The sequence below is a fragment of the Ascidiella aspersa genome, chromosome 2 (assembly GCF_963924565.1).
Source record: "Ascidiella aspersa chromosome 2, kaAscAspe10.2, whole genome shotgun sequence".
Taxonomy (NCBI): domain Eukaryota; kingdom Metazoa; phylum Chordata; class Ascidiacea; order Phlebobranchia; family Ascidiidae; genus Ascidiella; species Ascidiella aspersa.
The window spans coordinates 25,086,508-25,147,293 of record NC_139448.1 but is presented as its reverse complement, the minus strand read 5'-3'; the positions used below and the strand labels follow the sequence as shown (position 1 = coordinate 25,147,293).

At 37.3% G+C, this 60,786-nt stretch overlaps 3 protein-coding genes across 3 annotated transcripts; 2 read left to right on the top strand and 1 right to left on the bottom strand.

Annotated features, from left to right (window-relative positions):
• Positions 1–11,871: 11,871 nt before the first annotated feature.
• On the top strand, positions 11,872–15,633 carry LOC146164477 (uncharacterized). Its single transcript, XM_083382661.1, has 3 exons — positions 11,872–12,072; positions 13,829–13,966; positions 14,956–15,633. Exons 1-3 carry the CDS (start codon positions 11,889–11,891, stop codon positions 15,267–15,269), a joined length of 636 nt encoding a protein of 211 aa, XP_083238787.1. The 5' UTR covers positions 11,872–11,888; the 3' UTR covers positions 15,270–15,633.
• An 821-nt stretch (positions 15,634–16,454) lies between these two features.
• On the bottom strand, positions 16,455–43,780 carry LOC146164476 (tight junction protein 1-like). Its single transcript, XM_083381552.1, has 36 exons — positions 43,676–43,780; positions 41,848–42,027; positions 39,641–39,743; positions 37,963–38,258; positions 37,704–37,751; positions 37,526–37,588; positions 37,064–37,163; positions 36,874–36,994; positions 36,535–36,641; positions 36,096–36,297; positions 35,652–35,709; positions 35,009–35,230; positions 34,262–34,412; positions 33,473–33,581; positions 32,374–32,593; positions 31,605–31,774; positions 30,680–30,775; positions 30,272–30,354; positions 29,017–29,236; positions 28,455–28,555; positions 27,464–27,646; positions 26,495–26,621; positions 25,968–26,026; positions 25,189–25,361; positions 24,600–24,707; positions 24,107–24,256; positions 22,806–22,874; positions 22,410–22,454; positions 21,561–21,662; positions 21,313–21,351; positions 20,847–20,927; positions 20,457–20,609; positions 20,116–20,280; positions 19,219–19,424; positions 18,538–18,675; positions 16,455–17,021 (listed from the first exon to the last, which is right to left on the bottom strand). Exons 2-36 carry the CDS (start codon positions 42,015–42,017, stop codon positions 16,924–16,926), a joined length of 4,536 nt encoding a protein of 1,511 aa, XP_083237678.1. The 5' UTR covers positions 42,018–42,027; positions 43,676–43,780; the 3' UTR covers positions 16,455–16,923.
• Positions 43,781–57,636: 13,856 nt separating this feature from the next.
• Positions 57,637–58,900, top strand: LOC146164475 (uncharacterized). The gene is made up of 2 exons (XM_083380731.1): positions 57,637–58,335; positions 58,415–58,900. The coding sequence occupies exons 1-2, from the start codon at positions 57,637–57,639 to the stop codon at positions 58,898–58,900; spliced, it is 1,185 nt and encodes a 394-aa protein (XP_083236857.1).
• The last annotated feature ends 1,886 nt before the right edge of the window (positions 58,901–60,786 follow it).

The following is a 60,786-nucleotide window of genomic DNA, read 5'->3' as shown; positions in this document are numbered from 1 at the left end:
GTCCTTCAATATGAAATTGTTTGTACTAACAGCATGCAGACGCAGCAAGCAATCATGCCATGGTGGCTTCTACTTGCTCAACTCTGAGACTGTGTAGCCCAGTTGGTAGATGACTGTCCCAGTGTGACGGTGTGAGTTTGAATCTTCCTTGAAACTAGTGGTTTTACTGGCCTGCCTTGCTTGCAACAATGGTTGACTGATACTGTTAGTGTATATTACAGTATATTTAATGAAATTTTTATTTTTTTAAATATCTAAAACTGAGCCACTCATAACATGTTTTAAATATAATTTGTAAACAACATTGTAAACGTCATGTTTAATAAAACAAAATGGATAGTTTAAAAAAATTGCTTACTCTGGTAATTTAAAAACACATAGCTCAAGGTTGAAAAAAATTTCACCTGTAACAAAAGGTTGAAAACAGCAAATACCACAAACCACCACAGTTACATACATAGTTATGAGTGGGGATGTTCTGATAATATTGGCTCAGAACTGAACATAATGCCAAGTGGTAGTCGATTTCTGTAGAAGATGAACATTAAATGTTTTTTAAAGAATTTTGTGTGCACACCTGAATTAGTACACTGCACACTTAAATTTCAAAAATAGGTTAAAATATGGTAGAATTCTGGGCGCTGGTATACAAATATACCACATTTTATTTTAGTTTAGTCTATTTTGCTTGTTTGAGCATTGTAGTTAATGACGTAATTTGGTATCAGACCAAATCACGATACTTTTTGCTCAAAATTTAGGTCATCGTATAGGAATAGAATGCCAACTATCAGACAATACAGACATGCCCATAGTTATAAGAAATCTTGGCGCTGGTCTAGAATCCTACCACAACGAAACACCATTTGGGTTAGGGTACAGGTTAGCGTTTGGGTTAAGGTAAGTCCAGTATTATTATTAAGTTTGGAATATAATAATACTTGACCCACCCACACCCAAACGCTAACCCGCATGCTAACTCAAATTTTGTGCGTTGATTTTAGATCTGTGGTAGGATTCTAGACCAGCGCCAAAATTAGTCATTAGATAACCCCATTTTAGGTGTTAAGCTATAAGCACTAGACTAATAAAAATGGATAAAATATTTGAACATTTTCTTTAAGATTTCGGCGCTCGTCTAGAATCCTACCACAACGAACATTATTTGGGTTAGGGTGCCGGTTAGCGTTTGGGTTTGGGTGAGTCCAGTAATAGTGTTAAACAATATTACTTGACCTACCCACACCCAAACACTAACCGACACCCTAACCCACATATTATGCATTGCTTAATAATCATTTCAACGTTGTGGTAGGATTCTAGACCAGCGCCGAAACATCAGCAACACAAAACCGTCTAATTAAAAATAAGCCAATACTAGCAGCACTATTAAACAGCTGTGAGTAAAACAACCACCGATTGCTCTGTGCCGCCAAGCCAAGCGACCAAATTATCTATGTTGTCATCTAGCGGCAACTGTGTTTTAACACCCGATCCGTTAGAAATTAGTGCATTTCTAAGCAAAAAGGTCTACGACAATTAGTGCATCCAAAGGAACAAAAAGTGTGACGTAACAATCTTATGGTACCATAGACGAGAAACTATCTTATGCCCACCCCAGTTTGGGCTTTTTCACCAACATTAAAATAATTATTACATTAACGCACATTATTTGGTTCGGGTTAGCGTTTGGGTTAGGGTGGGTCAAGTGTTATTAATGCCATCTCACACTTTTTGTAATCGTTTGAGAATGTTGAACGAATATTTTCAATTTATCTACGCCGGGAGTTTACCTAAAGGTCCAAATTAGTGCATTGCCAGGACCTCAAGGTCGAAAAGTCTAGACTTTTCTGCCATTGGATGCCCTAATTGTCGTAGACCTTTTTGCTTAGAAATGCACTAATTTCTAACGGATCGGGTGGTTTTACAATAGGGCAATTGTTAATATTTTTCGCCAAATACAGTCGCACTGTGTTAAATGCTTTGAGTGCGTAAAAAATAAAAATTATTTAAATACCCTTTCCTACTGAGTTCACAAATTTGTAGCTGCCTAAGAATTTTTTAGTTTAAAAAATATTCTGCTATATAGGCTATATAGCCTACACTACTCAAGAAAAATATATTTTATATTGTAAACGCGGCGATATTTTAATCAAATCACGTCATTGACACGGATGTAGCTAAGCCATTTTCACGCCCAAGTTCTTCGGCGGAGAGGTACTAAAATGCTTTCGGGATATCCTAAAACTTGTTCTTGGTTGCCCCGCAATTTCACTCCGATCACAAAAAAGAGATTTACGGGGAAAAGATCGTGTAATACAATATTTTACTTTTTCTTTTTCGGCAACCTTTTTAGAGAATATATTTAGCAAGCCTGTGATGACGTTATACTGTCCACCCGATCAGATATGATAACATGTGCTTGAAGAATATTTTGGATTGGATTCATAAATTGTTTAACTGATTATGTTATTTTAACCCACACTGTCTTTCAAACCCACCAACGCTGACTTCGTGTGGTCAACGTTTCCATCTACACCAGGGGTCGTCAACCTTTTTCTAATTGCGGACCCGAACTCAGAAAAGGCTCGGCGGGCCGTAACCAATTTTAACCGATACTTGTATTAAAACGTGTAGGCCTAGGACTAGTTTAAATCGTTTTATTATAACACTGTTAATCAGGGACGGGCCTAGGATTTTTGTATTTGAACCTGTGTTGAATTAATTTATTAGCCTACATTTAAAGAGAAACATTTGCTAGTTTATTGTGTAATTTGAATCAGACTGTTAATCTCTAGACCATGCAGTTGTGTTCAAATGATTTCTGCCACGATCCAGCACAGCCAAGCCTAACATGGTGATCCACCGAAAACGAACAGTAAACATATTGGACACGCTTTAATTAGTATTGTGCTTTATTTATGTAAATGTAGGCCCTACAACATATTGATAACTTTGTAAAACGCCAAAGTGAAGTGTCCAAGATTTCAGTGAGAAAAATGAAAGTTTGGTTAAACCAGGGTCGGCAACCTTTTTTTAGTCGCGGCCAACACCAAACTCAAAAAGGTCTTTGTGGGCCGCACAAAATGTTAACTGAGAAAAATTGGGTTTTCTCACTTTAAACGTGTTTAATTACATTTAAGAAGGCAGTAAAGTGTTGGCGCACAGCGCGAAAGAAGGCGTTGTTTGGTTAAAAATGCGAGCCCAAACGTCATCATCCATATTACAAATGAAAAATGTAATAAAACTACTTTGAAGAAACGCGATAACTTTAATAGTTAATCTTGTTTAGTGTTTGTTAAGCTTTTTAAGTTAGGCCGCACGTGGCGAGCGAAGCGAGCGCAATTTTTTTAGGTATACCGGCATTTCTTTTAAATTTCTTGCAAGGTTTTATTGCATTACCGAAAATCGAAAATGTTAAAAAATATATGTCCAATATTTTTGAATACGTTTTCCGTTAACGGTAACGAGGCGCTGATCTAGTTCAAAAGACCGCATCAAAACGTGAAAAAGCCGGACATAGAAAATGATTCGCGCGAAGCGGGAACATTTCTCTCACTTACGTAGTTAAAATAGCCAAAAACTATTTATTAAATGTATTTAGAAATGTTGGAAAGGTAAATAAGATTGCAGTTAGAGCGGAACACACATTAAATCCTATAAAGCAACGCCATAGTTACAGGAGTATGATTATTTAAATAATTATGTAGACATAGTAAATTCAAAACGCAATAAAATCTATGACGAAATAAGACAAGGTCATAATTACACCCAAGCCTATGCCATATCAAGGTATCAAGACAGGTTAGGTCTTATTTACATGAACGTCGTATTACGACTTATTGCGAATTTTGCTCAATTCTAACATTAATGTTACCCCAACTTCACCAGTTAAGTCTTAGAAAAAACATTTAGAACCGCGAAATAAAGGCGATGAAAATATTTTCGCAGGCACATGTTTAATTCGTACAGTTGAGTAGACTGACGCAAATACAAGCGTAGTGGCGCAAAGCTGGTGGAGAACGCGGGCAATTATAAGTTGACTGTGCATAATTGTGCCCTGAAACGTAAATCAACATTTAGCGTTTTCGGATAGTTTTTTTACGCTACTTTTGCTTTGTTTAAATGTAGTCCTTTGTCAGTGCCCTTGCATAAATGTGAGACTGCCTTGTTTTTATCTCTTTTTGCTATTGCGCGTTCGCCTTTTTTATTATGCAATAGAGCAGGGGCGGGCAACTTCTCCAATCGGCGGGCCTGATATGGGAAAATAAAGTACTTGGCGGGCCGATGCCTGATCGATATATTAATTGTACTGCCATAGCCTATATGTTTTGTCGCATAATGACGGCTAATGTTGTACTCTTTAAACACGGCAACACTTTCATTGCACAGCAAACATACTGCTTTCTTGCCGACTTGAGTGAAAAAGCACTTTGGCAACCAATCATTGTTAAATTTGCAACTTTACGTTATTTGGCAAAATCCAAAGGAAAATATATCGAAAATTCTATATCTAATTTGGGTTCCAAATAACTCCTTAAACTGTAGGGATAGTGTATGTGACGAACGGAGGCCATGGGTATAATCGGCTGTTTTGGTGTCGAATTTTGGGCGCCCTAGTTTGAAGGGCGCCGTTATGGCGCCGCTGTTTTGGCACCTGGTTTTCTGGCCTGAGGTTATTGATGGGTAATGGTTGGGGTTACAAAAATTGGTTAGTGTGAAATTATAAGGAAAGTTAGTGATGTACTTAGGGGTGGGGTTTGGGGTTAGGAAAAATGTTTTATAGGCCGGATTCTGGTCATTTAGGTCTTATTCAGACGGGTGTATGACTTAGGTATTAGTCCTATTTTGGTCTTATTCTGAACTGTGTGGTATTCCGACGTTGATGTTGTTCTTATTTCGATCTTATGGCTGAAGTCCTCTAACTTTAACCCAAAACAAAGAACTGGAGAATAACTAACAATCACTATTATTTAACGTAGTAAGCAAATAGTGGGGATTGCGGCAGACTGCTGCCGCGGGCCACATTATCATATAAGACCGTGTAGCGTTTGCGCTCCATGTTGTTACCGGCTTGAAACCCCGGCCAACCAAATGAAGCAGGCTTATTTATTGCCTGATCGTGTTTTCGTCGATTGTCCGAGTTTCCTCTTTTTCGATGCGTCGCCGAACCGCATTGTCACGATATTTAATTTACCGCCAGCTGGAATGCTGTATATAAGGGATTTCATTTTTATACCAAAAACAGCAGTCTTGAATACTGTTCATTGTGGAGTCCAGATCGCGTACGTTATACGGAGGTAATTATTGTATGTATGTATCGTAAGTACCTGTAAGTACTGTTTGTCGTTTGTTTGTTTATTGGCAATAAACATTATTTCATTGTGCTTAAAACCCACAACCGGAAACTTTCTGCGGGCCGCTCAAAATCCCGTCCGAGTCCGGCCCGCGGGCCGTATGTTGCCCGACCCTGCAATAGTATATAATTATGTGTCTATAGCAACTTAAATTACTGCTAAATCGAAAAATAGGTTTCCTAATAAAGCTAAACAAATTATCGGTTCGCCTAAAATCCTTAAATGATTTCGTAAACCATGTTAAAAACATTAAACAAAAACCGCTAGCAAAATTAAATAAACAGCTAATTCCACTGTAAAGTCAAACGCATATCTAGAATGTATTCAAGTAAAATAATCAACTAAATTTTCTCGGGGAGACAAGTTCTACGGAATTTAATAATAATTTGACAATCTGGAACTATGTGAAATGGCATAGTGAACTCACATAAATGACCTGGCGGCCATTTTTAAATCCAAAATGACGGCTTTCCCTAGGTCAGATTGCCTGATTTTTTTTTTGGTCGACCTAAAATGACACAAATCTATTAAGAAACTATTGGTTCTAATTTTTTTCAGATTCGGCATTTTTTGCCTTTAAATAGGGATACTAAAGGTGTACTGATATACTAATTGCGTGCCTGTTTTATTTGACGATCGCCTATTCTATAATGTAAAGACACTTTAATAGCTTCCTTTTTAACCCAGCCGTAATATTATCTTTTATTGTTAATATTATATAGTACAATGTGAATATGAAACTGGCTATTATTTCTTAGAATGTGTTAAGCTTGGTTTTCACTGGATTTTTTAAAGGCTAAAAAATACTTTTGATCTTTATAACTCAATTATTTAATTCCGAATTTGGTCAAACTAAAAAAGCGAGCACATTTTCAGGTGTACTTGATATTTTGTTTGTTTATTTTTTCACTAAAAAAACGCTTAGCCACGTTCTTAAGAACGGTATAAAAATTATATTATTATTTTAAAATCGAGTTAGAGCCTTTCAAGAACTTGGCCAAAATGAACCAAAGCGCTTGTACCGATTGACAGGTGAAGCGAGTGGTTGGTTGGGTTGCAGCCAAAACACTTCACAGGTTCTATATTTTATGATCTTTCAAACTGCTGCTTAGTCCAGTATTGCTCATGTCTGCAAAAAAGCAATTTCAGTTCTGTTAGAAGCGCGCTTATCGCACCGGCGCATCGAGTCAACCTCTCATCCATTATAAATGTGACGTCATGAAAGATAGATGACGCACCTCGAAAACTTTCGAGGGAAGATATAGCGATAGCTTCCTTTTAAATTCTCGTGTTACGTGTCAAGTAATGTAAAACTATCAGTTTTCTGATGCCATCCTTTATATTATTGAAAAAAAATGCGATTACGATTGAAAAAAGGACGTATTTGCGAACGTAATGTGGTTTTATTTATTCGTATAAAAACTAAAATGTGATTTTGCGTATATGCGTATAGACTGTTTTTGGTAATACTGGCGTGGGATTACCTTAAATAATTTGTTAGGCATAAGACTAGGGCAAACTACGGCAAGTGGGTCGGTTCATACCCACCGATTGAAGCACTTCAATTCATCCCGTAGCTCAATTTCCTTATAAAACTTTTTCCTATTATACTTATTTTGTTTAAATAACACTTGTAAGGCATCCTCCTTACTCCTCATCTTACCAGGTTGTAAAAACAAGTAGCTTTTCAGGAAATGAAACACGCTTTATATTATGCGAATTTCAGGCACCCTATTTGACCCAACACTTAAGGACAATTTCTATATCTCATACGGACCTCTGTCAAAATAATTGTCCACCTATGATTTAAACCAGGGATGTCCAACATTTTATTATAGTGGGCCGCATTGACACTTAAAATAATTTAATGGGCCGCAGAACATATTAAGTTTCAATATTAAGTATTGCTCTTTAGAATTATAACGGGCCTTTAGAGTTAAATATATATAAATTTTTGCCCATATTATACTATTAGTGCGCCCCTAAAAGCTGACTGGTACATTTTAATAGGCTAATATTGAACGTTTAAAATACTACTTGGGAGTGAAAATGACTAGCGGGCCGCACAAAAATTTCAGACGGGCCGCAATGTGGCCCGCGGGCCGCAGGTTGGACATCCCTGATTTAAACCAAAGGTCTCCAATTTAAATTTCACTGAAGGCCAAATGTAACCATGAAGATCAACTCGCGAGCCGCAAAACACAGGATAAGGGTGTTTGAGATAGCCATCACCTAAACCACAATATCAAATGCGTATCCTTTGCGTGCCGAACAGATTAGGCTATACTAATGCAGGCAGGTATAATCGCGTAAAGCGCGACTATTTGCAATTATTTAATTAAAATAGGCAAAGCTGCTGGAGCCATGTAGATTTTATCATGGTAGATTTTGTTTGTAAATTTTGTCTATTAACCCAGCTAAATCGAATGACCAGCTTACCCATGCTAAGTATTTGTCTGTCCCTGCTTCTAATTGCATTTTAGAAGCAGGCGGTAAAAAAATGTAGGCGGTAAAAAAATGCGTTGGTTTGGTGTATAATTAGACTCCACGCGGCGCCTTCCAAGATAGCAAGAAAAATATTTATAAAACAAAAAAAGCGATAATTTAGGTTGGCTTTTTCTTTGTTTAGTTTCAGGGTAAGCATGGCGCCTTAGTATGAAAAGTTTTCCTAAAGGAAATAATCGATGAAAAACAAGATTCGCACGAAGCGCGAAAAAATTAATATGGGTTTATACGTAGCGGACTGGATGATATTTGTTTGCGGTCCGGCTCTAGCAAAAAAAATGTTTCGTAGTCACAAGGAGCTTTATTTTGGTAAAACAAAACATATAGTTATATGCTGAAATGTTTATAAATGGCTCTATGGCCCAATGAAAATTGTTTCGTGCCCATACTGGTGCAGTTTGGGAACCACGTTACCCGAAGGAGATGACTACATATTTTGAAAGATTAATGGAAAAGAGAAAACAGTGAAAAGCAATTTTATTATTAGGTTTTTTTATTACTAAATTTAAAAAAAATTGTAGCCTACTTGCTTGGACCCTAAACTTGTAGTCTGATACTTGAATTTTATCCCGATACCCAATATTTCTGGACAAAACGATACGATACCAAATGACGTCAAATACAGGGGGACTGAGACCGTGTCAACACTGAGAGCGGGCTTGTGTTTTTACAAGTGGTCCAGCATAGTACCACGCCACCAAAAAGTGCAACTTGTGCGTACACTTATATCACACGCATACAAGATTGCCAGCTCGTATGCCAAGATGCACAACGAGTTCCGGAATATCACGAATATCCTACTGAAGAATGGCTACCCCATCAATTTAATTGATGCCAACATCAGGTCCTTCCTCCATCGTTTACACTGTGACACGACGGTGAAAGAACCCATGGACAATGCTTTGCGATATATTGCCATAAAACTTGTTTATCTAGGCAATATCAACCACCGCATCAAGAAGGAATTGTCGCGGTTCGTTCTCCGAACCACGGAAGGAAAAGTACGTCTCCGGGTAATCGACCTACCGCAAAAGTTGTCAGGACAGTTCTGAAGCATAAAAGACCGACAAAAGCCGTTAAATCAATGCTGTGTCGTATATCGCCTGAATTGTTCATGCGGCCATTCTTACATCGGCCAGACACGACGTAACCTTCGAACCCGTATGCATGAACACCAGCGTTCGGCATCCTCCGAAGTCTGCAAACATTTGAAGAACAATCCTAACCATCGAGTGGACTTCACTACCCCAGAGATTTTGGGCTCGGCACGAGACCGCTACCCCCTCCTTGGAGTCGCTGCTTATACAGCAGCACAAGCCCGCTCTCAGTGTTGACACGGTCTCAGTCCCCCTGTATTTGTTTAATACATAAATGGTATATTCGCGCAATTCCATCGTCGAGTTCATATTTTATTTTCATTTTATTACTAATTCCCTCTTGCGTGTATCTGTTGCTTCCCATTGACCTCATTGTTTTATCTTTGCCCTACTTTCGCCTTACGGGTGTACTTTTTCGTTGCAGTTCGTATCTCCGTTACTTTGCGACTTCCTTTTTCTGTTTATATAACGTTCTAAAACGTCCGAGCGTCTAGATAGTGATAGCCTCACTTACTGCACTGATGATGGCAAAAGAAATTGCCGAAACGTTTGCTAATAAAAGAATGAATCTTTTATCTATTATTTGAGCCACTCTTTTTCTACTGAAGAAGAGATTGTCACGTTAATGATTATTTGCTTATTACGCCCAAATTTGCTTTAGTGGTAAGAGATTTGATTAGTTCCAGTTTTTAAACACATCATTTATTTGGTTTGGCTTCAAAATGTAAACTTACTTTCAAACGTAGAATTCGCTGTGTTGGATTTCAAATAAAGGCTGAAATTTCTATATTAATTTTGTAGCGAGTCGGCACCGATACCACCCTAGCATCGGCCGATAGTACCACTTGACATCGGATATTGGCTCACATCAGATTGTATAGGACATACACGTGATTATAGACATGTCAGTATAATCACACAAGAATATTTTCGCAAGACCTAAAAATGACTTTTTTTAAGGTATAATTAGCCAAACGTGTGAGTTGGTGGCCCAATCGTTCCATATCGGCATTGCTATACAAAAAAAAATCAGTGAGTCCCATGCATGCACCCTCGAAAATGAAAGCTTTGACAACTTAAACAATACAAAAGCGCTTTTTTCGCTTTGCACATCTTTATATCTTTTTTTATTGAAAGTAACACCTCTCCAACCTTAAACCGTAACTAAATAAACGAATATGTGATGTTCTTATGGTTCCTATATACTTTTTAACGTCATGTTAAGATGTAACTTTGTGACGTCAAGTTCTGACTTAACTATCTGACGTCAAGTATGACATTTTATGACCCCTAAACAATAATCCAGGATCCGCGCCCGCCTTGTACCTCTCTTAATTGGTATTAGACGCACATAATCGATTCCAATTACTATGAAAATGTATATTTCCGAAGCGTGACAAAAATACTTTTATCAGGATAAGTTTACTTCACTTGAGGTTGGATTACAAATACACCTAAACCCAAATTGTTCATCCAAAATGATAAAATGCATAACACACGTTGGCAACCTCTGATCTTAAACTGTCGAAAGAAAAGAACTCTAAAATTGCATACTAAAACGTTAGTGGGCAGTGAAGTTATACAGACCTTAAAGCACATATTTCCAAGATTTAGCAAGTCAGGAAATGACATCGAAACAGCGCCCCCATAACTTTTAAAATATATATCTCAGATTTGCAATATTTATGACTCTATTTTATATATAGATTTCTCGCCTTTGTGAAAATGTACGCAAACGGAGCATACACGCCGAGTGCTCTCTCCCTTCGTGTTGTTGTGTCCCGGCCTGTCTGCCGTTTGTTATGGCTTATCACGCTCGTAAATCGCGGCCGCCGAAAGTGAAGCATGAATAATTCAGGCACGGCAATGATTTGAAAGGCCCGGCGCAGAGGTGTCACAATAAAGCTAAAGCGGCGCGCAACTTTGCGGAAGGGTCACGTGCCAACTATGTCAAGCACAAGTAAAACTGTGGGCGGCACAAAAGTTAAGCGCTTTCCGACGGCGAAGCCAATGTGAAAGCGACTGTGGCAACGGAAGAATGTGGCCCAGGATTTTGGTGGAACGCGCAAGGGATAGTTGACGTTTAGATCTGGACCCCTGCTAATAAATCTCGTAAATTGGCGAGCTAAACAATAGGATAATGTAAACAAAAATTGGTCAAGTTGTGAGTAAGTGGTTGTTCGTTGGAATCCTTTACTGAGTTGGCAGGATACTATACGCTATTAATTTCCCTGTGTGATAGTACTGTGAATTGAGCTCATTCGAATAAATATCTTTTCAGAATAATATATATTGCCAATGGGGCGTCAAGACAGACAACAATAACTTATATTAACAGAGTATTAGGAAATTTGGAAAACGCTTCTTGGCACGCGAGACTAAAATTACCTATCTGATGTTATTACCTCACGTTATTAGTGATGGCAAAATAATAGTGGAGGTTTAATTGCTAAAGGCTGAATACTGACCAACAACCAGTTCCTGTAGAGCATGGGTTCTTAAACTTGGGTCCATGGACCCCTTGGGGTACATGAACTAGTTTTAGGGGGTCCATGAAGGTCTAATTGAAATATTAGTATATGTTTAAAAAGTAATCAAATTTTAAAAGAAAATAGTATGGTTAAAAATAAAACGTTTTTGCACTAAATGTATTTAGACTCCATTTCACTTTCACATTTCTGGGACCAGAAACAGCAGTTTTTTAATTTTATTTGTAGTGTGGTGTAAATTTATGACGTCGTCTCTAAAAATTTCTTGCCGACACTGGTCTATGCGGAGCAAAAAAATAGGGGTCCGCGGTAAAATATGTTTAAGAACCCCTGCAGTATAGAGCCACTTTCTCGTCTTAATAGCATAGACATGTCTTAAGCGAAACCTGTAGCAACCTATTCCGTTTTACAAAGCGTTAGGTTTTTGAACTAAAAAAAACATGACCACAGTGCAGGAAACAAACCGGCGGATCCAAGGCCTGTTTGGCAGTGGCTTCACGGCCTGGATCCTTATCACAATCGCCCTGATCGCGCCAGAGTGGAGTCGGGACGCCGACGGGAAGCATTGCGGTGTGATTTTCTGCTGCATGGAAACGTATGGCAACTGTACGATCACCGATGAATGTACGTGGATTAACTTTATTACGGCCACCATTATCCAGCATTCTTTTTTAGTTTGATTGTTAGGCGAGGCCGAGTGTTGGAAGTTGGGAATAAGTTACAATTTAGCCCAATTTGCTATGTGCCAAAGCATATAGGAAATGTTGTAAAGCAGTAGGTGGCAACCGCCGGTCCGCGGACCGGCACCGGTCACGAGGAGTTTGTTACCGGTCCGTAGCAGGGTTGCCAGATTAAAACTTTGTGTAAACACGAACTGTACGCAAAAGCCTGGTAAAAAGTCAAAAAAAATTAAACGTATTTTATATTTTAAACACATTCACTTTCGTTTTACTGTACTCCATGGTTAATTGGTATGATCAAAAATAACGATTAGTATTAAGGTCTCGTAAAATTGTGGCCATTTGAGTTATATAGCACGTTCACAACATCCAAGAATGCATATTTTTAATACAAAATTTAACTTCTAGTACTAACAGTATGTCAAAAAATGGGCTAAAATATATTATGTTTAAGCGTGCTCACCTTAAACTGCAATAGAATATCATGCAAACAATGTTTATAAACTATGTCCCATTATGAAATAATTTATTATTTTGATATTTAAGCAGGAAAGGTTTGAAAAACGTATGCATATTAATTAATTTTAGCCTCCATAGTTTTAAACTAAAAAAAATGACAGAAAAGGCCAAAAAGCCTAACAATTTTTCTGACATCAACCATGTTGAAAAAAGCCAGATTTGTGAAATTTGTTGTCAAAAAAGCCAATCTGGTAAGCCTAGTACGTATGTCTATCCTATACTTTTCAGGTGTCGGTCTCAGATTCGTACTTTTTCAATTGCCATTATATTTTTTTCGTTTTTATATAACGTAGGCTTACTATTGAAAGTCTCGTGTAGGGCCTGGTCAAAAATGGGATCTAAAATACATTATTATATGTTATACAAAGTGTGACTTCTTTTGAAAAATGCTTTAAATATCCTTATTTTGACAGGCTGGTAAAAGTATAGGAATTGGTAATAATGGTATACAAATGTAATTTAAGAAAAAAATGAAAAGGCCTAAAAGTTTTATTGAAATAAGCCGCGGGCTGGGTTAAATTAAACTGCTTGGCGGGCCGGTTGCCGCCCTCGGGCTTTTCAATAATTCCTAGATGGGAACATCTCTTTGCGGCAAAACAAGCATAGAGTTCGCATTCAAAGAAGTTGTAATAAATTTCCTTGACTGCACATTTGTTGTTTTTTAAGGCCAGTCCGCGAAAAAATTTCAGTTTTAAACCGGTCCGCAGTGCAAAAAAGGTTGCCGATTCCTGCTGTTAAGAAATGGTGCATACCGAAAGATGTGTTAGCGATTTGTCAGTACATAAGTTACAGACCTGACAATGAGAACAACGACGGAGTACTTGTTACCCATAAATATGTCATTAAGTCTTGCTTGGGCAACTTAAACATATAGGTCTATCCGAATGATTTACAACATGTTGTCGATATACTTTAGTTAAGATAAGTGTAATTCTACGACTAAAATTGCAGAGCAGTTTACAGATAGTTGTTCACACAACCTAAACACTATAGCTAGGACAAGGTTGTAAATCCCTGCGTAGCCTAATGATTAAAACATGCGCAAACGTGTTGAGCATGACCACACAGGCAAAACCAATGTTGTCATATTCCGTAAGCCCCAGTTTGTTTAAGGGTAATTTCGTAACCTGCCCTAATGTGCTTTCCGAAAAACTAACAACAGTTGTGCTAATTTATTTTAGCCGTTGTTGGCGACAAGTTCGGCTGGATGTTTGCAAGTTGGCTCGCTTCGTTTGTCGCCATTTGTTCATCGACATGCCGCTGCAGTCGAGTCAAGAAAGAAAATGTCCGCATGATGGCAGCGTTGCTCGTAATAGCAGGTAAGATTGCCGCTACGCTAGGTCTGTCTTTCAACAGTTCGCTACGTAGGCTATATTTCAGAAAGAAACAGTAAAATGAGAAACAAACTCAACATGAAGAATCTTTTTGGCGACAATAATAATTCTTGCGATGATAGTCCACAACCAATCAGCATAAAGTTTGTTGTACAAACGATAAGCACTATATGTGATAAATAGTAATGGCAGTTTACTTATGTTTTATTGACTTAAAATATGGTGTAAAGTATTAAACAAGAATGGTTTTCTGGGAGATAAATCTTAAGCCTTTAATGCTGTTAAGCGTCTTCTATAAATCTTTTGAATGAATTTCCGCGTCAAACAAACAAACAAACAAACTAAATGAACATGTATTTTGGGAGTTGTTCGGACTAAATTTGCCATTTAAAAAGTTTATGAAAATTAAATAAAAACCTAGTCATTGCGCAAATATATTAAAGGTGATAAACAACACTGCACTAGTTGACATCTGTGATGTTGCGGTTTGATGAAACATGTTTGACAAACCTCGTCATTTCATAAAGTTTCTGACAACAAAAGTTCCATTTGTTGTTAACATCTGTTGCGCAGAATTCGCTGAATCTTACTAGAAATAACGAAGACTGCGACATTTTGGCAACAATAGCCATGTATTTACTCCATTCATTGACAAAGAATTCATTGCTAAAGTGAATTTTCGATTCATTTAAATCTGGCAATTGAAAAAACGACAAAAAGTTTCAATCGAACAATTTAGAGAAGCAGATATAATATTTGAGCATTAGGCTACCTATGAACCAATATATCTTATTTTGTAGGAGGTATTTGCGTGCAAAGATTCGGGCACTTTTACAATAACACCTATTGCCACTCATTAATTAGGTATGTAACACGGGCCTTTTTCTGTGAGCGAAACCTGTGTAGGCTAAAAGATAAACTATACTGTTGCACGCCCGAACGAAATTCTTCGAATCACCTTTCTTGTCCTACAGGCATTTTCTCGCTGACGGCCAGCATTGAGTTCTTCATCAAGAAATTCACGGTCAAGCAGCTCGATTTCTCGGCCGGCGGTTTCGTAGCCCACGCAGCCGGCTGGATGTTTTTCATATCGGGTTGCTGCGGCTACTGCCACGGGTATGAGTACAGTGACGACAGCCTCGATAGCAACCAAGTTTACCCCATGGGCGACCCGGGTGGTTTCTTCGGGGTTGACCGCTTTTCCCGTTTCGCGCCCATGTCCTTTGCCAGGAAGAAGTGGCGCGACATCCAGTCGACCAGGACGCCCGGGGGAATCACCAATGCGTGACGACAACGCTAAAGATAGTGACGATCCAGTCGGTGTATTTCACAATGAGATGTTCCACTATTTTTTTGTTTTCTAAGTTTTATTTATCCAGTTCGCCGTCAGACAATAAACCGATCGCGATTCTTGAAAGGGAACAACGATCGATGTTAGGCTACTATTGCAATTGCGTCAAATTACCTTGTATTTCATCCTAATTAGGTTTTAAGACCATTCGTTAAAATTTTGGGTAACCAACGTTCATGAAAAACGGCCTAACCAATTGATGCTGCGAACTTTTTAACTGTTATTGATAAGGTTTCTTTCAATATTTCGTTTGAACAAAATAATCCATTTTTGTTTTAAATTGAAAAATCGCAAATTAATGCTGTTTTTTTTTCATGGTTTTCACTGTCGAATGGAAACCTAGTTTTTCGTACAACGCGGATTGGTATTACACTTTTCTGATTTCGTGTTGAAAGAACTTGATGCCAGTTAGGCGAGTCTAAATTTAGCGATGGGTCAGGTAGCTTCAGCCTTCAGGCACCTTTTGATCAACAACATAACACCTCTTGAAAAATTAAATATGGTGGGCTATCATGCTGCAACCATTCGATGTAGGTGTTAAGTGGTGAATACGCCAGGGCTACGGAGTTAGACTTGTTTAGAGTCAAGAGGTGGTTTTAACAGACTCCGCAGCGCTGGTGTTAGCTAGCACAAGAACAACTGACAAGTCTTATAACCACAGAATAGTGGTTTGTCGAAAAGTCGGCAAACTATGCTTTTTATGTCAATTTTAACTACATAAGTTTAAATATTTTTTAAAGTAGTTCATGACACAGAAAGCTTTAAATTAAAACTCAAACTTTTAATATATGAGTCACTAGCTTACAATGTCCAAAAGTAATACTCTTAATGTCCCCACTTATATTTCAAGACTACCTTGTCACCCTGTATCATACACCCCCAACCCCCTTTAAGTGTTTGTATGGCGGTCTCATTGGAGAAAAGTGTGTGGTCGCTGGTCACTAGAAGCATTTCGTTTAGTTTTCCGGTTTGGAAGTGGCAAAAGGTTAACTACCACTGCTGTAGAGCACTTATTACAAAACATGTATATGCTTAATATGTAAAACAGAACATATTACTCCAGGTTTGTTGGAATCTATCTAAAACCTCGGGAGTTAAAAACGACAATCCACGAAGCGGCTGTAATCGTAATGTGACGTTATATTTCGCTTTACAGATTTCATTGTTAAAACTACATCGGTAAGAAAAAAGGAGAGGGTATAACAACGACTGTACATTACAAACGCGCGTACGTACCGATTAGCAATAGGCACATGATTAAACACAATAAACAAGCAAGACAATCTTTATCACACAAGCAGTGCAGGATTGGAAAACCGACCCGGGCTACAGCGCTTCAGCTATTCTTTTGAGCTCATGTAAACCTTGATTTAAAAAATAAACAGATAAAAAAACAATACAGGGATCTGTGTAGCACCGGGACCGATAGCATCTAGATCCGGCACTGCACACACGCCACAATCTGGTAACATTTATTTACAAAGCTCGGTCGTTGGTCGGTATATAGGGGCAGTGCGTGACATCAGCCAGACAAGTACATGACGTGTGGTCTTGGCCTTTTGTGGACTGCATCGTGACGTCATAAGAGCGTTCAGAAGTGATCGATGAGCACGGACACGCTGTTGCTGCCGACGTCGTAGTTGTCGCCCTGGTTCGGAAGATTTACGTTCTGCCACTGCGAAGGCTCACCTGAGAAAAATGAAGCAGCGGCTACGTTAAAAAAATTGGGCGATGTAAGACTTCGTTCCTAGGTTAAATTTAAGCCAATCGTAGCACTTGCTTGGTGGAACGTTTTTATTGTCCCCAATCGACATCGTGGTTCTGTAGGCAAATCATTTTCTTTTTGCTTGCTCACGTTTCAAATTATACATGGCGAAGCGCCTACCTATTACATGTGTCAAAAAGTGAAATTCAATTTTTAGTTTATTGCAAGCAGATGTGTACTATATCCAAGGAAAATGTTAATTTTGCGTTACTTGGTAATAAAGCGAAGCGCTTGGCAGTGTGATAAGCAGTAACTAGAAGCACATAAAATGGTTAAAGCTCCAACATACTTTTGGTAAAAAATCAACATTTGTAAATCTTCGGAAAACCAGATTAGAATACAGCAATTATTAAAATTATTATTAGTCTGCCGCATTTAGCGAGTGGAGGTAATATGCATTTTGTAGAAACGATTTTAGTTTTTTCTGTTAACCACATTTAGAACAACATATAACTGCATAAATAAATTACTTTTTAAATTTCAGCACCATAATGAATCATTTTCAGGGTATATTAATTATCAGGTTATTTCCCCCCTTTATCATACGAGACGTGTTTCCTCGGAAGAATCGTTATATGCAGCATGCAAACCAAATTAAAACAGGTTTTAATTTTCACATAGTTCCACGTTAGTTATCAGGCGGGTGGTCAAACTTAGTATTAGCGTTGATTGTCAACTGTTTAAAATATCGCTAACGAATGTAGTTAGTGTGACTAACGAAGATTAACACAATACTGTTAAAACGATGTTTCCCTTTTTGTGTTTACGGCAACTCTCAGTTTATACATTTTTTATAATAAAAAGTTTGACATCTAGGATTTGCTGTCGGAAAATTGTTGAAGCTTTAAAAATTAAGAAAAATTAACACAAGCGTGGGATTTGGGGTAGTTTTCATGCTTAGGGGAGGTGGGGGGAGACAGGGAAGTATTATTTCTTCATGCTACCCTTTACAACCGTCAGGTGAGATAACCTTGTAACTTACTTTTTATGTAAACAAAAAACATTTGTTAAGGTTCTGGAAAACTACTTTATCCTAGGTATAAACTCTTTCGAATGGTAAAAAAAAATAAAAATAACATTTAAAAATGACTGTTAATTATTACTGAATTGTCATTTTGACTAGGGTTAATGTTTTATCAAACTCGTGAAAGTGGTTATTTGGTATTTTTTAACATATTAGTCACTATCTACTTCACATGAAAAATCTCACCCAACAAATCAAGGGGAGTTTCTTTTACCACCAGTAAGTATTAAGACGTCACGAAAGCTTACATTAGTGTCTTTGTGACGCCACTAAAAAACGGGGGGTTAAAATGTCGACAAGACTCGGGGTTAATAAAACGTCGTACAGCAGTAGCATGAAGAAAAAAGACCGCGTCATGCACCCCCACCCCCCTGGGTCACGAGGGAGACCAGGGTGGGTCCGGGGGCGGCCCCCACCTGGCTCCGAACTTTTGAGCGCAAACGACCAGCCTTCTGACGTCATAGACGCACAATGAGGTAAGCGGAGTTCCACCGGGTGCTCGAACTGGAGTCCATGGGGTCCGCACATCACCAGTGGGGACAGGAGGGTCTCGCCTGTGACGTAACAAAAGGAATGTCAGAAATTTGAATATAGGCTGTATTGTTGTTCACGTTATACGGTACGAGTAAGCCATGCGACAATCCTCTACTCGAAAAGGAGAGTTTCTGTACATATTTAACACAGGAATTTCGTTTTGAAACATTTTGTTTGCTTGGCGCACATGGGGTTTGATGCAGAATGTTACGTAAAAATAGGGTGCAAATTTTTTTTCGTTTTAAAATATTTTGTGGGGTAGGCCCCTTTAAATTATTTTTTACTGCACATCACGTACAAAAAACAAATAGTATAAATTTAGAAGAAATACTGTTCACAATTTAATGTACAAATTTAGGAAACAGTCAGCAGAAAAACTTGATATTGGTATTACAGATAATTAAAAAATAAACAGGAGTGTCCGCTACAAAACTAAATTAAAGGCCAGTGGTCAATAGCTTCCAAAGTACCGAAAAGCTTCACAAGCTTTCCGAAAACAAAAAGACCCGCAAAATAAACAGAAAAATCTATTCTAAATCAAGCGCAAAAACAAAAAGATTCACCTTTGTCCTTGTCGAGGGGCGGCAGGGCGGTGTTGTCACGGCAAACCTTGAAGTAGATCTCCTGTCGCACGCCGGGACGGATGGCGCCCTTGGGAATGACGATCGACACGCCAGTCTCGACCGAGCTGAGGACACCTCCGTTGCTGTCGAACACTCCACGGGCTGTGGCCACCACTTGTGGATCGTCTTCTTCGATCGTCGACGGGCTGCATGAGACGTATTGTCGTATGTGAGTGCCGACGTATTTTTATTTTTGAATCTAAGGCTGTCCGATACTTTTTATTTTATTCTGTTGCCGAGACCCGATATCATTGTGAAAAATTTACGTTTTCAAGTTATTAATCTAAAATTAGTCTAAGGCATCATTCCCTTCGAAGGACAAATATCGAAAGAATCCTCTTCAGCTTATTTACTAATTCGTCGACGAGCCATAATGCTAACCTCCAATATATATTTTCGGCACGGTTAATCGTCCTAGTACCGACACTACTACTTGCTATCGGATATTGGCTCCCCCAATTTGATATTATCACATGCGTTAGAGTATAGTCTGATCTTTTGAATTTTGAAATTAGTAGTGTGTATCAAGAATAGTGTTAAAAAATTGGGCTACTCAGATATTACCTTTTATAAGAAGTAAGATGGAAAAACTTCAAGGCTAAGTATGCTAATTTTTTTAAAGGTAATTAAAAAAAGAGTAGAATTATTAACATCGTTGATGTTCAACCGACTAATCATGAAGTTAAAAAATAAGGGTGCGAAATTCCGCAAATGATTCAAACCCAACTTTCAATTACTACGAACATTTTAATAACTGTAGTCTTAAAAAGCGACCAACCTCAAGCAATAATATCCACTAGAAGTTTAAGTACGATCTGTCAATTGTTTTAAATTTACCTGACTGGAACCGGATCGATCTTCTTGGGTTTGGCGTGGTCATAAGTGTCCACTCCGCTGTCGTACATGTGGTCCTTCTGGGGGCCGTTTGGGTACTTGGGGCCTAGCTGGGGTCCGCCAGGCTTGTTATATGGTCGGGGGTTGTACGCATTGTAGGAGGAAGAACTTAAAGAGTAAAATCATAAAAACATATTAAGTTGCAAGTGGGTGCCTATTGAAGCAATAATATCAATATGCGATCAGTCAAGTCTCAACAAAAGTATTTTTGAAAATTTTGAGAATCGCAAATATTTATCTACTGAGGAAACACGGAATCGAACATACAACACGCGTTACCACACCTGCTTGGCTTGATCTGGCTCATGTACTCCTTGTACTTATCCTGGACAAACTTCGACTTAGGGGGTCCCCCGGGTGCGGAACTGGCCCCTGGGACGGTGCTTCCCCCGACTCCGTTGCTCACTGGGGCGCGACTCGGTTGCGGCTTGTTTGCACTGCAACATTTTTTTATTTGATAAAATGGTTTTATATAAATTGAAAAACTCAGCGGCCAAAAATAGTTTATTAGCTGTTAGCACAGCGCCTAGCTGTCTTTTTATCATCCATGTTGACTACTTTTAAAGGTTAAAAAGGTGTAGAGAGTGGAATACCAAGCAGGGGTCATGTGCATTATGCAGTCACGCATGTTGGTGTCTTGTTCGGTTAACCGTCGAAACGCGCGCGCAACTCACTTGTAAGGCTGGTAGGTTTTGGGCTCGAACTTTGGCTGGGAGGAGGCGGCAAATCGGTTGTAGGGCCTCGACGAGTCGTATCTGCGGAAAAAACATAGCCAGGGTCGTTTCAGTTTCAGCGTTTGCCTTGCGTCGATACGGAACTTAAAACTTATAGTAGATTTTAAAACAAATCCGAACACAAACAGAAGTACGTATTTACACCTCCTCTTAGGTAGTAGGTACTTTCAGTTTCTGGGAAACTAAACTAAAACCAAATTGCTATAAAATTTACGGTGCCTTATATACACAGCAAAATATATATTTCTGTCAAACTTTAAAAATATTTTTTTTTCTTTTGTCTATTGTACATTAAATAGTTAAATGATTTAAAAACAGGAATATGACTTTACATTTTTCAATTGCGCGAGAATAATTTCATCGCATTTGTTTAAGCTAATAAAACTCTAGAAAGACTGGAGCCTACCTGTTTTGCTGTGGTTGCGGCTCTTCTCTTATCGGAGGTCTATACATTAAAGTTTGACAGGTTACTTAAAAGAACTCATTTAAAACTCAACTTAGCCAAGTTAGTACAGGTACAGAAAAAAGTTTTACAAAAAAGCTCCAATAATAAATCAATCTTATATTTCTTGAACCGCGCTATCTTTTACTTTTAAAAAACAAACATATAATGCTTAATCTGGTATGTTGGGTATATACATTTATAAAATCAACCTGTTATCTGTCCTTGCAGGCTGTGGTTGGTTGGGACGTCTGTATGGGTCGTTCTGTATAAAGCTATCGATCTCGGTTGCATAGTCCCGTCCGGACGAATCCCTATGTCAACAACAGAGTAAATAATCAGAAACAGAACAGATGCAAATGGAACAACTGAAAGCTTGTTTTAGAATTTAAATCACGTGAGTACTACACAAAACCAAAAACGTCGATATTAGGATGTGAATTTAAACATTGGAACACAATATACGAATATTTATTGGAATTTCAATAAAAAATATTAAAATTTAATGACAAAATATAAAATATATTTTTCGATAAAAAGAGGATTTTACAAAATCAACATATTTTTATAAAAAAAAAAAAAATCTTAATTTAGCTGTTTTAAAATGTAACTTGTGTTATTTTAATATGGCGTATGCTTCTTAACTATAGTCAACGCAAAAAGGCATGAATGGCGCCTTTAGAATAAACCATCTTGAACAGGACAAAACTACACTTGGACGATAACTAACAACAATTTGGAATTTAACAACTAATATTGAAAAGAGCTTTTTATCATACATAAAGTACGCAGTCCATAACGATAAACAAAGCGAAGCCAATATGCAGGTGCGTTAAACCCACGATACGAATGAACGAACAAACAAAAAAACGTTGACGTCACAGTAGCACTATACGTATTACGACGTCATACCTCGCACAATGACAATAGCATGGATACACGGGGATAGTTAGGGAGCTTGAAAAACAAGATTACAGCTGTAGGCATATGGTGAGGGGTAGGCGTTGAAAATAATAATGGGTCGATGTGGGTAAGGTTAATTAGGGGAATTCGCAACTTACCGTGGCCTGTCCTGTTGGGGAGGGGGCTGGGTCTGCGATGGGGGTCTGTATTGAAAAAAAAACGGGTAAAGGTAATAAAGCTTCCTGAAATTAGTGGTAAACAATAAAAAACGACACTGTACGAAACAACAAACGTTTATTGTACATTCCTTTATAAAACTATGTATATAGAATACAATAAACATTACCTAAAAAAAACAATTTCCTTTTGGAGAAAAATAAAAGTTTCGTTACTGAAGTATTCCAAAATTCACATGTGCTAAAACTTGATCAAGACAAACTTAAGTTTTGCAAATATTTGATTAGAACAAATATTTTTTTGTTTTTATTGTAATTGGTGGCCACAACGGCGCAGAGAATCGCGCGTTCCTGAACTTTGCTACTTTACAGACTCACCTGTTTTTGTTGACTTGCGCGTACATTGGCTCTTGTGTTTGGGGCGGGGCGATGTTGCTACTCACGGGCCTGTACATGATCAAACAGGGGAAAAGTTATTTTCCGGTAATAGCAAGGCGTTTTGCGTCATGCATCGCTGTTAGAACGTGCTGCACCGCGGTTATAGCGAAGCAAAAGCTAGGAATTGGCAGCTATATGTGAAAAAGGCCGTGTCTTGGCCTGTGACCAGGGTTTTTTTTAATTTTCTCGTAGTCTTCGCTTAGCGTGGACATTGTCATTTCGATTCTCTTCATAGTTTAAACAAAGATAACTACAAACCCTTTTTTGATACTTTAGTGAGAATCCAGAGTCTCGTGCTTAACAGACAAATGCGATAGGAAAACGTGTCAGCTTTGTTCATAAAACACTGTGATCGTAAAATAATCTGTTTTGCTTAGACTTCGACCTTATTGTTTTTCTTATATCGAAATAAGTGGGAAATTACAACAGCAGGATTTAGATACTGATTCCCGTGCGCAAGCATAGAGCACAGCAATCGTTCTAAATCTAATAACGCCTTTTTATTTTTTATCCTTTACACTTTCTGCAAACGTAATTCACAGTGGTAAGCAGAATGCAGTTAAGACTGCTTCGGTCTGACGTTAAAGTTACAGCATAACTCGCAGTGGCCCACAAATCATAAGGACAGACTTCAAAAAGCAAAGAATAAACAGCAATGAGTGTTTTACCAGTAACAAGCTTATATCATTATTGTTTTATTTTTTTTTGTCTGCGCCTTATAAAAACTTTCGCAATGCAACAATTTGTTCCTAACTAGACCAAGAGGCTACCGGTTTAAACTACTGATGTATTATTAGTTGAAAGGGTGGATTTTGGGTTAATGCGTAAACGAGTGATACCAAAACAAGGCTAGTTTAGAGCATAATGGTTGGAGGTTGTAGTAAGACGTAATGAGAATATCAAAGCCCATACAGAAGTAGGTATCATTTTGAACGTTTCGAATATACCTACTTCTGTATGGGCTTTGATATTCTTATTAAGGCTAGTTTAAATTCGACAGGACAATGGTGTACAGCGCACAAACACAGAATCTCCAGAAAAACAGGCTAACTGACTATAGTTTTTCTGTAGTTCTACATACAGTTGTGGTCCTCCGCTTTTTCTCTGGAATCCAGAAATGATAACAACCAACACCAAGAAACGAGCAACGTACACCAAGCATTTGCGAGATGCGCCATGCCCAAACTACATACATAACAGCACAGCCACCAAAGCCACCAAGATAACTGGGTAGCTGTCACCTGATGTACGGCCTGGCCGTTGTGGCCGCCGCCGATGGACCCTGCTGGGGCAGAGGGGGTGGACGGGACTGGGGTACCGCTTCCTTGGGGGCAGGGGCAGGGGCAGGGAATATCTGGGGGCCGTCGTGAGGAGCGGGGGGCAACTGGCTGCTGCGGTACGGGATTAAATGAAACTTATGTCTAACTACGTGCGAATGGCTACAAGTTGGGTGATGAAGACGCACAACGCGAATTGCAGCTTGTTTGATTAAAATAAGGAAAAACTTCAATAAAGGTAAACGCCAAAGCAATAGCACTACCAGGCGCTACGTAGCAAATCAAGTGAAATTACAATGACATGGTTAATTTCTTTTGATCGGTTTCAATTGATCAATAAGCCAAAAGACAAAAAAATGATTTTATAGCGATTGAAGACAACGGCAGTCATTTCATAACTTAATCCTTCATAACATTTGGGCCGATTAAATTTAATTAACTCGGTGAAAATAGTTACCTTCTTTCTGGACTGGGGTCCCTCCTGGGGGCAGAATGTGATGGTGGGGCTTCTTCACTCAATACCTCTTCCTCCTTTGGAATTTTGTTGAGGCCGCGAATGTGGTTTCTGCAAAAGCGTCACAGAATTCGTCAGCAAATTGGTTGGCTTTACTTTATAGTGTTTTAGAGAATCGTCCTATTTGGATTCATAAGAGCGCCTTAGTGTTAGCAGTAGTATGAATTGTTGAAACAAACAAAGGGTTGCCACACAATTTTATGAAAAAAATTTAAAGACATTCAAAGAATTTTCAAAAAAAGGTATACGTTTTCAATAAAAGAAGTTAGATAACCTATTTTCTGTACTTACTAACACATGACTGCACGTAAAATAAATTCAAAGACTAAACATATCTTTTTTCTACACAGAAATCTTTTAAAAGACTTAACGATTCAAATACTTTTTTGCCACCCCGAAACAAAAAAAAACGGAAGAAAAAATTGCCATGCTTAAAAATGGTATGTAAGCAAAATGTCGGCGATATTTACAGTAAAAATTAGATTAGGCAAAAGCGCAAAAAATTCGCTGCGATACATAATAAAAAACCTACTTCAAAAACGATTGCGGGTCGAATCGGCCTTGGGGAATTTCCTGTTTGCCCCTCGGAGGCTCGATTTTGGTCACGACCCTGTTGGTAGACGAAAGGGGTTTGGGGGCGATGATCGGGGGCTCCGGCTCCCGCTCTGAGCTGCTGGTGCTTGAATGACGTGGCTCTTCTCTTGGCTAGAAGTAATGTCCGTAAAAATAGTTGTCGAGCAGTTATATAAAACCAGCGGTTCTCAACCAGTGGGCCATGCTCACTTTTTAGGAGGCCACAGACTAATTTAAGAAATCTAGATTTATTGAAGAATTTAGTTATATTACTATACCAAATTTTACAGGAATAACGGCTTGGGGAAGAATGTAAATGAAACGTAAATTTATTGTTCAGAAGCAAGTACCTCACTAATGCACTGTTGAATAAATCTGTTTTGATATTTTGTTCTAAATCTTTTTTTATAGTTTGTTCTTTCATAAAAATTTATTGGGCCACAGAAAACGAAAATGGGCCATGAGAACCACTGGATTAAACAATACATGCGAAATTCATTCATTTTTCAAGGGGCGTAGCAAAAGGCGGGGTTAAACCAACTACACTTTTCCGAAATGTGTAAAAGTCGCAATGATGTATTAAGTCTGATCCTTGGTTAAAAATAAGTCAGAGTAAGACCGCAAAAATATTTTTTGTCTCTATGTCTTTTAAGTTCCATGTTTTTAAGTATTAAAGTTTTGTGTTATAAAATTCTCAAATAAGTAGTTTTTGATAGACAGTGACCATCAGATGCCCACCTGCATATGTTGGCTGCTTCTCTTGTCCCTCGGTGGTGCTTCGGGCATTTCCTCTGGCTCTAAAAAAACAAAACAATTAACAGTCGAGCCCCGTAAAACGAGAAATCAACAGCTGCCATCGGTCTAAACACAACACTATAATGGGTAGTATGGATGACCGGTATTTGATGTTTTGTTCTGATACGGATACCGATATCCAATGACGTCATCTTTGCTATGCTTAAAATAGATGAAAAAAATGAAACGTTTAAAGATATTTTCCTGGGTATTAGACCAAAATTGCTTTAACATGAATTGGCTTGTTTAAGTTGATTTGTTAACCTAATATTTGGTAATAAATATACCTTTCAAGGTAAAATCGCTGCGTTGAATCGCAAATCATGGCTTAAATGCTTATATTAATATGGTATCGGATCAGCAACCATACCATATTCGTATCGGACGAGTATCGAAACAGCCACTTCATGATCCGATATTGTCGTACAATCATACTAGATAGTACAGTAAGTATAAAGCTACCTACTAACCTGCGTTGTGTGGAGGAACCGGTTTGTTGGACGGAGGTTCCTCGTTGTTCAGGTCGTCAAAGTCATCGTCGCCGAACTTTCCACCGTCCTCCTCGTCGGAACTAGGTGGAGGATTGTTGACTGGAGGCTGCGCAGAAAAGTAAAACGTTACTTGTTATCTAGAAAGAATGGATAAATTAGGTCGCTGATTTAAACCGCCTTTTGTAGCTGTGTTTTTAGAATAGTCAAGTAAAAATGGCAAAAAAAGGCACAAATAAATACCGATAACATCCGATACCATGTTACATCATTAGTATAGTATATATGCAAAACTGAAAAAATGATTCGGTCTAAAGAAATGTTCTCAAGGTTGTTAACCAAAAAAATGCTCGTGTTGTTAATATGCTATTTTCCAAGAACACTTCCCAAAGTGAAAAACGCCCAGTTAGATTGCAAACATAGCTAAAATGCTTAAATTATCGTATACGAAGATCGATACTACCGCTAGGCATCTGGTTTATCGGGCATCCCTAGTGTGGGCTTTTATTTACCCCGATCAAACCTAAAATAACTTAGAAGTGCGGGGCTAAAAAAACAACCCAAAAGGCCTACTGTTTGATAAATACTTTTTTGCTCACTAATGATAAACGGGTAACTGAGGGAAAGTAAAGTGTAAGGTAAAGAAGGTAATATTAGTAGCTGTGGCTGGGTTCTTCCCATTGGCCAAGAAGGAGGCCGGGAAGTTTTGAACAAGTCAGTAGTGTGTGTTACCCAAGTCCTTCGACAACCTGACGCTTGGCTGTAGGCCTTTTTGTTTTGGTTATGGGTACATAGTGATTAAAAGGTTTGTTGGACACAGGTTATACTTGTAAAATGTATACCACCCCAAAGAAAAAACGGGTTCCCGTAGGAAAAAAAGCGGGACCCTATTCAAACTCGGTAAGAAAAGGTCAACTTTCCTTATTCAAATAGAATCACGCAACACTGTACCTTGAGCGCGACGTTGGGTCTGGGCGCTTCGTCCTCGTCGTCCGAGATGCGAGAGTTGTGCAACATCTCGGACCCGACGGTGGTAACGCTGTAGTCGCTGGCGGGAGCCGACACGTAGGAGAACTGGTCGTCGTCTCCCGGGACCGTCATGCCTTCCGTGTCTTCCTCGCCACCTCCTCCCAGCTGTTGGACGAGGAAGAGAACAATAACGCTCAAACGGGTTGTGCAGAATTACGGCATGCTGCTGCTGCTACTGTTACTGTTACTATTGTACGGCGGCAAATTGATGCCGCTGCTATTGCTATTGCTGGGTTGATTTGAGCCGATTCAAACATTTTAAGCGTTTTTTCATATGCTTTCGCAAAATTACGGCCTCTTGGAGAGCATTTTAAATATTTTATTCTGTGTTTGTAATGGTTTTTGCATGGTTCAAGCGATTTCTTCACAATTTTGCAAAGAAATTTCTAGCAGGATGTATTATTTTGGAAAAATTTATTTATTTCGTCCTTCTTAGGTAGTGTTCTTAACCTTTTTATTACATGGAGTACCTGGCGAAAAAAAGCCCACAAAGTTTTTATGGTACAAGTACCAGTTCTCTCCTGAATTACTTCTCTCCTGAATTGCAATTTTTACACAGGCCTTAGTTGATTACGACCTGGAAATTAATCAGTTATAAGCCGAACAATAACGTAGGATTTATGACAAAAACATGCTCGGAGGGCATATGGCAAATTTCAGGGTTAAACTTTATAAAATTGATTGCTGATAAAATCTTTACAATAACCAGCAACAGGTCTTCTTCTGGCAATGATGCACTTCGACACCTAAAAATCTCCAAATTAACTTAACCAATGAATTAAGCAGAACCAAAACATTTAAAAAAGCAGTGATTCAAAGCAAAACACAAAAAGCAGCAAATAGCAAAAGTATTGCGATTGAGCATTTTCAACGATCGCCAGAGTAAGCGAAACAGCAGCTATTCTTTACTCACCTTGTCCTCCGACACCCACACCGGCATGCTTTGCTGATCCTTGATGGTGGAGTAGATCTTGCGATACCAGTCATCGTTGCCAGTCGAAAGCGTAATTGAGTCTGTAATATATAGTGGTCGATTATCTAAAAGCCCAACCTGCAATTAAGTCTACCTTATATTCAAGCCTGAAATAATCCGACAGTCTGGCAGGAAATATACATATTAGGCAAACTTATCAATGGCATTTTGTTTAATAAGAAGATGATGAACAAAATAGAATGAATCATTCAAAAATAAGTCATCTTTGAAATTAATGCCAATTCTGATCCAGGAGAATTACTTTTTTTCAAGGGTGCGCGTTAAAATTTTTTAGGAAATCCCTACTCTAGCTTCAATACAAATTTCATGAAGTGATACACCACTCTCTAGTAAAAGTTTTTTTCTAATTGTACTACAAAAAAATTATGTCCCGTTTTCACTCTGTGTTTTAATTACGTTGCTTTAGCAATTGGCTGGACAAAGTTAAAATCGCAAGCTAAAAGTCCGCCGTTTAAAACGCATATAAATGCAATGCCCTTACCGGTAAAGACGTGGTTGTATCCGCGCTGCATTTTCACGGCGCGGTCGTACAGCTTTCCAGGCTTCTTTTTCTTTTCCTCGTCGGTCACTGCCAGCTTCTGGCGCAGCTCCTTCACTGACGACTTGGAGCTAGCCTCTAGGAAGACCACGATCGGATAAAGCTGAGCGTAGTTGAGCTTCTCCACGGCGGTGGGTGTGATGTCCAGGATTGCGTGCTTGTCCTGTGGGAAGTGGTTAGTTTAAACTGTTTTTTTTTGACAGGCTTAACTTTCAAAGCGTCGTTTTTTTGGAATACAAACCAAGGGCGGCTTTACGTTTTTACTGAATATACTATATATATTGACATTTTTCGTTTTTTTATGGATATTATACATTTTAGGGCCGTGTTTTTCAACCTTGTCTGAGCCACGGAACACTTTATTCATTTAAAGAACACCTGCAAAATTATTCACTTTCACATTTTTAGTATGTTATATGGGACTGTTTAAATGAGCACAAATTCGATATTCGGGCGTTTCATTGTACTGTAAAATTAGCGAATTTCTTGCGAACGCCTGATGATCTTTCATAGAACGGAACAGCGGTTGAAAATTAATGCTTTAGGATAGTGTTTCTCAACCTTTTATGTCTAGCGGCACCCCTTAGAAATAACATATAGTTGCGGCACCCCTACAAGATTTTTCCGTAGGTAATTCACTAATATAATTTCACAATAAACGGAACTGGAACAACACAAATCAACTCTACACAGCGTAGGAAGTTATGGTCGGATTTATTTCACTCAAATCTTTACAAAAATAGCTCTAAGAGTTGAGCAAAAATCAGATTCTTAAAAGACTTTCAAATATGTCTCGGCACCCTTGAGCATTATAAATGGCACCCCACGGTGCCGCGGCACAACGGTTGAAAACCACTGCTTTAGGAGATTGGCTGTTTATGTATTTTTGACAATTTGTTTTGGGTTACGATCGAGCAAAGTTATTATGTTTCCTTGCGGTGAAGAAGAAATACGTCGTTTGTCATCGATGCATTGTTGCATTGTGATTTCGTTGCCGCTTTCTTGTGTAACAAAAATACTCGCATACTGCCGACAGAAGCAAAGTTCTGTGGAACAGGATTTGCAAACAAGGTGTACTTTTTCGACGCCTGATATCTGGACAGGTGCGTGCAGGTTCTCACTGACATTTCGTAAGAGTCTGATAAACAAGTTTTCGCGCCATTAAACAAGGTTACAAGAACCGACTGAACTCACTTACCTTTTCAATAATATCTTTGATGGTGTTCAAGCGAATAACTCCCTTTCTGTTCGACTTCTGTCCGCTCAACATACCTTCGTTTCCTGCAACAAATATATTTTAGGTCGCATAACAATCAAAGAGTGCAATTAGTACTAGGGCCATTACCAAGTTGTTTTATTTTATGTAAATTGAGACATCAATCAATTAAACACACTTAACTTATAAAATTAAAATAGTTAAAGTCAAGATTCTCTGTAGAAAACAATCTTTTAATGCTCACAAAGTAGCTAAAGACTTATTTGTTAGTATGATATATTTAATAAAACCGCAAAACGACAACTAAATGAGTGACTAAAAACAAAGAGCCAAGCCTAACCAAGTCTAATGCTTAGTTTTAAATCAACAAACCGAGTAGATTTGACTTACGGGCAATTTCGTACAAGTTGGGGTAGTCACCGGCCAATCTTTCCCGGGCGATGTCGGCCAGCGGTCCAAAGATAACCACTGGTCGTTTGAAGCCGGCTAAAGACAAGCAAGGGTGTTTGAAAAAGTACTTATTTGACCCCGGAGAACAAGCCACGGCTCTTTTGAGTTAATATACCTTTATTTCTTTTAATAAGAACTTATGTTTTTAAATCATATTAAAAAAATAACCCATTTAATTCCCTAACGCGTATAAACATATATGCAGATAAATAACGTATAAAAAACACAAGAATACTTTTTTAAGATAATATAATCGTCTGGTTTGAAAAAAAAAAAAAAAGGAGATTTTATTAATTAAGTCAAAGATTTAGTCTAGTAAGTTTTAAAAATATAAAGGTTAAACTATATCCCAAAAGCATAAATAAGCATCTTTGTAAAAAAAAAACAAGAATATATTTGTTGGATAATAATAACTTAATCGTCTGGTTTTAAATAAAAATTAAACCGAATGGAGATTTCAAAGTGTAAGTTAAGTATGTTTTCAAAATCTAATTGCTTAACTGTCCCATATAATAGCCTAACTAAGAACCAATGGAGATGAACAAAAAACACAAGAATATATATGTAGGATAATTTAATCGTCTGGTTTTACATAAACAGTAAACCGAAGGGAGATTTTATCAATTAGTCAAAGTTTAGGTTAATCAAGTTTTAAAAATCCAAATGTTAAACTATTTCATCTTACAGCTTAACTAAGAGCCAATGGAGATAACAAAAAAAATAATATATATGTTAGGTAATTTAAATGTCTGGTTTTTAATAGAAATTAACCCAATGGGCTTAGGATTTAATTAATTAGTCACAGGCATTATCGAGTAGAATAAAATACATCCAGCTTAAATTGAACCATTGATAAAAGACGTACCTTCCCTGAGCACAACTCTCTCGTAGGCGGGAAACATGGTGGAAGCGCTGGAGGAGAGAGGTCCGTCCAACTTCTGGCTCTTCATCAGTCGCCTCCCGATCCCTCCCTTGCCTCCGCGCTCACGCATCTGAGCTTTCTTCTTGTCCTGAACCATCTTTAACTGCTCAGCCCTGGAGAACATCGCAACTTTTTAGTGGATTTTTTACAAATGAATAATATAAAAGTTCGGATGGAACGCGAGGCGTTTTTTATCTTTTATCCAATAATATTTTTATCAGTCGTGATTTTCCATACTTTGGGTGTAAAACCGATGAACATTTATAAAAAAAAGTTATTATCTAAAACAATGAGACCAACAACAACAAGTAGCAACAAAAGGACGACAAAAAAACGTAACATTAGTAAGTGCCTTTAAATAATCGGGTCTTTTTTCCGAATTATCCTCAACGGATAAATTTTATAATTAACCGAAAATGTGAGCGTTCAAGTAACGACGAAGTCACTTATATCGCATATCGCATATCGCGTAGGAATATTTTGTTGTCAGACTTATCTACATTAAACATTCTAAGATGTATTTTTTTTTTCGAGAAAGATACTAATCGGAGCCACGTAAAGAATAAAAAAAGAATGCTTATTACGTTTAAATCGTACCAATATTAAACAATTAATTTGTTGAAAATATTTTTTGACGCAGATAACAAAACTGTCATACGCATCAGACGAATGCAAAACAATAAATTAAAAAAGCCCCAAAACAAACTCCAACCTGCTGCTGTTCGGAATGACGCCGCGCTCGATCTCCATGTTGTTGCGTCCGATGCGCACCGCAAGCCAGTAGCCGACCATTCCCTGGTAGAGGGTGTCGCTGATGCGGAAGGCCGAGCCCTGCTTGAAGGACATCTCGTGCGCGCCCGACTTCTCGTACTTAAAGTGCGTGCGGATGTAGAACGAGTCGCCCGTGCCGTGCTCCAGGATCTTCTGGTAAACTGCGCGATGCAAAGGGAGTGGTGGATATAACGGCGTAAAACAGTAAGGGCCGCTGCTTTCAACGGATGGTGAAGAATAGCATCTAACGATGCTCAGATACGTGAGCGGTTAGAAGAGAAGGCAATCGCTACCCAGCAGCCACTCTAACTGAAAACGGGTTGGCATTTGGCAGGACGCTAGAGAACTTTTATACAAACATTGTAAACTTTCTTCAAGCCAGTGATTGTTAACCTTTTGTGGTCGCGTACTATTACCCTGTGGAAAAATACATCTTTTTGGTCCAAAGTTTATCAAAGTGAAAAACTGCATTAAAAATCCTGGCTCCTATCACAAGATGTATATTTTAGACTATAGATCGATACCATCTGGCAAAGAGATGATATATCTTGCAGTAGCCGCAATTATATTAAAACCTTACGTTACTTTTTTCTACACTAAAAAAGACCGTAGAAAGCGGACCCGAAATGTCTTCCAGTACCACTAAAGTTGCACATGGCGGAGGGAGGTTACAATTGCTTAAGGATCATCAAATGCCACTTTTAAAACCATACCAGAACAACTAATTGTATAATATTGTAGGCAGCCTTAAAATCGAAACATTAAAACAAATAAAAGTTAATAAAAAATTTCAGGAGCATGATAGGAAAAGACACCACACATGATTGATGACACTACGTCAGTTGTTCTTACGCTGTGAGACGCCATGCCGTTGTGAAAATTAGGTTTAATATGCGGGCAATACATTCTGTTTTGTAGCTATCGGTACAACATTATTTCGAGAACCGAGCGAATAACTTTAGCAGGCCATTCGTTGAGTTTGAAACCTATAAACAATAAATGCGGTCAGATTAATCTAAAAAATGCACGAGTTTTTTTACCTTTTGGTTGTGGCTGAGCGATAATCCTGACGTCATCGCCGGCGGGCAGTCCCATCAGGGTAAGGACGGCCTCTTCCCGGATTATGTTGCGGAAATTTATCTCGTTTACCTGGTGGAACATTTTCATGGTTATAATCAAAAACAGTTTTAAACAGACTTGTAACGCCCGAGTCCCATTAGTCTGACAATCTCATTACAGTGTGATTCGAAATAGTCGGACAGTTTGTTGAAATTTCCGCTGTGGCGCCAACTTCGAGCTAAATCTAGCTATGGAATTTGGGCCGTGTAGGGATCAAAGCCGTTGCGACATAGAAAATGACTGCGAAATAGACAGACTAACTAACTCAGTGGTTCCAAACCAGGGGGGAATTTCCCACTAGGAGTGAATTTTGTAATTTGTAGGGGGAGTTTGTGTCACAATATTAATCTATTACTGGTTGTCTGCTAAGTGTTATTTCTGCATATAACTGTTATTTCTTCATTTGCCAAATATAAGCTGAGAAAAAGAAATTTCTCGTATAATCGAGGCAGCAATGCAGAAAGTGGATGTACGAAGAAATTTCAAGAAAATAAAAAAAACGTTTAATTTTAGTTGCAATTACAATAAAATATTACTGTAAAAATTACAATAAAATACTACTGTAAACGATATTTTAGCAAACAAAATGTGTAGGGCGAAATTAGATTTGAATATCGACTATAAGGGTGCACAGGACAAAAAAGGTTGGAAACCACTGGGCTAACTTTTTCCGGCGAATTAATTAGATTGCCGATAAACGTAAAGCTCACCGAAAGTATTTGGTCTCCCATCCTTAGTCCCTGCTTGGCGGCCGGGCTTCCCTCCTGAACGGACGCCACGAATATACCGACGTCATTCCCGCCGGCGAGCCGGATGCCAACATTCTTGCCCTTGACGAAGTTGATGTGGCGGGCGGTGGGTCTGCAGAAAAAAACAAGAAAAATGATTTTACAAAAAGATTAATTATCCAAATATTGCGGGATAAGCTCAGTGAAAAATGTGGTCCTCAAATGGGAATTCTAGCGTATTTCCACCACATGTGTTTGGCATAAATTTTGGCTGCAAATGATTTACGAAAATATTTTTGTTAAAAATATTAGGCCAAAGAAAGGGATAGTCGTGGCTCCCACTACTTTGCTGCTAATTAAAAAAAATGATGCAATATGCTGTCGAACGTCAAACTGTTATTGAACACTATAGGTATTTGTGTAAATTACCAAGTCTTTGAATTGCAAACGGTAACCGACTAGAATCGCAGAAAACACAATCAAACATACATAGATTTTCAAATGTTAAAAACTAACGTTGCACTGTATCCCCGCAGGCAAAAATTTTTGTATTGTCATAAAAACGCAATTAACATTTAAAATGTTTAATAAGTGTTCTTGTGACATTTTTTACCGCACCAGTCGATCGAGAGTCGCCAAAAAATATTTTAGTCGGTCACAATCAAACATAAATTGGCTACATCAGCTATATGGTATCCCTGCAGGTAAAAATATGAATGTTCAACATACGGCAGAACTGGTCCTTCGTCGCCGTCATCATCCTCGCTGTGGTCACCAGGTGGCACTGCATACTCTGGGTCGGCGGATTTGGACCTTGGCGCCGGTTCAGGGGTGGAACGGGAACTGGAGGACGAATGGGAACTCCCTGGGGCAGCGGCAGACCCGGTCGGCAATACTTGAATTCCGCCAAATTGACGGTTATTTTTTGCAGCTGGCTTTGGAGCAGGTTCCCTTTAAAATATTTAAATAAAGGGTAAAGTGCTGCCTCCACCTACGAAACTACAGATTGTTAGCACTTCAAGCAAAAAATGTCAAATTTTTGCCGAGATCGCATTTCAAGGTCAATAATTCACCTTGACTCCCAGAGTGTGTTTCTATTTAAAAATGCCAGGAGAAGCAAACGTTGTTCAGCCAAACATTGTTTGCTTAGTTAACGATTAAAATATTACCCATGATACTCGTGCAATACTCCACCAAAGTAAATAAATTTGTGTCAGTCTAGTATTAGGCTGGTGGAAAAATATTCGCCAGGTTATCGTAGTTTATTTGCTTTTAAAATTGCAATACAAATTGTTAGTTTAAAAGTGCAAAGTTTATAATGCAAAAAATTTTTACTTCGCATTCACACTAAATAACTAAAAGTTTCACTTACGGTGGTGGGTGGTCAGATTCCTTTGAAATCGAGCTTCGCCTTGAAGGGACACTTTCATCTTTAAAACAATTAAATTTTCCATATTGCAAATCATTAAAACAAATTTTTGAGGCACTACCAGTGTATTTGTAAATTAAATTGTTTTTTACACGGTATTTGTTTGTTGAGAAATGTTCCATTTATTTTTTAAGACAACAAAGAACAAAATAAGATAACCATTTATTTACAAAGTTAGCATCAAAACTTGATAGGCAAACTAAAAAGGTGACCAGATTGGTCTGATTTGATTGTAACCTGTAAATAAAATATTTTTTAAGTTTTTCATTCGCTGTACGATATTTATTGTAACATAATTAATGGAAAAGGTAAATTGTGGCGTCAAATTAAATTTTTTTTCTAACTGATTAGGTTCTGACCTGACACTATCTCCAAACATATATTTACCTCCCGAATCTGTGTCATCCTTTCTTTTATCGCCACTTGTGGCAGCGGGAGCAGCATCATTACTAGATCGAAATCTGTCAGCTGGGATTGAGACAGTTCCGCCGTCTTGCTTTTTGACCAGCATTGTCACTTTGTCTTTACTCAAACCTATAATTTGGATTGCTTCTTGCACGGTTTTGTTGTCAACGTTTCTTCCATTGATCTGATGAATAAAAGGGGCTTATTAACGTTCTTTGGTTAATAATGTTAACAACATTTTTTGGTGGCACAGAACTATACAAATGGAGACGAGACGGTAACTGGTTCCACAAAACACTTAGATAAACACACCATAAGGATATAAAATGTCTGGGTAAAGCACAAGACATTTGATTAAAACTGGTGACTCTTGGTGCCACCTATTGCCTTTAGCTTTAACTGAAATATAACAATGTCATACCATTAGAATTGTGTCTCCTGCTGATATTTCTGAGCTTTTATCGGCCAGGCTTCCAGGTTGAATATCTTGAATGAAAATCCTGGTTCCCAGTTTTAAGCCATAAGAATCTACGGAAGGAATAATTTAACAGTTAATTTTTAAATTTAGATCATGGTAGTGTATATAAATGTACAGCAAGAAGTGCATTAAATCTACCAAATCCCGAATGTATAACATACATTTACAACCATTGTTTTGTTGTTGTTAACATTATACTTTAAATCGGGTTAAATTTATTATTAATAATTGGTATAAAAAACTCAATATTATTATAAATAAGTTATTATAAAAAAAACATACTGTTCCAGCGTGTTTTCTTGAGAACGACAGTTTTTGGCTCTCTGTTTTTGACTGGGAAAACCATCATGTCGCCATCGGATGTGGCACTGTCAGGATCAGGGGACAACGGGGAACTCGATCTCTGGTAAATTGAAAGTGTGTTACTTGGGCAGCCAAAAATGAGAAATGATGCCAAGTATTAAACACTTACAAGGTCTTCAACCGACTTGTGTTTCTCCATTTTAGGTGGTGATTCGTGCCTGGTGGGTGGAGTAATGCTGCGGCTGCTTGGTGAGTAGCTGCGACTGCGACTAAAAAGTAATTTGATAAAAAATGGTCTTTTCAATGTGCAAAGTAATTTAATAATAACATATTGCCACAAATCATGTTGTGAGTGGCATATTGTGTGTTTTCTCAATACAGTAAAATTTTCACACAAAAATTGGTTTCGTTTCAAGTCAGTTAACAACATTTATTATTCAAGCTAAAATCTAAATTTTTTATCTGTTTCTGTTCAAAAAAGGTGTTTGTGCTGTACTGACAGATCAGCAGCACATTTGTTAACAACCTGTATATTTTTCAGGTATTCCTTTTAAGTAAGAGATTAAATGTATATCCCTTGAAATGTATATCACAGCTGATCAGGCTAACCCAAAACCTTATGATATTTTACCTCCTTCTCGGTGGAGTTCTTGATCTTGAGCGGCCTCTTCGGTGATGGGAAGTGCTGCTGCCACTTAAAACAAAAACAAACACACTTCAGGCCACTGGACTTTTAAAATCTTGAGTATGCTCAAGTAGTGATGAGGGGTATATCTCAATATTATGTAATTAAACGAAGGCTTACTTACCGACTTCTTCTGCTAGATCTTGACGGTGATCTACTGTAACTTCGTTGTCTAAAAACAAGAAAGTCATTGAAAAAATGGCATATAAAATTTTAAGATCAGACTGGTTAAGTGTTGTCTTGTTAAAATAATATACAGCAATTTGTCTGAAAAATATTGTTTAAAAAAATCAATATTAAGTGGACAGTCTAAATTTCCTGCTTGGAAAAACATCATGAAACAGTCAACATAGTCCATTTGCAGTTTTCAAACAACAGCCTACCTTCTTGGTGGAGTTCTGCTTCGGCTCCGACTGTAGTCACGCCCTCTTGACCGGTGTCTTCTGTAGCTCCTTGGCGAATCAAGGTCGCGACTGCGAGACCTGTGTCTTCGGCTCCGAGCTGTGTTGTAGTCTCGACTACGAGATCTGTGCCGGGACCTTTCAGGCGAATGGTCAAGGTCTCGGCTTCGTGAACGGTGTCTTGGCAACGTGTCAAGATCACGACTCCGACTTCGGCTGAGTCGTCCTGGTGGTGGAGTGTCCCTGGCCACTCTCACCATGACTTTACGTTTGATGGACTGTAAAGTTAAAGGATAGTATGGAAAACTAGTAAGTTTGAACAATCTATAGTTTTTCTACAGGTGCAGATATTATTTTATTTAACATTCTGAATAATTTTTTTTGTTTGCCTAGTATATCTTATTTAAAACTTTTTAATTGTAAAAAACAAAATTTGGACATTAAGGTATGTTTAATATAATGTACTTATTATGTTTTATAAAAGAATAAAACTTTATCTTTTGTACACGAAAGATGAACTCATTTCTTTAATTTACAGGTAATTCCAAAATAAATGAAACCCAGAACATTGCTCACAAAAATATGTTGATTTTGGCCATGTTTTTTTCCTAATTTTTAGAGTGGATTTTTGCAGTGATAAATAAAAATTAGAATTTTAAAGACCCATGGCTTAAAAATTAATAGAAATATTTTTTACGTCACAACTTATAGAGAGACTAAATTGTAAGGCAGAAAGTTTAGTTTAACAGACAAAGAAACAAAACCCCTATGTTATGTATACAATGTGAAAGTATGTTCCAATAGGTTTAAGCAGTGACACAACTGGAAAGTTATCTTATTTTGATGGTTAAAGTGGCCAATTTCATCAGAGGCATTAATACTTAGTTTGGGCAAAGCCTGAAGGCAAAAGGCTTGGTGTAAGCCATAATTAGAAAGATATAGAATGCCATTCTAAAGCACTCTAGCACAAAAAGCCTTTCTAAAGCAAATGATTGATTTTTTATTCAAATTCTTTTGTAAACTTACTAAATTGTGTGTTGGCCTGACTTTAATTCATACATTTACATACATGCAATAAGGTGTGAAATTTACTGATTCAATGAGATATTTTTAGGTAACTATTAAAAATCTAAACAAAGTTTTGCCTAAACTTTTTGTTTCTGTATTTACAATGGACTGCTTCGTTAGCCTTAAAAGTGTGCTACTGTGTATGGGGATTGGGGAATACAAAAGCGAACCACAAGAATAATATGAATGGGTTGCAGAAAAAAACATGCTAAAAATATTTATTCTAAATTTTCAATATGTACTGCTTTATTTCCTAGCAATTTTTTAAAAATTGATTTTTACATTTTTTAAACAAACTACTTAGTCATGTATAGCTATGAACAAAGCAGCTTGGTAAAAACACAGGATAATAGCAGTACCAATGCTATTAATCTTACACCAGGAACAAAGTAAACAACAGAAGTGCTAGTGAGAAAAGATAATGTGCTTAGTTTTCCTAAACATTCCTGAGTAGTGAATGGCAGCTTGACCAGAGCATGACTCAACTCTAAATATAGACCACACGATTACAAATATTTTTAACAATGGTGAAATAAATAAATAAGCACTATTCCTTGCCACCTTGAAATCACAGTAAAAATAACAGACATACCAGTTCAACAGCATGACCGGCATTTTTGAGCTCTTTTACAGCTTGACTGTGGAACATATTGAACATCGGCTTTCCATTAACACGAAGAACAATATCATTAGTCCTGAAAAAAAAAAAAGAATTTTATGCTTTGGTAATTAGGTGGTTATTTTAGGCCAGAGCTTCCCAACCTTAATCAGTTCGCGACCCACTTTTAAAGCAAGTTTTATTGTGCAATCAACAATGATATATTACATAGAATCTGTATCTTTGCTACAGGTGTACATACGGAAATAGTTGATGCGACACAACACATCTAATTGTTGCGTATTTGTTACATTGTTGTATAAATGTTATGTAATGATAATGCAATTATTTCCCCGGTCTAATAAAAAACAGTTAACATTTAGAACTACTTCGCGACCCACCTGAAATAGCTTCACAGCCCACTGGTTGGGAAGCACTGTTTTAGGCTATATATAAAGATTAAAAAAATGGTCTTGGTCTGTACTTGTTACAAGCCAGATTTCAGTAAATCAATCAGTTGAGCAATAAAGCCATTATAATTAAAGCATAATAATTTTAAAGAGGTGACACTAAAATTAGGTTGGTAACTGCTGAAAACCCCTAGGCTAGGCATAACAACAGATTACTAGTTTTGGTTGTATTGTGTTGCAAAGTTCCCAGATTTACTAAAATAAGTAAACAAAGTTTTATGTGCCAAGTATAAAAAAAACTTGTTTGAACAGTTTCCAGCAGGTAAGGTGGCTATTGGCACATTAGAAACTAATAACTGCCTAAACTTGCATCGATTGTGATTAAATATTCATGACATGATGTTGCAATCCGCAAAGCTTTTGTAAAAAACAATTGTGTAAAGTGTGTTTTTGAACTTTTTTAACGATGTTTTTAGGATTAGAATGTTGGCTACACATTTGAATTTTCACTTCTTGTTTCTACAAAAACAGAACTGCTGTCTGTAGGCGAACAAGGTTCACAAACCCTGTTTACATTGCACAGGGAAACATTTTATTTAGTCCTTTTTATTTAGAAAAACATATGTTTTTTTACATTATTGTTGATTTTTTATTTTGTAGGTATTTTTTCTAAACAAATTATGCATTTAAAAAAATATTTTGCCATATTTTTTTCTAATATATATATCATTTTTCCAAGCATTTTATTTATTTAAACAATGGCTTCTACCCAACATTTTCTATTCGCCAATAAACAACCCTTAAAACCACATAACTGTTCTTGTTAAGTTTAACATGAGGAATACAACGCATAGAATAAACATCGAAAACACACCGAAACCACAAGTGCCCATAATATCCCCCAAACAAAAATTGCAATCGATTACAAATAGAAACTCATATGTTATGGAGTGAACTTTGGAGGAGAGCAAATGAAAGATAAAAACCTGTCCTACTTTAGCACTTTCTAGCTTGTGTGTAGTAGTTAACCAACATGTTAACACACAGAGTGCAGCAAGAATTCCTGCACATCATGTAAGATCGAAGCAAATCATGTTCGTTACTGAGGCAAATTTGCGTCAGTAATTTAACCACAATGACCTTCTTTGTCAATAACTTTATACCAGGAATTTTTGTTTATGAGTTAGTTTGGGCTATGGAGATTATTTTTTGTGCATCTCAGATTTGCTCCAAATGTATTAAACATTATTCGCGGTCTCTTTTTTCGGTGGAGATTTGCAATTATCCTGCTATCTATCTCTATAATATGCTAGGTCTTTGTTAGTTTTTCACAATTAATTTTACCTTAAATGTCAACTAAACTGTTAAATTAACAATTTACTAAAATAATCAGTGACTTGTTTTTCTATGGCATTTTTATAGATAAGCCCAAAATATCAACAAAGAATTTTCAAGAGATTTACATAAACCAGTAAAAATAACTGAACATTTTATGTTCCACCTGTCATCAGTAAACATCAAACACAAGTTGCTGACGACGCAAAGACACTAGTACTTTATACATACAACAGTGTGTTGTTTAAATTAATATATTCCTAATAGGTCAAATGTAAAAAAAAATGTTTTTATGTCCAAAGTTTAATATTTTAGGTCAAAAAACAATTGCTATTTATAAAAAAAATATATATGTATACATATACAAACGCTTACAAATAAATTCTACAAGTTTATTAAATAAATATTTTTTTCACAATGTATTACTATCAATGTTTCACTTAAATATCAGCATACTTGAGTTTATCAAATGCTGGGCCTTGTTTGACAACATCAGAAATGATGATTGAAGTGTCACCAGTTGAAACACCCGGGTTATCACGTCCACCACTTATGGCTATGCCAAAGCCCACACCAGGGGCTTTTTCAAGCACATAGGTGTGCTCTTGCCAGATCATCTCATCCATGATGTGACAGCTAAGAAAAAAAAAAGAATAGTTAATAGGCTTTTATAGCTTAACATTAAAAAAAATACTGTTAGGACCAGCACAACATATTTTGTGGTATTAACTACCTTGTGAAAGCAACAGTAGCAAGAAAAAGCTACAAAAAATGCAATTATAAACCAAAATATTTTGCAATATTAATCAACACAACCTGAACTGCATAAAATAAAGAAAAAAACATTAATAACAAGTATATAATCCTCAAGTTATAATAATTTTTTCTAAACTTGTAGGTTGAAATTAATAAAACAAACTAGTTTTCAGAGCCCCTACTGGGCCTAAATTGTTAGTGAGAAATCAGTTTAAAAAAAAAATTTGTGAATGCTCAATTGACTATTTTGTTGAAGAAATAAATTAGGGGTTCAATTCTGAAACTAGTGTGGTTAGTGGTAGCATGTTTTTATCTGTCGAAAAGGGGGAGAACATATCAATTTCCCAATGTAAACTTAATATGATTTTTCAGGAAACTGTTAACAGTATTGTTTCCTGTTTGGTCTGCCTATAAAATAATACTTGAGACAAATCTTTTTAACTCTATATTCAGATAGCGACTATAGGATTCAACTGAGAGTTACACGGTAGAATTTTGATATTATTGAAAGCTCTCTGTTCGTAAAATGCTATATATTGGAACTGTAAATTTCAGGGCAGTACTTAATGTTTATGATTTACTTAAAACCTTTTAAATACTTTGGAGCATAATGGTTGGAGGTTGTAGTAAGACGTAATAAGAATATCAAAGCCCATACAGAAGTAGGTATCATTTTGGACGTTTCGAATAACTCTTTATTCATTTTCAACATGTTGAAAATGAATAAAGAGTTATTCGAAACGTCCAAAATGATACCTACTTCTGTATGGGCTTTGATATTCTTATTACGTCTTTTAAATACTGTTTTTGTTAAATTACAAAAAAAAAATCATGAGCATCAATTTAAAATTATTATACAATTTGCACTAGTTAATTAACTGCTAAAACAATTTATAATCTTTTAGAGATTCAAAAAAGCTCACCTAATGATAGATAAATATTTTGTCATTTTTCACAAAAAGGCAATCATTTAAGTGTTTATAATATCAGTGACTAAATGAGTTCAAGCTAACAAAACTTATTTTCAAGTATTACAACACTGCCCTGTTCTGTATATGCTTTTGAAACTTTATCCAACCACAGGTTGATGGACAAAAAAGGAAGCGATATAAATAAAACCAATACTGAATTTCTCAATTATTTTGGTTTAGTTGCCACAATAGCATTAAATCTTTTGCAATTTAAGTAAAACTTTTAAGTTTATTTATTGTTTAATAAGTTAGAAACATTAAAAATCAGGCTTGAATATAAATATGCCTGGATGCTTTAAAAAATAGAAAACTGTTTGGTTTTAAGGACGTTAGAGCTTATTTTAACATTATATAAACACAAACTCAAATAAGTTGTATTTACTTTTGAAACAAAACAAAATGTGATTGACATTAATAAGCCACTCATTTTAAAAATGTCAAATCCTTCTGTTGGCATGTGATAACCAACGGTACAAAACTTGTCGGTATCCTTCTGAAGATTAATTTAAATAACTGAATTTCAATGTCATACATAAGTGGATTATCGAGGCAAATACCTTTTATTAATCCTTCCCCCTCTGCTCTAGGTTTCTGGTGATCCTCGATGTAACACAGCAAAAAATACCCAGTGTTGCAAAATTAAACAAGTAAGCTTTAACAAAAAAGAAATATATAGGATTTTAACAATATGGACTGATAGCATGTTTAATTATAAATAAAATCTATAGTTATATAAGGTTTTATGTACAATCAAAATGCGATAAATCCGTAATTTCAAAATGAAAATAGTGGCTTTTCTTGCTGATTTAGAAAGATAGCCAACATGACCCAGTGTAGGCGAGATAACAAGCAATATTATGGTCGTTTGTGTTTTATGACAATTATTCAGAATGATACCTCGAAGGGGGGAATTTGTGTAGAAACATATTTTAATTTTTTTAAATCACCATGGTTTGTATTTGTTGTAGAAAAACAGGCTTTATATTATGGTTTTGAATATCTTATTAGGACAAGCACATTTTCATGCACAAGTCCTTTTGCTTAACCTATAACTTTAAGCTAAACTAAAATCCCAGAAAGCTGTGGGGTACCATTTAAATTAAATAAAGTACATTTTAGTTAGTAGTTTTGCATGCATATACGTATTGGGAAACTTACGACTAGTGTACAGTTCCTTCATTATGTCACAGTGCATCATGTTTGCTCTCTGTTATTTACTACCAAAGCATACATTGTTTGAAATAAAATATCCTTTCAAAGTTAACTAAATTTCTGTCTAATGTAGCAGTTCTAAACCTTGCAATTACAGATATAAACGCAGGTGCTGTTTTTCCTACTGGGTAATTGAGTTTTAAATAGTTGTCTATGAGGTCCGCGGGATAAAAAAGTTAAGCACCACAAATTCAGAATTATTTTGTTATCGTGTAATTTGAATAGCTAAAAAAAATTTGTTAAGTTTGTTAAATAGGTGGTCAATCAGACCTGCAGGCCTCTAGTTGCCCACCCCTGAATCAGGGTCATCAAACTGCTGTGGGCCAAATCTGGCCGTCAATTTAATTCTTTTGGCTGCAGTATAGCTTCTAACACAAGAATATTAATACTGTAGACTTAATCACAATGTTTGTCTAATGCAAAACTAAGCTAAATTTGATTAAGTTTTAAACGCAATGACAATTTTATAAAGCTTGCTATATATATATTTTGCTGGTGGAAGACAAATCAGTTATTTTTCGGGTAAATGCGAAACTCATGAAAATACTCGGTTGATATTTTTGTCATTTAAAAAAGACAAACAATTATAAAAATGCCAAATTAGAAAACTGTAGGCCCAGTTTTTAAAATACGAAATAGGCAATTGCAAATCACAAGTGAAAAAAGACCGCAAATACTGTTCAATACATTTGTCCAAATCAGAGAGGCCTCAGTGGTTAATTCTTCTCGCATATACCATATTTTGCTCTACTGAAGATATAGTACAGTTAAAATGTCGTTAACTATAAATCGAAACTACATTTTTTTGATAAAATTGAACAACAAATTTCACAAAAACTGAACAACAATTTTAAAAAGCTAACTTATAGTTTTTTTTCATTTGATAAAGAATTTGTGCATTTTTATTCGATTCTGACTTGAAATAATGTTGACAAATTTTGACCTAACATGCAAATTTTGACAAAATTTTGACTTTTTTTGACAAGTCAAAAAATAATCGCCCTAGTAATTAATAATCAGGCAATTAAGTTAAATACAAAATTTTATATCCTGCCTGTGACCTTTAATATTTACAGCTGGCCCGAATCCACCTTTTTTTTGAAAAAAAGTTTGGTTACCCCTGAATTAGATGAACGTGTTGAAGTAATAACCCAGATTGAAACGCTTGGTTTTATCCCTGCAAAGTTGTACTAATAGCTGCGGCCAGAGTTGCACATTTCATGGAAAATCCAAGTGAAATGCCTTCAGCAAAAGTTAATTAAACATGCAAAAAAATTCAGTTGTGTAACAATCAGCAAGTTTTATCTGACTAACTTTATTATAGCTGCGTGTTTTTATGGTGCATAAACATTTTCCCCATGCAATATCCATAGTTTACAATCTGGGTAAAAACTACATATATATATATATCCAGTAAAGTAATCGTTGATGGTAACTATCAAACTTTAATTGCAATAACTGACAGATCCTTTCCTGGCAACAACAAAAAAACTAAAGCCCTGGCAAAAAATTGCTTGAATTTAGTAAAACAAAACTCTGTATTACACCAGGGTTGTCAAGGCACAGGGGATTGCTAGTGGACAGTTGACACAGCCGACAGATCCCTTTAACACAGATTCATTTCCATTGGCATTTATATCATTCCACACCCCTGGGAATTACCACACGCCGCTGCCGGTGAAATCTTGCACTTGCTGACACTGAGTCATGATAGGCATGGTAACAGGTGCAAAACTAGGCTGGCTGATCAAACAAATTTTGCTGTCTGAGATGTGGCAACTGAAAATTTACTCTGGGTTCTTTTTTTATTGTGGCCTTGATTACTTTCAACTGTCTTCTACAATACTACATCTTAAGAATGAAAATGATGAACGAAAAATCGTTCGTTTGTGCATCAGTTAATGCCCACACACGACCTGCACTACACTAATTATAAACGCGTTTACCATCTGGAGAAGTGCTACTTAAGATCACTTCATAAAAATTGAACCATTGGCCTAAAAAGTAGGTATCAGTGGCTTGTTTTGCCTCGCTGTGCATTCCCTTTCTCGTTCGGCTTTTAACATCGATTTGTGTCAACGCCAACTGACCACAGCAATGTCGACGTTTTAAAAACATTAAACCCTGCAGTTAAATCGATACGCACGGCACCGTAGCCATGAGTTTGCGACGCACAAAATACGAAATATCGAGCTTCAGGACCTGGCCCAGTGCTAGCTAGCCAGTCAGCGCAGCGGAATCGATAGATTATTCCGGGTGCGCGACCGGCGACAAAAAGGAACACACCCTGCGTGCGCTTTCTCGCTGCGCCTGTTGTACAAGGACGGACAGAAACGCGATTTAAACCAAGCGACGCTCTCATTGGCCGGCCTGATATAAAGGGCCGCGGGCAAGCGGTGGTATGCCCTTGTTTGTTCAATTGCTGGACCCGATCGGCCGTGACGAGTGGGACGACACAGCGAACATTTGCAGGCTGACGGAACGACCTCACTGCTGGTGTGAGTAAGTGAGTGAGCGAGCGAGTGTGTGTTTAGAGCTTCACGGCGCCTACGCCACGATGAGGCCTGTGTGCGCTCTGACAACCAACGAAGTATAGCGATTTCGGGCTGACGCGATTTACGAGCGAAGAAATGAAGTGCCTCTATTTCCTTCTGTGCTGTCCGCTCTCGTTCCGTTTGACCGAAGGGCGTAGTAAAACGCAATTTATTTACGATCGCTGCGCCCTTGTTTTTTCTTGCCAAATCATTTCCGGGGAACTGAGTGTCGACCCAGAACACTTGTGGTATTATTTTTTTTCTTTTGAAAAGCACGAAAGTCAAATTTTTAGATTCACTTTCTGTGCATATCGCTTCTAAAAATAAATATGGCTTAAATTCAACCCAATAACGTTTACACAATACTACCTTCGTACGTTATACGCTCTGACAAATAAATTCAAAATATAAAGCACATATGGTGATAATCTACAAGGCTTCCAAAAATTATTTACATTAAGTTAGAAGTGATGTAAACTATATTCTAATGGCAAATAAAATAAAATTGTTTTGCGTGTTTTACGTTGTGTTATACATACCAACTCAGGTCTTAATGAAAACTTTTTAACTGTGAGATTTACAAAGCCAAAAGCATTTCCCCGGTAACTATTATCTGACGCCCCTAGCGTACTGTAAATTAGTTGAGCAACTGCCCTGTCTTGTCTCGAGCTTGAACACAATTGGTCTGGTGAAGTGCATCAACAGTTTCGCGATGACGACCATTCAATAAGAATCCAGCTATGTTTACAGTCGTCTTGCGGCCAAGGCGAATGCTCACAGCGATCATTAAGTGCTCCAAAAGGCTTAAACGACGGTTATCGGTGACAATTGTAAAATACTAACTCAATATGTTGCGGAATGCCAGCGGATAGTTGCATATTGCATAGAACACAAGCTAACCGTAAAACTACGTGATTTATAACTATTCGTCCCTGAGATATCATAAAGCAGAGCTTCATTATTTTTTCCCGTGGTACACTTAAGAACTTTGCTTCAAAATTAGAAATGCACATTTCCAAGCGATTTAACATAGTATATGATGCCGAGCCTTCATTAGTATTTCAAAAAAGTCGAGATGAACAAAAAATTGAGTTTGACATGCACGAATACTGACGTAGCCTACATATCCTGCATCTCTTTTGTGCCAGTTGTATACGCTAACGTTAACTCGGTTTACACTTGGGTGTACACTATACCGGGGCGGTTAAAAAGCACTGTCATAACGTATTCGATTCTTGTCAACATAACATATACATAAATCAGAACATAAATCAAGCAGACCATATATACACAAAGTTTAAAATAAACTGCACATTAAACTCGAACATCAACTGCTGTTATCCGCCACTATTGAAAAGCCTATACTTGTGCGTTGCGTCGCATCACCGCACACTGTCACCACTCGCAAACAAACGAAGGGTAGAACCTGTAATTACGTTTGTATCACTACAGAACTGCGGGCAGTTATTTACCCCGTTTTGTACGATATCCGCTATTTACGCCTCACGCACCCTCCTTTTAAAGGTCATTTACATAACTGTCACAGACTTAATAGGTCCGCAAATAACCCAAAATTATTCCTGGCCACAACTTGTGGCGATATCCAAGGAGGCTAGCGTAGATGAACAGCATACAACAGGGATGTATGTATGTACATTTACATTTATATGCGTTCCAAAGGTAACTGAAAGCTTATCAGGGAGTTCAACTCTATGTTGAAAGTTTTGTTATGCTTAAAGTTTAAGGGATTTGATGCAACCACTGTATTTTTATTTTATTATAGCTACCCTGTGAAAAATCGTACTAATTTCAATACCAAACACAAACAACTTACTAAGTCGAATAATGTATTTTTTTTATCAAACTTTAGTAAACGTGATGACCAGCGCAACAACAAATTGTTACTTGGCCTGTACAAGATCCATGACGTCACGTCACACGTCATGGAAAACATATTACACAAAACCGCATTGTATATTTGCTGGGCTTACAAACATACTTAACAAATCTAGTTAAAAAAATCCAATGTTTATCCATCGAAAGGAATCAGTTACCAGCAAGTTTCGAGAATATAATGGTGCTATATTTAGGTTACTGCGGCATATTTTGTGCATTGTACAATCTGATAGCACAAATTGGGAGGAGTTGATTAATTCTCCTAACAATAACGAACAGTCGCGGTGCCCTCGCAATGCAAACGCAAAGAAAGCCCGAGTCAAACAAAAACCTTAAACATGACGTCAATTTAATCGAATTCAAAGCTGGGCGTAATTCGGGCTAGGATAACATTGCGACAATGCTTCCAGACGCCTACGGGTTTTTCGGCGTGTCGCGCATATGACACGTTAGTCATCGAAAGCAGCAAAATTTTGAATCGGTGCTACCTAGAGGCACTCTTTTTACGTAATGTTTGATTTTTTCGTTTTAGTAATGAGTCAATATCACATAAACGTGATACAAGGGTGAATTTGTCATTAGTACATGTGGACGTAAACCTGCCGGACAGCAGACAACGGCCTAAGCTAAGGGTTTGATGAGACCAGAGCAAAACAATGGCAAGGCACTTGGTCGATCTCTTGACATTTTTGTTGATCGCGAAAAGTGCAGTCAGTGGTCACGCCAGTATCACTTGTGGAATGCCGTGAAACCATAGAGTAAAAGGCATTTAAAGCTAAATATAGGGCTACAAAGCTCAAACAAAACACCCCACAGAAACAAATAAAAACCTCAAGAATTGCGAAGAGTTTCAGCCTAAAATGCTCTACGCTACAACCCAACCAACAAAATTTCGCTTATAAAATAAATGATTACATTTGATATATTTACGTTTTGCAATGACTTATACGCAAAAAACATATTTTTTAAAACGCAGGCTGTCACAGCCAGCATCAACACACGCATTTCTCGCGCAAACTTAAAATAATAGGTTTGGAATTTCTTGAAGGCAGATCACAAAAATACAAATATAATTTTTTAATTATGCTCGCTGTTAGGCATTTATAATACACTGGTTTCAGTAGGCGAAACCTTTAGAACTGAATAATAGTTTAATATAAATACATTACTTACTTAAAAAAGATCAATAAAGAAGACTGGTTTGATCTAGCGTGGTACGTCAAACTGTCCCCCTTTTTCCAATAAATAAAAGCGGGAGTAACTCTTAATGTTTACTTTCCGAACACATAACAATGGTTGGCAAAACTAATTAGGTAGCTGGAACTGACAGCGATTTCAACAAGCAGTATGCAGTTTACTGTCCAATTAAACGAATAACACGGCATACGCACCATAATAACAGTAATGTCAACTGAACGAACTCCTTTAAATATTAATTTTCACAAAACTCAGTGCAGCTTTGTTCCGCAATATACCGAAAACACGGGACCCTGTAACAACAATGACAAACGTCTATGTTTGACGTGAAATGCCAAGGTTTGGTTGGCACAATTTAGACGTTTTAAAAATGACACTCAAATTTTAACAACTTGCATCTGGACTACTGCTGAAGTTTCATAATTAAACAGCCACAAAAGTATGCGCTAATTTTTTGCAGAACTATACCGTAATCTGCGTGACAACCAAGAGCAGTACACAATGGCTGTAGCCTGCAAATAACAATAAAACTACTCCTCTCTCTGTTTCCCAAGCACCGACTCAGCTTTTTTTCTAGGGCTCTTTCATTTGTATGTTGACATTGCCGGATCGCATCCATGGTAAGAACACGGTATTCCAAGACTAGCGGGCATACAAAAAGCCACACCCAACTCTCTAAATATCAACCGGTCGAATTGCGAGGTATGGCGTTCGCAAAAACTAATGGAACTTCCTTCGAGTACTTCATCTGGTCACTAGTGTACTGGACTGAACTATTGCCGTACTTAAGTAGACCTCTATTTGTTTAAGTTGTCAAATTCAACTCGTTATCTTTTCGTAATACTTCAAAACGACTGCGCCATCGAATGTGATTAAATAACAGTGTGCTTAATAATGGTGATTTGTGATGGTTAGGCAAGGTTACATTATGCATTCTAGAATCGTTCCAAATATTTTATTAGCGATAGCTGCACATAATGTTAAGATAAATTATTTTTTATAACATCATAAACAAAACAAAAAAATATTATTTAACAAAGCTTTCGTAATTCGCATACCTGATAAAATCACACTGTTTAGTTTTGAAAGATAGAAATCGTTTTAACTAATCTGGTAGAAAGTTTGTCAATCTCAAAGAACTCGTTGAACGTCAAAAACCAAAAATTAACCGAATGACGGTGTAAGATTCTTATCATGCAATACGATGCCAAGTTGACACGACCTTTAAAGTACCGTGTTCGTAAATTTACAAACGACAATTTATTTGACGTGCACTCTCACAGTTCGCCAGTCCATCCAAGTTAAAACCCAGTACATAACAGTTGAGTTATAACGTGCTGGCTTTACTTGATTCGCCCAACTCACCGCACCAGCGGTACAACATAATAGAATTGTTCATATTTATATTAATTAAAACACACCAAGTCGTTTGTCCCTGCATTTGCAACACGTGGGAAGATTATTTGAGCCTTCTTCGCACGCGATACCCGCATCCATTCAATAGAAATTGGAAAATAAAAGTGTGACCACCGACACCATACCGCATAAAGCTAGGTCTAGCCAGACTTGGACAACTAGATAATTTTAGTTTCCAATTCATTGAATTCGAGCAAAATGCGGCTAATTCTAATCTAATTTATGAATTGCCTGTGTGCTCTAATTCTAGTTCTAATTTAATTCGGATTTTTCCAAAACTGCTACTTTGTCCAACGGCATTTTTAGTCACTCAGTTAAAACACAGATTTTTAACTAAAACTCTTTGGTTGGAACGAGTTGTATGTAATTTTTACAGTCTAAAAGTCATAAAAACGTATAAAAAATAACACACACATTTTTTTTAAATTGGTTGTATGCGATTCTAGTTAAAATTCTAGTTGAAATTTGTTTTTTTAGGAATTCGGTAATTCTAATTCTAATCTAATTTGAAAAAAGTCAAAACATTCTAATTCTGATCTAATTTAGAAAAACTAAAATGCTCTAATTTTAATTCTAATCTAATTTTAAATAAGCTAAAATAAATCTAGTTGTCCAACTCTGGGTCTAGCCGCACGGCGCACATACGACTTGCTTACCTACCTTTTCGGCAACCTAGTTAAATTGTCTTTTAAAATCGCAGCGCGATAGCGACATTCCCGACACTGGGCACTCGCGATGAAGTCTTAAGTTACGCTTCAACGACCGAATACATAGCGCCCAGGAATGGAGAACGACAGCGGAAAGTTTGCCAGTCGAGCGACGTTTGGTTTTGTAAGCGCACGCGCGCGTATGCGTGTTTGTGTGTGTGTGCATACGCGGGCGCCGGCTTGTTGATGTTCGAAATCAAGACGAGCCATTGTCTTATCTGCGTTGATACGCGAGTTTCACCAAACGAAGTATACTAATTAAAATAACACTTGAACGAGCACATGGAAATCCGGAGAGACCAAAACAAATCAAAACGACGTTTGTAAATACTTTAAAGAAAAAAATACATATAAAATTTTGGTTTTCAGCCGTAATGTAATTTTATAAAACAAATAATGCACCAATATTGAAGAAGTATTAAAGTTTATACTAACGCCGAAACCAAATCATTGTCGTAACAGTAGGGAGTAATTTTGCCTAATTGTTTTCCTTATAGATTAAGTTCTATATAGTTTCTAAATAGGAAAAAAGGCTGCTTTATGTTATTGTTATTATTATTATTATTATTATTATTATTATCATTATGGTATATTGTTAATTATTGCTTGTTCTAGTACTGGCAGCAATGCTGGTTTAAACATAAGGGCAAACAACACATAACTCAGACTGTTACTTGAAAAAACACAACATGGTTGACCTGAATTGAAAGCAGGTTCGAAAAAACACAATTTCATCCTAAGCTCAGGCCAGTCTGCATCCTGAGCCACCCAACCAGCAACTTCTGGAAACACATGAATTACTAAATTCCATAAATTAGTTGGATTGTGGTAGAACTCAAGTCAGGTAAGCATAAAAATTTGGTTACACACTTGAAATTTAGAGTGCAACTTGGAATGCAGACTGGCATACTGATATATAAAATAAAAATTCTAAATTTTAGCTATTTCTCTTTAAATTTATCCGTTAGAATGGAAATGCAGGCATTGCAACACTGTGCCAGTTAAAATGTATAAACAAAACTTTAATTGTAATTAACAAGCAAAACACTGCACAAAACATAGATGAAGTGTAAAATTAGAATAGCAAATGCAGGGTGAAACAAAAAAACAAATACAAGTGAATATAACCAACCAAAAAACTGTTAAAAAATCACTGTTTTAGAAACAGAAGCAGAAATGAAAATCCTGTCGACTACTTGTGTTGGTCTCTTTATACATTTATTTCAACACTAACAAAACATGTTGTCAAAAATAAAATTGCAATAAATAAATAAATAAAGTAGAATAAAAACAATAATGATACTTCACCCACCCAAACGCTAACTCTCACCCTAACCCAAATAATGTTAGCGAAAGAAACCCCTGGACGAAAATGTGGCAGAATTCCAGACCAGCGCCCTTCTTTGTTCCAAGCACAAGTTTGCCGCAGTTTCTGACATAACACCAACAAAAACACTAAAGGTATGTTTACATGCTAGGCTTGCCATCCTAATTCTAATTGTATATTATGAAAAATATATTTTTCATAGATGTACTGACTGCCGGTACTGCATTTTAAAGAGTTTTAACCCAAGTCTACTTGCTTCAAACTATGTTGTAATTGCAAGATAAAAAAATAACGATCTTAGCAGTTCTCCAACAACATAACTTCAATATAAAAAATTGAAATCGATTTTTTTGTAATACTTAAAACGCCCTAAATTACTTCTTTTACTTTCACCTTTTACAATATAAGCCGTTCATAAAAAATACTAGTCTATTTTTGTACATTGTGTCTGATGTACATGAGTACATTTATGACGAATAAAACTAATTTAACACAGCTTCCATAGAAACAAAGGGGAACGATAAGCGCCTTTATGGCCGCTCATGTACTCACTTCGATCGAGAATCACTTGCTTCTAATTGTGTCTTTTGCGCCTCCTGACGCATGTAACGTATTAGCGTCATGTCCAATGTCTGTCCAATGTCTTTCTATAGACCAACCTTTCTTTACCTGGGGTAAATTTCCTCGTTTAAGGGGTAAATTGGCTATCAATCAAATATACATTATGGTGACGGGATACTAAAATTGTGCCAGCTGTAGGTATTGGTAGCCTACTTTCCTAGTTCAGATTAACTGCTTTCGAGCCTAGCCTAGTAGGCTATTGAATTCATCAGCTACTTCGGCCGTCATGACATAAATTTAGGTACATGCCTGCGAGCAGACAGTGTGTTTTAGTTTAATTTTTGTGCAGTTTAGGACAAGAAAGTGTAGCGGGTTTTACGTATTTTATTAATTAGTAGCAACAACGGTAAGGTTTAGTACACCTTTTTTGTTTAGTACGGCCCGCAACAGGGGACGTGGCGTTATTTTGCACAATGTGCGCAAAAATATGCACGCCAAAATGTGCACACAACAATGTGCGCACATTTTAAACTGCCTTCAGAAATGTGCGCACCTTTTTGAAGGCAGTTTAAAATGTGCGCACATTGTTAAAAAATGTGCGCACTTTTTTGAAGGCTGTTTAAAATGTGCGCACATTGTTAAAAAATGTGCGCACATTTTTGAAGCCCTTTTAAAATGTGCGCACAATTTTTGCACATTTTGGCGCACATTGTGCAAAGAATGTTCGCATCTCCGTCTCGTGGCCGTGGCCCGCGACACCATTGTGCGTGGCCCGCGAAGCACGGTTGAATTATTGCAATGCGTTCCGTTGAGGGTTTATTCAAAGAAAGCTTTAAACCAAATCGAAGTGATTAATAAAACCTTTTTGCGCAAAACGATAACGGCTTTGTACTTTAGCGATTGTGTAGTATGGAACATCTGTCTTGAAATTTTAGTAAGATACGCACACGGTTTATGCGAACATTTTACGCTTATAAAATGCAGTCTTCTAAATTAAATTTTTTGTTAAATATGCAAATTTTTCGCGCTTTGCGCGCACCATTATTTCCAGGCTCATAACATTCGATTTCATTTGCGCACAACTTTGACAATATAAGCAAGTTTCTTGAGCTCATAAGTCTTTTAAAGTTACTTTGTGACGTCATTTTTTAACTTTTTGTGCCCCGGCCAAACGGAAATCGTTGATCCGCTCCTGGCACACATGTAGCCTACTTTATGTGGCCCGCAAAGAATATGCAATAAATATTATGGCCCGCGATGCAGTCAACCTTGGACCACCCTGTCCTAAAAGAAAAGAAAGTAGGTATCAGAAAAAATATTTGAATTGTGCATTTTCATATCTTATTGGGTATAGTCTTTAAATTCCTCAGTGTGTTTTGTGCATAGAAACATTTTTAAACAGTATTCTACCATGAAACCTGCTCCTTTAAAACAAAGCCTATATCGAATGTTCATCGAAGTGCGATGAGCAAAAACTGATGGTCCTTTTGTTTTGACAACGAAGTGTTTTAACAACAATTCGTTACCAAAAAGCAATGGCAGTCGTCGCTTTGATTATACCTAATGTAATTTGTTACTTTCGTTATTTAAAAGATAAGCACCATTTTTGTATATTGGAAGTAAATCTGATATTTATCTTTGTTAAAAGGGTAAAACATACAAAAAGAACCCCTGCTATAGAGTCCTGGTGTAATACCAATTCGTATAGGCAAACATGAAGCTAAAATGCAGTTTGATTGTACATATCGCGGTATATTTGGTTTAAATTGGCAAAATTTATTCAACAGAATACGCGGCGCATATATAACGTAAAAGGATTCGAATATTGGTTGAAATAACGGCATTTATAGTATGATTTAACACAGATTTGACTTTAAAGTTGTGAGTCAAACGATGCAAGTAACCATAGAATATCGCATTTGGGCTCAACAGATTTAAGTTAAACTGACAAAACTACATATACCCAAGTATTTTAGACTTAATTACGTACTATCCATTACAAATTAATATATTAAGATATTTACAAATAGTTTGTCGTATGTTAAGAGCGATTGTAAAAAAATTAGTAGGCCGCGAGCTAAAAAAGTTTGAGAACCACTGCTATAGACTCTCGTCCCGCCTATTTAAAGAGGAGAAAATCTGCAAACAAACAAAGTTAACAACAATAGCTTGATAATTATGAATCTCAAAGCCAAAAACGTCGAGTAAATCTTTAACTGATGATGATACTTTATAGGAGGTATCGAAACGTCTTCATCAAGATGTCGATTTACTCCACCTTTTTGACTTTAAGATTCACTTTACTCAGCTACATTACAAGCTACATTACATCTGTGCATATGGTCTTAACATTAATAGATTTCACAGCCCCTACACGAATATTCAAACACACTGGTCAAAATTGCACTGAAATTCAAGTTTTATTTTCTTGTGAAATACAGTAGGGCTATAACAATTTTTTGCACCATTCTAATTTTTCGAACAGCGTTCTTTTCTCCGATTCATTTTGTTTCTTATTGCATGTAATCCGGCCCTCAAATTTAAATTATACGACCGCCACCTCTTTTTACAAAGTGAGCAGGAAGCCTTTGTTACATTTTTTTTTTTTATATTTAATATAATTCGTGAAATCTTTTCGACTTCAAAGCACCGTGCATACCCTACGATAGGTATATCCGATACATCACATTTCATTCTTCTTTCGATACTTGATATTTTTGATAAAAAGTATCGCGACTTGATTACCTAATGACGTCATTAATGGGGTCAAACAGACAATATAGATAAAATCAAAACTTTAAAAGCTGTTTTTTAGGCTATTAGGCCAAAATTTGCTTAATGGTTACGACATTTAGTTACCTCCAGTTAACCTACTCTATTTTCATAAATTTACCTTTCAAGGTAAAGTCGCTCGGTTGGATCCCAAATCATGCTAAAATTTTTTTTTTAGTTGAAAGAGAGTGGCCCAAATAATAGATAAAAGATTCTTTTTTTTATTAGCAAACGTTTCGGCAATTTCTTTTGCCATCATCAGTGTAGTAAGTGAGGCTAAGATAAAGAGTTTCGCAAGAAACTCTTAAACAGTGAGCTGTCTTGTCGCAAGAAAGAACTACACTCGTCTACCAACACCCTTCAAAAGAATCAACAACTGCTGTTCAACGAAGTGGGCATGGTAACAGGATATTATATTCGGAAATTTCTACACAAAGGCAAGTTGGAAGCTCGGCAGACTGCTTATGATACAATCAACAACAAGCTACAACGTCTTGGCGTACATACCTGGAATGATGACCTCTTTGTTGTGCACAACTTATCGGATACCAACTTAACACCATCCGACTTAACACTGCTGAACAAGGGACTAGACTTCTCGTACTTTCCTTCCAGGATTAACATTACCAACATTCAGGTTGAGTTTGAATATATATACCACGAATTACGCCAAACCCTTTCACACCTTCATTGTATCCAGTTCAAACAAAAGTTAATGAACCTTTACAGTTGCTTTCTGACGACCTTCTTCAATCAACGCAGGAACCACAATTCCGCAATGACGCCAGATGAGGTCGCCTCCGCCCGCAAGCTTAGAACCAACAAGAACATTATTATTACCAAACCTGATCGGCAGCGGAGTGGTTATTTTGAATCGTTCCTCTTAACTCAATAAGATGGATACCTTACTTAACGACGAGACCAAGTTTCAACTCACCTCCTGCGATGACAACATCAAGAACTTAGAGAGATTACAAGGTTGCCTCCGTTATTTAAAAAACAAGAAGGCTCTTTCACCCGAGGATTACACGCTAATGCACCCAACATCCGCCAGAACACCAACGCTATTCGGCCTTCCAAAAATACACAAAGCAGGCGTTCCTCTCCGTCCTATTCTTGATTCGTCAGGAAGTTTCACTTACGACTGTGCTAAATGGCTCTCCAACTCGTTATCTTCGCTGCGCAGTCATGATAACTCTGTCAAGGACACATTAGAATTCCTCACCAGGATCAAAAATGATTCCTATGCTAATACATTCATGGCAACATTCGACGCACGTAGCCTGTTTACGAACGTGCCAGTCAGTTTTACGATTGAACTAATCCTATCGCAGATCTTTCGGGATGGGAATGACTCTGTTCATGGGATAGATCGCCGTGGGCTAAAGAAATTGCTTCATTTGACCGCTGAGACCACAACATTTCAGTTCGATGACCGAATATACAAGCAGGTAGACGGAGTTGCGATGGGCTCGCCACTAGCACCCTTGATGGCCGACGTCATTATGAACTACGTCTTACATAAGGCTTTAAAGGCCACTCCAGAGAAACACCGTCCATTGACCCTCTGTCGCTATGCAGACGATCTCCTTATGGTGTTTCCGAGTCGTAATTCTATGGAGACTTTCCATCAAGCCAATTAACAACATTCACCACAACATCCAATTTACGAAGGAAATAGAGGACAACCAACACATTACCTTCCTTGGCGTCCTAGTGGAACATTCTGGTGACAGACTGAGTACAATAACCTACAGGAAACCGACGTTTAGCGGACTTTACACCAAGTGGTCCAGCTTCGTACCACGCCACCAAAAAGTGCAACTTGTGCGTACACTTATATCACGCGCATACAAGATTGCCAGCTCGTATGCCAAGATGCACAACGAGTTCCGGAATATCACGAATATCCTACTGAAAAATGGCTACCCAATCAATTTAATTGATGCCAACATCAGGTCCTTCCTCCATCGTTTACACTGTGACACGACGGTGAAAGAACCCATGGACAATGCTTTGCGATATATTGCCATAAAACTTGTTTATCTAGACAATATCAACCACCGCATCAAGAAGGAATTGTCGCGGTTCGTTCTCCGAACCACGGAGGGAAAAGTACGTCTCCGGGTAATCGACCTACCGCAAAAGTTGTCAGGTTAAGTTCTGCAGCATAAAAGACCGACAAAAGCCGTTAAATCAATGCAGTGTCGTATATCGCCTGAATTGTTCATGCGGCCATTCTTATATCGGCCAGACACGACGTAACCTTCGAACCCGTATGCATGAACACCAGCGTTCGGCGTCCTCCGAAGTCTGCAAACATTTGCAGAACAATCCTAACCACCGAGTGGACTTCACTTCCCCAGAGATTTTGGGCTCGGCACGAAACCGCTACCGCCTCCTTCTGTTGGAGTCGCTGCTTATACAGCAGCACAAGCCCGCTTTCAATGTTGACACGGTCTCAGTCCCCCTGTATTTGTTTAATACTTAAATGGTATATTCGCACAATTCCATCGTCGAGTTAATATTTTATTTTTATTTTATTACTAATTCCCTCTTACGTGTATCTGTTGCTTCCCATTGACCTCATTGTTTTATCTTTGCCCTACTGTCGCCTTACGGGTGTACTTTTTCGTTGCAGTTCTTATCTCCGTTACTTTGCGACTTCCTTTTTCTGTTTATATAACGTTCTAAAACGTCCGAGCGTCTATATAGTGACTCGTTTTTATCTTAGCCTCACTTACTGCACTGATGATGGCAAAAGAAATTGCCGAAACGTTTGCTAATAAAAGAATGAATCTTTTATCTATTATTTGGGCCACTCTCTTTCTACTGAAGATAATCAACAGATCCGTGTTTAGTGTTCCTATTCATGACTGAAATTATAATAATAATTTGGTATCGGATCGGCACTGACCATGCTAGTATCGGACATGTGCTCTCTGAATGCATTATGTCACTCATTTCCGTGTATCTTTTAAGTATAAACATAACATAGAGCAGGTATTACCAACCTTTTTACGATCTCGTACCACTTGGTGGCTCTGTAGTGTCATGCGTAGCACTTCTTGGAGAAAACTAATTTGATCGAATCGTATTTTTACCTTTATTCAACGCTATTTGTAGCTTAAGCTATAAAACAGTAGATTATATCTATCAAAAGAAATGATTTGACATAATTAATGCCCCCTGTCCCACAGCGTTGTACGCTTTACAAAGCAACTGATCGCATTGTTTCAAAACAATCTAGGAATAATTGCGTAACAATAAGTCGGGGAATTTTTTTGGTAAACAAAACCAAATAAACAAAATATAAAGTTGTGAATCCAGGTTTTTGTAAAAATAACGGAAGCTATTCGCGTACCACCTAAATAACCTTTGCGTACCACATGTTGGGAACCCCTGACATAGAGAGTTTTGACTTTACAGTTTTATTAAAATTACACCATAAACTAGCAGATTAACAATGATTATATTTATTGCGTTTCTCACTGTTTATTTTTATTACATTTTTTATTGTTATCATAAATGACGATAATTTTTTGGCGTTTTTTTAAATGCAATTTGTCTAGTTAAAATTGCAAAATAATCTAAGGTCCGCGCCTGATTATTAGTTGTTATAACAAAATTGTCAAACAAAATTTATGACATCCCACCAAGAGTATTCTAAGTGTGGCTTTTGGCGACTATAGGAAGAGGTTGCCATCCCTTGTTTAAAAAACACGTGCATATTATAACATGTTTTCTGCACAATTTGCAGATGTGTGACGCCTTGCAAAAGTGTGCATCAAGAGATTCTTAAATATAACTTTTAAATTTTGTTTTTTATACGCTAACCTTTTCATATTACAAAGCTATATGCATGCAAGAGAATACGAGAATTAAACGCTAACCAATTGATTACTGATTACAATGTTGTAGTATAATGGACATGTGAAGTTATATTAATTTTGAGTAAAGCAAATGTGCCAAGATTTTTTTCTTTGCTAGTCAAATGCTGAAAAAGTGTAAAAATAATTGATGTGTAGATACTGACTGAACGTTTT

What these genes read in the sequence shown, in the direction of transcription:
- LOC146164477 (XM_083382661.1), top strand. Translation starts at nt 11,889, where the DNA reads ATGACCACAGTGCAGGAAACAAACCGGCGGATCCAAGGCCTGTTTGGC. An exon ending in CTGTACGATCACCGATGAAT is followed by an intron (nt 12,073 to 13,828) that starts GTACGTGGATTA and finishes AATTTATTTTAG; the next exon opens with CCGTTGTTGGCGACAAGTTC. An exon ending in AGCGTTGCTCGTAATAGCAG is followed by an intron (nt 13,967 to 14,955) that starts GTAAGATTGCCG and finishes CTTGTCCTACAG; the next exon opens with GCATTTTCTCGCTGACGGCC.
- LOC146164476 (XM_083381552.1), bottom strand. Translation starts at nt 42,017, where the DNA reads ATGGATGAGATGATCTGGCAAGAGCACACCTATGTGCTTGAAAAAGCC. An exon ending in AGAACTCCACCGAGAAGGAG is followed by an intron (nt 37,164 to 37,525) that starts GTAAAATATCAT and finishes ATTACTTTTTAG; the next exon opens with TCGCAGTCGCAGCTACTCAC. An exon ending in GAGAGTTGTGCTCAGGGAAG is followed by an intron (nt 30,776 to 31,604) that starts GTACGTCTTTTA and finishes GCTTGTCTTTAG; the next exon opens with CCGGCTTCAAACGACCAGTG.
- LOC146164475 (XM_083380731.1), top strand. Translation starts at nt 57,637, where the DNA reads ATGGATACCTTACTTAACGACGAGACCAAGTTTCAACTCACCTCCTGC. An exon ending in ATGCAGACGATCTCCTTATG is followed by an intron (nt 58,336 to 58,414) that starts GTGTTTCCGAGT and finishes CAATTTACGAAG; the next exon opens with GAAATAGAGGACAACCAACA.